This window comes from Gordionus sp. m RMFG-2023, chromosome 5, assembly GCF_954871325.1.
Source record: "Gordionus sp. m RMFG-2023 chromosome 5, tfGorSpeb1-WG-v2, whole genome shotgun sequence".
Lineage (NCBI taxonomy): Eukaryota > Metazoa > Nematomorpha > Gordioida > Chordodea > Parachordodidae > Gordionus > Gordionus sp. m RMFG-2023.
The window spans coordinates 25,801,413-25,873,501 of record NC_088779.1 but is presented as its reverse complement, the minus strand read 5'-3'; the positions used below and the strand labels follow the sequence as shown (position 1 = coordinate 25,873,501).

Below are 72,089 nucleotides of genomic sequence, written 5' to 3'. Positions count from 1 at the left end.
GAAAGCCAAGAGGATCGAATCATTCAATATACTGTTTCAAAAATCTTGATTTTTTTGGCCCATATATTCATAAAAATAATTTATTTAAAAAAAAAAAAATTTAGAATTACTTGAGCCTTAGCCAAATATTGACGATAAGGTAATTCTTCATCTTTACTATAGTGCGTTAAGAAATTGTGAAAAATTTAAGAGAAGGATTTCTTATTTGGTTAATATATCACCATTAGTTAACCAATTACAAGATATTTTTATTGCCGAATATTTAGGTGACTATCCTGGTAAAATAGCTCATGGCAATAAGGAAATATCTCAATCCATATATTCACGCACACCGCGTTGCGTTTACAAAACAATTGCTAATAAAGTAAAGTACCAAACACCTAGTAATATCTATCAAGAATTACTAATTGAAGATCGTGATATAATAAGCCCTCGAAATGTAAAACAAATAGCTAATATTAAATATAATCTTTTAAGCAAAAATGAATCAGGATGCTTGTCTAATTTTGCTGATCAAGCTTTTGATATTTTAAAAAACATATATAAATACCCATTGGTACAAAAGGTCGATATAAGCCCCGATGTGATATCTCTTATTTTATATACTCCCCTCATGATAGATAACATTAAATATATATGCTCAAATAATAATCCTAGCAATATACGTATAGATAAAACTTATAATTTAGGGGAATTATTTGTCACATGCATGGCCTTTAAACATAAATGCATAAAAACTCACCGTTTACACGATCACCCAATTTTCTTAGGACCTATATTTTTACACGGTAATTCGGATTACCAAACATTTAATAATTTTTTCTCCCACCTTGAAGCAATTTTTAAAAAAAATCGTATAACCATTAATAATTTAATTTTTGGGAGTGATGGAGAATTGGGGATGGTATCGGCCTTGCGTAGAAATTTTTCAACACATCTTTTATGTACTAAATATATTAAAAATTTAATACATTTTTTAACTAATAATGAAGGAGTTGAAATAAAAATTAGATACATAATTACAAATTTTATTTTAATAAAAATGGAATAATATTTTCATTAACTGATGAAATCTTTAAAAAAAATTGATAATTTAAAACAATTTTGCTTAAATAAAAATTATGCAAAATTTGTAAAATATATAGATATTTAATAGATAAATTATATAATATGGTATATTTACCTTTAAAAAAGAAAATAATTTTATTACCATACACCAACAATAATTGTGAAAGCATAAATCATATATTAAAAACAAAATTTGATTGGAAAAAAACTCCTTTACATATAATGGTAAATAAAATAAATGATATTAATTTAATACAGGAAAAAGACTTCGAAAGAGCCATATGTGGGTTGGGACCTTATTATCTAATAAAGGCATTAGATATATCATCCATGCATAAGAGCTGGGCTGAGATTACAGATGCTGAACATAAAGCAATTTTGTTGAAAATACTAAAGGAAAATAGTAATGGAAAACTAATTACCTCTACATGTGGTCAATTAGCTCTAGTGAAACCTTTAGGATCAAAAAAACCTAATCAAGCCAAAAGAGCTTAAGCGGAAAGAATGAAAACAATAAGACCATAGATTTATATGTTTTTTATTATAAACCTCTAATTTCCAACAATTAATATATCCAATAATTAATTAAATAATTCTCCCTATATTTATAAAAAATTTTTACAAAAAATTGATATATGTATGTAAAGAAACCTTCTTATCTTTTTATGAAACTTTATAATGAGTTTATATTTATCTTAATTTTTTTATAAAATTATAATTAATAATATTTGTGGTATTGCTATTTCTAATTGGTCTAAAAATTTTATTATTCTTTTTTTATGATATAAAAATACCCAACGGTCTTTTTTAAGACCAAAGAATACCCAACGAATTGAAGTAAACTAGTTTTCCGATTCCAACTATAAAATAATGCATTTATTTATATATGTAAGTTAACACCAAATGAGTCAAAAAAAATAAAATATTTTTAAAAAAATTAAAAAATTGACTAAACTGAGATTCCACATCATAACTCCAAAAATAATGATGGAAACTTAAAATTTTTTTTATTTTATGTTTATATAAGTTGGTTTACACCAAATGAGTCAAAAATTATAAAAAAATTTAAAATTCCAAAAATCTAAAAAAAAAATTAAAAAATTGACTAAACTGAGAATTCACATCATAACTCCAAAAATAATGATTGGATCTTAAATTTTTTTTCATTTTATGTTTATATTATTTTCTACCAAAATTCAGAGCGAAGAATTATGCTCCTATAATTCATATTATTTTTAATTAAAAACTAAAATTTTATTAATTTACGCCATCTAGCGGAATTTTATTTATGATATATAAAATTTATTATGGGTGTTTTATTTTCTATATAATAGATCTGTTATACATATTATAAATTTATGGACTACAATATCTTTTCTATTCTAATTTATATATTTAGATAATTTTAATTTTGGATAAATTTGATTTTTATAATAAAAACCTTTTTTTTAAAGTTTTTAAAATATAATTGATAATCCATAAAAAATTTTACCTGTTAATTCTCAGTTTAGTTATACCCCATGTTTTGAAGAATATGCTATGGATAAGTGTGATTAATGTAAAGTGACATGTCTCATAAATCGCTTTCAATCAATTATGACAAAAGAAATATTTATAGATTTTTATTTAGTTTTTCATTAATTTAAAGGATTATTATAAAAAAATATTAAATTTAATTGGAAATGCAATTATTTATAGAGGTTAAAAAAATGTTTGATATTTTTCCATCTATTGAATGTTTCTCTGACTATTAGATGCTAGATGTATTTTTTATATATGGGAAAATGGAAGTCTAAAGGTAAATTTTTAATATAATTTACCTGTTGGAAGAAGCACTGGCAAAATTTAAAGGATGAAATTCTAAAATTTAAATTTTCGAACTTAATATAAATAATCTGTCAGACCAAAATGAAAATATGATTATAAACAAAATAAGGGAAACCAAGGTTATGAAAATGGAGGGTAAAAGAGAATGATAATATATACTCCAAATCGATTTTTACTAAGAGCAAAGGAGTTTTTATAATCTTTTGTAATATAGATTTTTTAAAAAAGAGTTAGTTTATGAGATTAAAATAATAAAACCTTAAATAAAATAATAAACTTGCAGAGGAATTAAAATCAACCTAAAATTTGGGGGATATAAATAAAAAAAAACTTTATTTTCTGAGAATTTAAATTTGTAAAAATAAAAAATGTCCTCATGACTCATGTAGCTATGTCACGAAGACATGATGTAGTGCTAGTGAGGACATGATGTAGTAAAGACATCAGAAAATTATAATACAGATACAGAGACCTGCAGGCCCGGCCCTATACCAGGCCCGGTCATTTTTAAAATATATCCGGGCCGGGCCTAAGATTGTTAAACCCGGGCCGGGCCTTAATATTTTTTATAAAAATTTTTACATTATGAGTTAATGGTTATAAGCAGGGATGCGAACCCGACAAAATTTTTGCCCGGGTTCGGTTCGGGGTATAAAAAAAAGATGGGTTTGGTTCGGGTTCGGTTCTGGGAAATATTTTTGAACCCGGGTTTGGTTCGGATTCGGTTCGGGTTCAAGAATTTTTGAGTTGATAAAAAAAATTCTATATTTAAATCATAATAAAAAACTAGACATAAATTTGATACAAAAAATAAATATTTTATTTTATTTATAGGCAAATATAGTTAAAAATACAAAGCATAAAGTCATGTATCAATTTTAAAAATTTTATTTAGACGTATTAGCATAATATCTTCCAAGAGTTGTTCACTCATCCTCGATCTATGTGGTGAAAGAATGAATTTCAAATGTGAAAAAGATCTTTCAACGCTAACCTATGTTAAATGTATTTATATGTGAAAATATGATAAATTAACTTGGGTTGCAGGAACAGCAAATAAGATTTTAGATAAAATATATAATTCAGGGTGTTCCATCTTAGCAGACTCCCAAAAATGCAAAATATTTTCCTTCTTATCTAATCTTTTATAATCGCTAAATCCAGTAATTATTGTTCCAATACTTTTCTCAGCAATCGTTGGCCCTCTTTTAAGTATTTTCTCCTGCCTTTCTTTAAGTTGTATCAATTTCTCTAAATCATCTTCTTGTTCAATAACTTCATCGGAACTAATATCATCAGATAAAATCGGCGTTGTTAAGCTTTTAATTCGTCTCCATAAATTGACAAGATGCCTTTTCGCCCAAATCTTATCATCATCACTAAGTAATACATATAATATTTAAGGATTTATATTGTTTATATTTAAATATTCCATACAATTTTAATATAAATCTAAAATAATTAATTTACTAAGCTTTTAATTAACCTTGTATCTTGGGTCCAGGTATATGGCAGCTAAGAGAATTTCGTTCTTTATAAACCTTTCTTTTCTGTTCTTAAGACAAGAATATAGTAATTGAGCAAAATGGTTTGGATTTTTTTCCAGTTCGATACAGCATCTTAACCATGCTGCATAAAAATCTTCAGTGTTAACTGTTCAGATTGGAATTGTTTGGTTGCGATTTTTAGCGGTTTTAAAATTTCAACAATCGTTATTATCTCTTTCCAATCTTCAGTCAATAAATAATCAGATTGCTCTGAAAAAAAATCTTCGATATTGGGTTTTAGTAAAATCAGCCTTTCTAACATATCAAGGGTTGAATGCCATCTGTGGCAATCTAACACAAGCTTAGGGAGTTTAATATTTTTTAATAACTTTTGGTAAGTGGGATGTTTTAATTTTAAATTTAGGCTCCTAGATTTTGCAATGGTTTCCACAATAGGTGATAATTTTATAGCATCTTGAAGTGCCAGCTGAAGTGTGTGAGCTGCACACCGTACACTATAAATCGGATAGGATATAATAGTTGATAAAAAAGTATTTTGTATATCATCAATATCATATTTATATACATTTACATCCATATTTTCCTCATCTGCTGATTCACTCCTTATATCATCAGTTTCAGGTTGCAGGAGCTTTATAGCTCTTAAAAAATTACAACCATTATCAGAAGTAATTGTGTATATTTGTTCAATATTAATTTTAAATTTTAGTAAAGTTTTTAATATATTCTCTTTTATATATTCTCCTGTACATCTCTCTTTCAGCTCTACAATTCCAAGAGTCCTCAAATTTATAATGGACTTTGATATAAATTGAATATTTACACCAAGAATTAACCAGTCGTTGAACTGCATCAACTTTTAAACTTATTAATTTTCCTTCTACCTCTCTCGATATTTTGTCTCTAATTGATTGGGCTGTTTTATTAATAGTTCTGGATAAATTTTCTTTGTTTATAACTAAATTGAGCCCAGATAGGAGTGGATTTATAATTCTTAGAAATCCCGAATCTTCAATAATTGATAAAGGCCGGCCATTTACAGTAACAAGTTCTAGTATAGAACTCATCAAATCATTAGATGATATATTTATACTTATATGCTTTTTTGGAAAAAAGGTTTCAATATTAATTTTAGGTTTTTTTGCCAATAACAATTCCTGATATTTGGTTTTTTCATTTAAATATTCATTGTTGTGATTTCTTTCCCGGTGTCTTTCTAAATTTGACAAGTGATTACCAGACATTTTTACTTTGCAATATGAACATATTGATTATTTTTTCTATTGTATTAAGGGTAAAATGCTTATCAAATATGACTTTATCTTTAATCTTAAATCTATAAAAAGAGAACAATTTTTTTAAATAGCAATGATTTCAGAATTAAAAAAGAGATATTTATAAATTTAATTTCATTATAATATGCACTTCATTAATATCTTGTAAAAATTAATCTGAACCAAAAATAAATGATTAGCATATATAAATTTTAAAATCATTTTAATAAGTTCACAAAAACTGTCCTACATTTAACAATTTTTAAGTTAGATGTTTAGAATTTTTTAAATTAACAATATAATAATTTTTACTTTGATTTATTAACCATTTTCTTCTAATTAATAATCTTTAAGAATAATAAGATAAAAATTTAAAAATAAATGGCGTAAATTAATACAATTGTTTAAAATTTTTTAACACTCCAATAGGAATCGAGAATAAATTTAAAAATGGCATAAATGAATTAAGTTGTTTAAAATCTATTAACACTTCATTTAATTGGAAATTTGAAAAAATAATATTTGTATTTACATATATTAATATATGATTTTAAATAATACACTGAACCCGGTTGAACCCGGGTTCAAATAAAATTCTTGGGTTCGGTTCGGGGTTTTGAAAATTTTATAAATGGGGTTCAGGTTCGGTTCGGGTTGAGAGTTTTTTTCTAAAAACCCGGGTTCACTTCTCCGGGTTCGGTTCGAATCCCTGGTTATAAGATTAAATTATATTATAGTTAAGATTAATATAATATTGGGTGATGGTTAACACACCTAACACTCACAGATGGATCTAATTATTAATTTCCTGCAAATTTATACAAAGTATTAATATATTTTTTTATAATTCATATCTAAATTTTTACAACATATTTTACCAAAACAATCAAATAAAGGAATATCTTAAATAAGCCCCAATATTCAAGTATTAATAATATATTTTTTATAATTCATATCTAAATTTTTTGAATATTTACCAAAACAATCAAATAAAGGAATATCATGGCACAAAATACTAATGATATAATTAATAAAATTAAAAATAATATTTATTCTTTTAGAAATACAAATAATAAATTAAAATCTGAAATATGGGCTAAATTTAACATCATCATAGATGAAAATAAAAAAAACATTGGCTATGTACAATGTAAGAATTGTTCAAGTATATTATCTTATAATTATAAACATGGTAAATCACATCTAAATAGACATAAATGTGATGGTAAATCCATGAAAATTAATAATTTTTTTATACACCTGAAAAACCAACCTATAAATGAAATATAAAATATTTAAAAATTATAAAATAAATTATATTAATATTGTGCAATTAGATTATATTTTCAAAATACTATTTATTATAACATGCATTTTTTTAAATAGCGATTTATTTTTATTTTATATAAATTAAATAATCAATATATTATATTCTCAAAATATTTTCCATTTTTATAAATTAAATATTAGTTTTATTTTTTTTAAATGCAATATAAAATATAGTATATGCTCAAAATATTATTACCATTTTTATGAATATTAGTTTTATTTTTATAAATGTAAAAAATATAGTATATGCTCAAAATATCCATTTTTATAAATAACAGTTTTATAATTTTTATAAATTCAATATAATATTCTCAAAATATTAGCTTTTTTCATGTATTTTTTAAATAATAAGCGATAATACTCGCTTAAAAATATGGTAAAATACCTTATGGGTGAATTTTTGTATATACCAGGTCGAATATAATTTTAAAAAATTCCGAGCCGGGCCTGAATTTTTTTTTAAAAAAATATCCGGGCCGGGCCTTAAATTTTTAAATCCGGGCCGGGCTGGGCCGTAAAAAATTTTTTTTTAAATTTATCCGGGCCGGGCTTAAAAAATTTAAAACCGGGCCGGGCCGTGCAAATGGTGCCTCTGCAGGTCTCTGACAGATATATTATTTTCTTGTGGGAATATTTATATGATCTACGTAAAATATAAAAAATCAATTTAAAAACAGATATATCCCTTAAGAGACAAATTACAACTTGCAAGGCGATACGAGCACCCTCTCAGTCAAAGATTCTCCATAGCGAATATTGTAGTTTTTTTCACCTTTTCTTTTTGATCTATTCCGATTTATATATTAGATATTGTTGAGTTTTCAAACGAAAACTTGTTTATCATTTATATTTTTCTCTTTGTTTATACCATACTCGTATATTACCATTTACTTTTTTCACCTATATCACCCTATTTTGATTTCATCCTCAAATCTGGTTCTAGCCAGTTTTCGAGATGGACATGGTTGGAAATTAATATTTGTTTATTATGGCCTCAGAAAAATATGATTGATTAAATATTTGAATTTAGTTTTTATTTTTATGTCCGATGATTTGATATAATAAAATTGTACTTTTGATTAACTATTAAAATAAATTCGTGTTACATTAATTTCTCGACTTCCCTGACGGGGGACCCGTCTGTCCAACTACAACACTGGCGCCCAACGTACATTCGATACCCTACGATCAAGAGGAAGCCACTGATCAATATCTCAAACAGCGTCTACATAAGCGAGGGGGGTAAGAGGGTAGGCGGTTTTAATGGGGGTAGGATAAATTTTTTGGGGTGTTATCTATTGAATTTTGAGATGAAATAGGACAAAATTTATTGCCGTAAAAATTAATAATTTTATTATAGAATTATTATGATACAATTTATCGACCAAATTATTGCAAACTTCATACACATTGTTTTCCAAATAAAACTTTCTGCTATTCACAAAATATCGATAGTTGGTAGTAGAGATAGATTAATTTAAGTTATCCTTTATAAATTCAAAGAGTATCAATATAATTAAAAAGGTGAAAATAATAATAAGTAAATATCGCCGCCAAAAATGGCGGGTTTTCTGGGGGGGGGGGATAGGTAAAAGTTTTTGAAGGGAGTTTGCATCCAGTGAAAATCCTATGTAGACGCTGATCTCGAACGATTTATACTCATCAACCGTAACTAAACGGATGAAAATCGTTTAGCATTATTCCTATCTTCTTGTGGTCGCTGTTTGTATACAAAAATAAAATTGGCCCATGCTCAAAAATCCATGACGGAGCTATCAATGCAAGATATCAAGGTTATTCTAGGTCGAGAAATAGACCCCAACGGGATCACAAAAGCCCTGAAACAGATGCAACCCGACAAGATTCCGTCTCCATATCCATCAAAGATTCATACGCGATAGTGTCCAAAACATCGTCCTACCAACTGCAACACCGAATCATGACAACTATCACAAACCATCCCCGAGCCGTCAATGACCCTGTCAAAATTATTAACCACCCGAACACCACTTTCCCATGCAATAAGATTCCGCGAATCTATCACTGAGTAAGGATAGAATTCTCAAATCCCCAGACCCAGAGGGCAAACCGTAGCGACTCCAAACAAGAAGGCTCAACAATTTACGAGGGGGAATCCCCAAACCCGTTAGAAACCCCTCCCCGGGGTAGCAGATTTTAAGCGGGGAGGAGCATAGAAATCTCACGAAACACCGTTTTTTTTATCGCACACTAAACCTTTTATATATATATATAAATACATTACCTTTTTATACCTACCTCCCCCCCCCAGAGTTTTTTTTTGTAGTATTAAAATCCGCCCTGACAACGCGGTGCGGCAATGCAGTTTATTTTGTTAGATGTTTTTATGTGCCTAAGGTAATGAACTTAGGACTGAACCCCGCTTTAATCCAGCGGTACGGCGTATGCCGTTTTATTTATTTTTTGAGTTGTAAAATAAATTTTTAATTAGGCCTGCCATCTGCCCTGATCCGGAAGGTGCGGCGGTAGTAGAGGTTATAAGCGGGGAGGAGTGTTGTGTTTTCAAACGTAAAATTTATTGCTGTAAAAATTAATACTTTTATTATAGAATTATTATAATACAATTCATCGACCAAATCTATATATTGCAAACAATCATACACATTGTTTTCCAAATAAACTATCCTTTTAAATGTAATTTAAAAGGTTTAGCATAATACCAAAATAATTAATTTATTGTAAAAAATGGAGGCTTATATTAAATTATCAAATAATATATTCTTTATATTCACAAAATATCGATGGTTGGTAGTAGAGATAGATTAATTTAAGTTATCCTTTATAAATTCTTTGAAAAGAGTATCAATAAATTAAATAGGTGAAAATAATAATAAAGAGACACCGGAGCCGAAGGTGATGATAATTTTTTAGGGGGGTAGGCAAAGGTTTTTGAACGGGGTTTGCATCCTATGAAAATCCTGTCATGTAGACGCTTTTCACATATATCGGTGTTCGCATCATCTTGCATAATGGCCGGCACTATTAATCGATTAAAGGCAAATTTCTCTGCTAAATTATTTGCTTATAAATTATGCTCTTGATCGATACTAGGGCTTTCAGACCGCATACTACACAACTATTTTTTCAATACTTTCTTGATCTTCGGTTCTTGGAGAATTTCCGGGTCTTCATTAGTTTATGGATAATTTTCGCAACTGCTTTTTCTATTGCCAATTTTTAACTATGACCACATTATATAAATGATTTCGAACACTTTGTTCGCTGTATTCCATCTTATATAAGTATTTTGTTAAAGGTCTTACTTATGTTTCTAATTCCCACTTTTTTATATATATGTTGTCAACAATTTTGCAGTTGGGAAAATAATTCATATCTCAGAATTATTTTCCAAAATAAAATTTAGTTGAAATATATTATTTAGAATTATGTCCAGAATATGAGCTGAACAAAAAATATTTATATAAAAAAAATTTTTATTTGGCAAAGAAACTTAGAATTTCTCAAAAATTAAGACTAGTTTCATCAAATTTACCCTTCCAATGCCTTTTTTATTTAACTCTTTGCTCAGACACAACAATTAAAAAAACCCTTTTATTAAATTATGTTGAATGTTAACAAATTAAAATTATTTCATCTTAACTTGCAATAATAATATGATTTGTTGTAAAACATTTCCATATACGATAAAAAAAACAATTCCATATATGTTAAAAAACATTTCAATATCATTATTTTAGTTTCAGTAATTGTAAAAACATGAATAAAACAAATCTTTAACTTGAAAGAATATTTTGAGAAAAACTTATTTATAATTCTTTTTTAAATTTGCGCCAATTTTAATTTTAGAACTTCTAATAATTTTTTTTCAATATTTTTTTAAATGTCAAACTAGCGCCAGTATTTTAAATCTATCTCCAGTTTCAGGTTTGTGTATATATCGATTATTTACTAACTTTATATACATAATTTTAAATACACCTAATGACACTTCATATTTTTGATACACCTAATGACACTTCATATTTTCTCTGAGGGTTATCATAACAAATAGATACCAAAGTTATTTACCTATCCCATCAAATTCCCTTAGAAGTCTAACTGATATTACAAACCGATGCTCTAATATTCGCGAGTAACCAAATTTTGATCTTATTCATTTGCGGAAACAATTGATGATCAGTCCAATAAAAAGACAATTGCCTATGATCTAACTTAATCCATTTTAAAATAGTCTTTATTAATAGTCTAAATTAGCAACAATTATTCATCTGCTATAATTTTAATACTATTTTTTTTAAAAAAAGGCTAATTTTGAAAGAGCAGGATAAAGTTCCGCTTGGAAAATTTACTCAAATTAATTAGTAGAAAACAGGTTCATGAGTGTAGTTGGCAGGCAAAAATTATTCGATCGTAGTGACTTTCGTAAAATTTTTTTATGTTTGACTCCAAAACAAACATTTTTTTGCCGGCATTACTTAGGATCAAAAAATGATACTAAGGATTTATAGGGAGGGGGAGTGGTGGTTTATTTATAATTGTTTTTAGATACAGGGTATAAAATAGAAAGAGGGAATGATTTTTAAATTTCTTTTTTGGGCATTATAAGATATTATAAAAAAATTTAAAACATTATTTTTTTTATGGGGAGCCCTTGAAATTTTTCTGATTGTGCCAACTAGTTAATGTGGTAAACCTGGCAACCCTGACCTGAGGGTTAAAAAACATTTAAAACGAAAGCAAACATTTATACTTAAAAAAATGCTATTCGAGTCGAGCGAGAGGCATAGTGGATAAAATTAAATATTTGAGATGAGATATAATTAGAAAATAACGTTTAAATGATATTCTAAAATTGGTATTAATATTCTTTCAAATGACATATTGTTATTAAAAAATTTGTGTATTTTTAGTTCCAGAGGCCCAAAAGAAAAAATATGGATAAAGGAACAAAAGCTGGAACCTATTAGAATGATCCATGTTATATTCAGCGATGAATAATATTATAAAAGATAAAATCTTTATTTTGGACTGAGAGACCAACAACTATTTTATAATGGATTATACTATGTTGTAAAATAAGAATTAATAAAAAAATTCGGACCATTAAAAAAAATTACACGAATGACGACATAAATAAAATTATTATTAATATTTGCCATACCATATTTTAAACTAAAGTTTGAAGTGGATAAATATTTAAAAAATAAAATAAAGTGTAATAGCAATGTTTATTGTATCTTTATAAAAGTACAAGTTTCAACTAGTTTTTGTAAACAAATACAATACGTATAAAATAACCTTTGAAACAACACTTGGGTCATTCTCGTTTTTTATATAAATCTTTTTAAACCATGAAACTGCTTAATTGGATTATAGCCTTGCAAGTTTAATATCAAATCTTTATTCTTTTAATCTTTAGATTTTTTTTCTTCTTATAGATTATTCTTTTGGGTTATAAAGATGCAACATGGACATTCAACCTTATATTATTAAGACCTAATAGTTTATCGAACATTGGCGAGTTTTTTCCAGCTGCTCTATCCTGGCCACATGGTAGAAGATACGGCGGGGGTTATGGATATAGGTCATTATATATTATTTTATAAATTCAAGTATGAATAGTATTTTCTTAAAACACTGATAAAAATTTAATTAATTTAAAATTAAGAAGTATAATATCTTAATTTTTTAAAATAATATTAGAATCGATTTGACTTTAGCTTATAAGTTATTAATAATTTTTCTCAAAATATCAAGATTTATAATTAAAAATCTTGAATAAAATCAACAAAAATGAATTATTTATATATTATGGCTATGAAAGAGAGTTTAAAATAATTTAATTGAAAAATTTTATTTTTTATTAATTCTAAATAACAATAATATTAGTTTATCCTACACTTTTGTAATTATTAAATAAAATTTATTTTGAAAATTAAAGACGAGGAGGATATGGAGGTTACCGTAGATCGCATTACAGAAGACGTGGTTGGCGAGGCTAAAAAACATGATTCTATAATTTATATTTACATTAATAAAATTTTATGTAGCAATTTTATCCTACACTACATTATAATTATATATAATTAAAAAAAATTTCTGGATATATAAATTTATACTATATATAAACTTGGGTTAGCAAAAATCAGCATTTTTTTAAAAAATACATTAATGTATAATAAATATATTTTTTTAAATTAAATTGCTGGATTTTTTAATCACGATTTTTATAATAAAATAAAAATCATTTAAAAAAATGTTCTAGAGGATAATAGGAAATTTTTCATTGAATAAGGGCCGACTCCCGATGTTTCACTGGTTTGCCGTGATCCTGCTCTTATCCGGCTGTCGGCTGGGTTCTCTTTAAGCGCTTATTATTATTGCAAGATTTTTATTATGTCCAAAACGATGGAGGAAAACATAGATTACAGCTTATTATAATTTTTAAAAGAAAAAAACTAGGAGTTAGATTTTTTTTGCTAACTTGAATTTCCTTTTCGTTGCTAATCTTGACTTGGAAAATTTTTTGCTAGGCCCTTCGATAAATTAGACTTTCTAGAGTCGCCAAATTTTTATTAGATCCGGAGCGCCAAAAATATCTTAGCACGGCCCAGTACTTGTAAGTTTAAATCGGACACTATTGGGGTTAAAATTATTGCCTAACTTAGACAGTTTCCTAATTTATCAAAACATAATAGTTAATTTCGATAAAAAAAACACAATTTTTTTATCTTATATTAAATTATAATCATAAATGAGTATCGCACATTATAAAAATGAATATAATATTTAAATATAATATCGCAAATTTATTTATCCTCCTAGCCTTTTTATATATAAAAATGGATATTATCTCGTATAATCTAATGATGAGTGGATATCATTTTCCATTTAAATTAAAGAGATATTAACAAGTCGGTCCTGTGCGCGTTCTACGGATCACAGTAGTTGGAATGGTTAAGATAATCCTTAATACAATGGAAATGTTTGAAGGATTCATTTAGCCTATTAATTTTCATATAGCGTAAAATTCCAATGAAGTTTTTATGGAATGACTGTTTAATATATTCACTAAAAATTTTAATTTCAATTAGTATATCTTGCGGATTAATATTGCTTTCTAACGTGTCCTAATCTAGTGTTTGCAATGGTCCGATCGGACCGACGGTCCGGTTCGGTCCAAGTCTGTCCCATTATGCTTTTGGGTCCCATGGGATGGTCCGGTCCCACAACACGGTCCTATGGTCCGGTCCAACCAAAGACCGATTAAAGAAGATAGAAGTTTACTATAAAGCACTTTATCAAGTGTCATAAAGTCAAACAAAGTATATAAAAATATTTATTAATTTTATTGATCATTATTATTTATGGAAATATCCTTGAGGGAGAGAATAGCCAGGGATAGGCTCATGGGAACTGGGACATCAGCAGAGAAAGATGATAATGAAATTGGAAGCTATTTATCTGATATTTTATATCCGATAAATTCTATCATACTAGATGGTGGGAAGGGAATCAATATCAATTTCCAATTCTAGCCAAAATAGCTATGGACTATCTCCCACAGCATGTGAACGGATATTTTCCAAAGCTAGTGATAAAATAACAAAAAAAACGAAATAGAATGAATCCGAAGATGGTTCAATCTATGATGACACTTGAATCTTGGATTAAAAATGGAATAATTTTTGATTTTTTAGAAGATAATTAAAATATTTATTTATATATAATTTATAATCAAATCTATCGAAATATATATATAACTAATTATTTATGTAAATCAAATTGATTTAAATTGTATTCAATAAATTTGTATTTTAATATTCTTTTGTAATATTAGGCATGTATTGTATAATATAATAAAGATGATTTTGATATAATTAAAAATATTGAAATAAATTTAATGCTAAATAAACTTTTGTATCTTAATAAAAAAAATTAGATGGGATCGAACCGACCGATAGTCCCACGGTCCCGTCTCATTTGACTTAACGATCCATCGGTCCGGTCTTATTTTAGAAAAAAGGGACCAGACCGGACGAGAATGGACCGTTGCAAACACTATCCTAATCTATTTAATTGACGACATTTTTCCTTTAGCTCTCTTTCAGGCGCATTTATCAATTCTGGCATATACAACAATAATCTAAAATGATTTTAAAAAGCATTAATTGCTGGAAAGGTTCTTCCAACGAATTTCTCGCTCGATCTAGTTTAGCATTGAAAAACTATATCTCATATTCTGTTTGAGGATCATGTATATGCGTTTCATCTTCTTCGTAAGTAAATTATTTTTGGAATTTCCGTCTACGAATTAATGTTATTGAGGGGAAAGCACTGCTCTACTAAACTCATTTCCGATTCCTAAGCAAGCTTTTTCGTTGAGTCATTGAAATTCTGAAAGCCGTTTTCCTTAAAGCGATCTAAGCGAACTTTCTCTAAGTGTAATGACTCTCCGAAAAGAATCGGTGAAAAATTCAATGAGGTTGGGAAGGGAATTCAGGACAAATACTGATCCTAAAATCAATGGAGCCAAAAGAACAATATGGTTAGACAAAGCAATATAAATATCTTTCAGGGGGAAGAAAAAACATTAATAAAATTAAATATATTAATTCTTCCACCATTTACGGATTTTAAGTTACTAAAGGAGTATCCAAATGTTAAAAATAAAGGTAGGAAAATTAAGTTCCGCATAAGAAAACAACTATTAAAATAAAAATTTGAGTAATATAAATTAATATACCTGATTGATTTTGAATCATTTAGATTAACAATCTTGTCTATAAAATTCAACAACAAAAATGAAATAAATGAAGAACTTTGGTGAATAATCTAAAAATTAAAAACTCGGCTTAAATTATTTATAAAATTAAAAAAATATATATCATAAAATATTTTTTTAAGAAAAAAATTTAAAGTAACGAATGTTTTTCTTACCGGTAATCAAAGAAAAAATTTAAAGTAACGAACGTTTTTCTTACCGGTAATCAAACAAAAAAGGAAATGAGTTACTTGTTACCATACAAGAAACGAATGGCGTTCTTTTTCCTCAAAAAAGTAACGCTGTTGGTAACTACGTTTCCTTACAGCATTAGTTTCAACATTTAAAATTTTGTAAAATAAAAGTTATCACACAGGGAATTTCAATTTTTTAAAAATAGGTAAATTAAAATCACTATTATTTTAATATATTTTAAACGTTCCTTATAAAGCACACTATGCATTAATGGTAATAAAAATATAAGCTTATAAAATTGAATATAAATCATGTTCCAACAGTTACAGAAATAAAAAATATTAAAATTAAATGCTTTATATTTTCTGCATAAAAAATATGGATTTTATTTCTTGGTTCAAAGGTGGATTAGAATAAAAAATATCGGGATAGGTTTTTGAGCTAATAATAGGATTGTATCGGTGAAAATAGGTGGATCGATCAGGCTCCAAATTTAATGTTCATATATATTAATGAATCTTCGATATCAGATTGGATTCAGAGACTATATACCAAAATATAGAAAAGGAATCATCGATAGGCGAATGAAATCTTTTCAAAAAATAGAGCGCAAAGAAAACGAAGTAATGAAAGATTGATGGAAATTTATATATTATTTTTAAAATATAATATAAAGAATTTATTCATATTCCTAATAAAAAAAATTTCGCACTCCCCCTCCCCCAACCCTTCCCCGCCTTACTCTCCCTAAAATATTAGTAATATAAACTTTCGTTAAGCAAAATAGATTGTTTTTCGCAAACCAACTTTTTAAGTAATACACTCGATTAGAATCTCAAACAAGGCTATAGGATCTGAGAACGCAGTTCAAAAATATTTGATCCTTATATTTTGTGTTTCGTTAATTATTTTTAATAATTTATTATTTAGCCACCATTGTCATTGTATAGTATAAACATTAAAATAATTATGAAAAATAAAAGAGACAAAATCCTATTTCCAAATTTAAAAAGATTTGTGGTCAAATTCTTACATCAATTTATCTTTTGAATATCTGAATCGCGGCAAAAAATTAAATTTCCTATAAGTTTAGCCTAATTAATCTATTTTTTAAATAATTTAATTGAAATTTTGCCTGTAGGTGGTACAATTTGACCCCACTTTTAACGATATCCCAAAGCTTAGGTAATATTTTTTGGCTAAAATCTCGATTTATCAATTTTATATAAAAGATGATATCAACTCCTACCCAATGTATGACTGTGGAAAATGGCGAATTATCGTAAAACATTATGAATATGATTACCTTGTTTTATAGCAACTATTTGATTATCCAAAATCAGCAGCAAACGATAGTTGAGAGGCGACAGTGCCAAATTTAGTAGACAATTTTAGACAAAATTATAGAATATATTGCCACACTCGTATATAAGGAGCTTTAACTCGGCTTAGGCAGTAAGTTTTCTTAACCGGCTCGATCAGAGCCGCTGCCAATTTCGCGATATAAAGACAATTTTCTTGAAGATATTATGAAATCTCATAATAATTTGTGCATTATTTAAAAGAAATTTAAAAAGAAAATAGATTTCATTAAAATATTTCTTATTAATATTTGAATTCAGTCATTTTTTGTAAAGAGAGAAAGCCTTTTTTGGTTATAGTATAAAATACTTAGGAAACTTATAAAAAGGGAATAAAAAATAGACCATCTTTATTTAATTGTAAAAATGATTAACAAATAAGAGATAAAAGTATCAAAAATAGAAATATTATAAAAAAAGTAATCTAAGCTATTGGTATCGTACTTAAAATAAAAGTGCAATATTGATATCGGTAAAAATTCTAATATATAAACAAAATAATGCTATATAATATAAATTATTAATCACCATCATTTTAAATGACTTATAAAATAGAATAATGTTTATCCACTAGGGGGAATAGTTAATAAGTCTGCTTGGTTTCCTCGTACAATCTGTGGGGTTTCCAAGGTTGGCGGTAACAAATTTGGCGAAGGAATAATCAATGACTTGGTAAAAAGTTGTTGTTTATCTATCGTTTCTATGTGTGAGATATTCTCTCTTATACCTTCCTCCCATTTCGATAATTGTTTAATCATAATACTCCGCTTTTCTGCACTCGGTTCTTTTTCTAGTTTCATTCGATGATGCAATAGTTTTTCCTCTAAATATTCATCCACTTTTTTGTTTAGTTCTTTAACTGTTCCTGTCATTGTATCCAATCTTGTGGCAGATTTTGTATGGATATACCATTGACCCATTTCATGGTCAGGAATGTTTTTATCTTTAGCTTCTTGATGAAGTGCGCAATAAATAGCTTCAGTTTTTTCTTTAGATAGTGTGGCCATTAATTGCTGTGCTCTCCTTATACCAAGTGCTTTTATAATACAGGCGATTACGTTATTATCTTGCATCGGAAGAAAAGTATCCAATAATGTAGGGAAAAGAGATTTTTCTCCTGAAGGGATGTGATCATAGAGAGATTTTTTATAATGTTGAAATTTAGACTTTCCCTCTGATCCAAAACAAGATTCAAGAAATAAGACTCCAAAAAGGCACATTCTTGGAGCTCTTGCAACTCTAAATTTTTCAGGGAGATAATGTTGTAATCCAATATAAGGTGATTCTGATAATGACCGCTCTATTGATTTAAGATACTTTATTTCAATTTGCCATTCGAGTGGCAATGTTTTTTCATCTATATCTAACGCATTTACTACACTGACCCCTAATCGGATAGTTTGGCCATGATGATTGAAATATATCATTTTTGCTTGTTCAAATATCTTAATGGTCCAAACGTTAAAACTTGGATCTTCATAAAGCATGGAGGGAGTTAATGTGTCAACGTATTTGACTAATGGATTATATTTCCTCGTCTTATCAACTGCGATAACATGTCCTATTACTACATCAATTATTTTAAGATTCAAATCAGGTTTAAATCCAAATTCTCTGAGTGCTACATCAATATCCTGTTGGGTGAGTTTTGAGTAATTCGTTCCAGATAAAGCTGCTTTGATAAGAAGAAATAATTGGCTTGAGAGTTTATTTTCATGTTTATAAGCAAAAGTTAATAAACTCAACGCAATCATCAATTGAATTTTCTTTTCAATGTTAGCTAGAAATGCAGCATTAGCGTTTACTGGCGCCACCTCAAAAATTGTTTGGAAGTCTCTCATAGGTATGAGCACAAATAAGTTCTCGAACGCATTTCTTACATATGGGAACAATAGATAAAGTACGGATACAACTTTTGATAGCCAGGGTGCATTTTTCGTGTAAGCCAAAGTTGTGATTTCTGTAATATTACCAATCAACAAATATGTCGGTTTACTGAGCAAGTCAACACCAATTACAGGCCATAGATTTTTAAGAAATGTCTGTTTGGGGTATTTCCAAACAATAGAATGTTTATCATCCAAAAATCTGTCCACATAAATCAATAATGATGGATGACCTTCCGCAATAATGATTGTATTCAAATTTGAATATAGAGCAGTTTCGGAATCTATAAGAGTCAGATTAAATGATCCTTTTAATATCATGAGTTGTGAATCAGGATAATTAGTGAAGGATGGTAGGAAAGGCCGAATTTTTGGACGATCAACTGAATATCCATCATAATAAATGGCAATTCTGGATGGAATGGTACATTTTGTATACTTACTTAAATCTACTTGACTCGTTGGACGTTCTCTAGTGAAATGTCCGGTTACAGCTCGAAAGTCCAAGGAAGTTAGTAAATTATTAACGTATATATCTAGTTCTGCCGAGCTTACAACATCGTTAGAAATTGAGAACTGAGTTGCCATTATCCTTAGAATAAAAATAGTGAAAATTAATTTACTTAACATTTATTTGATTACATTGAAAAATAGTGATATTTCTTATCTTCTCTATCTACTTTCAGAATCTATTAACTTAGAGACCCATAAATATTTTGGAACTAGTTTAAAAAATTTTAAATCTTAAATGCATATAAGCGCATAACATGAAACGCTATATAGACACTACAAAAAGGCCAATTTTTTTAAAAAAATAATTGATTTCCTTAGATTTAAATTTTTGCAGAGAAAATAAGAATAAAATTTTAACATTTTGAAAAATATAATAAAACGATACTGACTTTGTTATGTACTATATAGTAATAACCAGGGCTGGCAAGTCGGTCAATTAACCGGTCAAATTCAGTCAATTGACAGAAGGAGTATTTGACTTGGTCAAAATACTCTAAAAAAACTGAAGAAAAATAAAAAAAATATGTTTGAAAAAAAGAAAAAACGATATAAATACACGTAATAACAATGCTGTTTCCCCAATATCAAGGGGAGCGTCTTACTAGTAATGAAATTAATCAAGTTTGTGATATAATATAAGAATTAGGCATTTTACAAGGTGGTGATGATCAAAATATTTTAAGGGATATCATAAATTTCAGAAGTAAAAGTGGCCAGTTTGATAGTAAATTATGTGGAAAGCAGTAAATTCGAAACATTCAGATTCCATTGGGCTTTGCTAAGCGACATTTTACCAATGTTATTAAAGAGCTCGATTTGGTCGATTTTCTAAAATGGCCTGATTTTACCCAAAAGTATATTATGTAAGCCTGGAGATTTTGCACATAGATATCAGAAAGGTTTGGACCTATATTTTCCAAATCTCGAATCTTACGTATTATTATTTGGACTAAAATCGTAATGGGGTCGTTTTCAAAAATCGGGTCATGCCATTTAACAACACTACATTTTACTAACAAATTTTAGTTCTTCTTCTTCTTCTAAAAATAATAGGTCGATTTGGGGTAATATTCTTACCAAACAAAGAAATCGATTGAAGATCCTGACAACAGGAAATTCGAAAAATTTTATAATAATTTAGTTAATTATCAAATCCATTTAGTTTAAATAGAAGTTGAATTTTCTTCTAAGTTTCGTGAAGTAGAATCTAATTTCACCTTTTATAATACTATAATTTGTCAAGAACGTCAAATAAAAGATAAATGTGTTATTCTAGATCATTCTTGACGGGTTAACACAGCTACAGCTAGTATATAATATTTATCCAATGAACTTTTACCTTCACACACTAAAAAACTCCATATTAGTAAGAAAGTAATCGTCTAAAAATAATGTGTAGGACCTACATTTACCCCTTACAGGCCTGTCCCGAGTTTAAAAAAAAAATTTTTTTTAATGAATGATTATCCCCAATGGATTTCATATTTTAAATACGACAAATATATTATATCAAAAATCTTAAAATACAAAGTTGGAAACAATGCCCTGTAGATAATCTAACAATGAATGATATTAATTATACAATACAAATCACCAATAAAAAAAGTGGGAAAAAACATATGCCTAGATTTTCACATTAAAAGAAATTACCCCTTTCTAAAATTTATTTATTTTTTTTAGTTTTATATAAACAAAAAAAATTAAAATATGGGCCAGCCCATGGACCTGGGCTTAGGGCCTGGTATGCAGGTCTTTGAAATATATTAATTTGACCTACAAAACCTTAATCTAGCAAAATTAAATTATTAGGTTATAAATTATAAATTTATTAAAATACATTTATAAATAATTTAATATTGTGTACATATAAAGACATTCTAAGATATTATGTATAGTGGTCTGCAATACCAGTCCCAAGACCATACATCTGAGAATTTTTTTGGGCCAGGCTGTACAAAAAAATGAATTGTATATATATTTGATCAATAAAATATAGTGCTTTAATTTAACCACTACCCAAGATCATAAATTGTTATTTATTTAAGTTCAACAACATATGTTTGGATCTTGTATTTAAAAAAATTTAAAAATTGGGCTAGACCAGACAACTTTAGTATAATATTGAAACTGGTCTGGGTCAAGAAATGGCTGTGTTAGGAATTAACTAAATTCTCACTAGGCGGCATATGAATTGATTCACATATTCCAATTATTTGTTCAAATTGAAGGTACTAACATTATATACTTCATTAATATATCCTATAAAAATAATATAAAGAAATTTAAATGAGCTCTCATCAAAACAATGATAAATTTCTGATTCACACCTCATAAAATAGGTTAATTTATGATTCATCCATTATCAAATAATATAGGAGACATTTCTGATTACCCATCATCAAATAAAAGGGAAATTTACTATTTCCCATCATTCTTGACAGGTTATCTTATAAACATAACACTTTTTATATATATATAAAAACTATAAGGCCACTCTATGAAAAGAAGATAGATATTAGGGGTATCAGATGCTTTAATTAGGTTAAAAAAAGCAAAATTGTGAAAAAATTTTGATACAAAGAAATATTTTTGAGATATTATGAAATTTTTATCAAAAAGATTACAATCCTCTAAATAATTTAAACTTAGTTGTGAGTATATATATTTGCTGGAACCTTCAGAAAATAATTTAAAAAATATATTTGTAATATGATAGCCTCTCATATGTTGCTAATGGAGAGTAAAGCATATATATAGTATTTAGAAAGCATTAAATAAAATATGTTAACAAAGTATATATTTTCTACCTTCAATGTTAGTAATGGATAAATCATAAAGTTTTTATTCAATGTAAATTAAATGATTGAAATAAGTATGTTACATAAGTATGCTCTGTCCAGCTATCAAAATTTTAAAACTATAGTTGATATAGTTGAAACTCTTAATTTAAATATCTATATTAAGGTTCGTTAAATTATTTTACTTGATTTCAAAATTTTAAAAATGGTTGAAATAGTTGTAACACTTAATTTAACGGGCATGACTAAAATACGCGTCCCCGAAAACTACGCGTCCCTACGCGTCCCTACGCGTCCCCGGTCAAACGGGTTTAATTTATATAATATTAATAAAAAATCTTATTTAGCTTTATAAGATGAGTTAAAAAATGTTTTTTATGATTTTAAAAAAAATGATAACTTAGTAAAATTAAAAAAAAATTTTTTTTTACATCAAAAAACTACGCGTCCGCTTCCCCGGTCAAGATACAATTTTTTTTTTTAAATAAAAGTAGATTCATATTTAGCTCATTAAATGAATATAGAAAATGTTTTTTAAGATTTAATAAAATGATAATTTAGTAAAATTATTAAAAAATTATTTTTTTAAATTAAAAAACTACGCGTCCCAACGCGTCCCTACGCGTCCCCGGTCAAGATACATTTTTTAAAAAAAATAAAAGCAGATTCATATTTAGCTCATTAAATGGATACAGAAAATGTTTTTTTTGATTTAAAAAATAAGTGGTAACTTAGTAAAATATTTAAAATACTAATTTTTTACTTAAAAAAACTACGCGTCCCTACGCGTCCCCGGTCAAGATACATTTTTTTAAAAAAAATAAAAGCAGATTCATATTTAGCTCATTAAATGGATATAGAAAATATTTTTTCTTATTTTAAAAAAAAGTGGTAACTTAGTAAAATTATGAAAAAACACTTTTTTTTCATTTTTTGACTAAACTACGCGTCCCTACGCGTCCCCGGTCAAGATAGATTATTTTTATAAAAATGAATATAGAATCGTGTATAGTTTTTCAAGGATCCGAAAATGGTATTTATAATTTTTTTAAAAAAAAGGGTTTTTTTAAATTTTACTAAGTTATAACTTTTTTTAAAAATAAAAAAACACATTTTCTGTATCCATTTAATGAGCTAAATATTAATCTGCTTTTATTTTTTTTAAGAAAATGTATCTTAACCGGGCACGCGTAGTTTAGTCAAGAAAAATTTTTTTCGAAAATTAATTTTTTTTTAATAAAAAATTATAAATACCATTTTCGTAATCTCCTTGAAAAACTATACCCGATTCTATATTCATTTTTATAAAAATAATCTATCTTGACCAGGGGACGCGTAAGGACGCGTATTTTAGTCAAAAAATGAAGAAAAAAAGTGTTTTTTCAAAATTTTACTAAGTAACCACTTTTTTTTTAAAATCAACAAAAACATTTTCTGTATCCATTTAATGAGCTAAATATGAATCTGCTTTTATTTTTAAAAAAAAAATGTATCTTGACCGGGGACGCGTAGTTTTTTAATTTTAAAAAATAATTTTTTAAAAATTTTACTAAGTTATCATTTTTTTATTAAATCGTTAAAAACATTTTCTATATTCATTTAATGATCTAAATATGAATCTGCTTTTATTTTTTAAAAAAAAATGTATCTTGACCGGGGACGCGTAGTTTTTTGATGTAAAAAAAATTTTTTTTAAATTTTACTAAGTTATCATTTTTTTTTTAAATCATAAAAAACATTTTTTGACTCATCTTATAAAGCTAAATAAGATTTTTTATTAATATTATATAAATTAAACCCGTTTGACCGGGGACGCGTAGGGACGCGTAGTTTTCGGAGACGCGTATTTTAGTCATACCCAATTTAACCGATGTTTGCAATAAGTTAGAAAAAAATCTCGGGTATTCCCTTTGACATATTAATCGATAATTGATCAGAAATATTTTTCTATTTTTTTTTATTTTGACCATAATAATGTATGTTACATATAAGTCATAAATTGTAATTAACAAGCAATTTATTGTATTTTATATATTGGTATGAACTAAAATAAAACAGTTTTTATTTGCATGGAAACGTAGTGCACATTGACATTTCGAGAATTTTACATGTGTAACACCTTTACATAGTGGATTTTTGCACCTTTGACGATTATTCGTCCACTCTGGGAAATGTCAAATTTGATCCGTGCGAATATCTGTAGACGGTACGAAAGACTTAAGCCCCCTTCTTTTTTTTATCTAAATGAAAATATAATACAATAATAAATAAATAATCACCTTCTATTAGATTTTCGACCATAGAAGAAGGACGTTCGCGTTTCAATTCTATTGTAGCTTCAACGTGACACATTGTTGTGGCTACTTCTTGGCAAAATTCTGATAGAGAAAAAACAGAATTGTCATCTGATTTGGCTTTCTCACCTTAAATACGTCGATATAATAACCAGGAATTTACAACTGCCATATCAAAAAGGTGTTGGAAGACTGTTATATACCACTTTTTAGATCTGGTTGTATTATGATATCTTCCAATATTGCTGTCTAATAAATCAACCCCTCCCATATGTTTGTTATATTGTTTGACAAGCATGGGACAAGCTATATTTAGTCTTTTCTTGGTTTTGCGGTAATATCGTTCAATATGACTCTGGGGTAATTTCCCGTACAATGTTGACAAAAAGGTTACCGTTTTATTATCTTTCCACACTAAGGATGTTATATCTATCCCTTCAATATTTGCCATGTGTTCAAAGGATGACCCTCTGATCTCTTTTTCCATTTCGATCTCTGTAGGAAGCTTACAATTTGGGATCCTACTCCTCCTTACAGTACCAAGACTGTATATACCTATAAATATACTTGAAAAATTAAATATATAATATATTTATTACGCTTCTTTTTGCCAAATATATCAAATGGTTTATTGAGGTGTAGTAATTATCAAAATATAGCTTAAAATTTTGATTTATAGGTATTGTTCGGCTTAGACGTACAACAATATTGCTAGACGCTCCTAAATCTGGTTCTGTTGTTGGTCTTTTTTCATAATCATTTTCCTGCCCAAAATATAACTCAAAATCATAGGCAAATCCTGATACACCGCATAAAATGAAGAATTTAAAGCCCCATTTGTGAGGTTTCATTGGCATGTATTGTTTTAAATGTATACGAGTTTTGGTTGAGCAAATTTGCTCATCGATTGATAAGCATCTTTAGGAATTGTACGAAACCTAATTTTGAAAATGTTTCACAATTGAGTCTACTTTTATAAGCCTATTATGGCCTGGTTGACCTTTTGCTATAGAATTATTATTGTCATTAAAATGAAGAATGGATCTAATGCTTTCAAATTTAGTGATAGTCATAGACTTTTTTATAAGATCATTGCCAATTACATCTTTTCAATAGTCTCTTATGGACGGTAATTGGATGAGAATATTAATTCCAATGAATTTCCTTAACTCCATTATAGAAATATTTATAGGTTTGTTAATATTTTTTATTGCTGCATATTTGGTTGATTCGATAACTACTAAATCTAGGAAATTATCATTCAAAAAATATGGTGAACATTGATAGGGAGTATGTAAAGCCAGTATCTCGCTGGATAAAGTGGACTTTCCATTTAATTTTAGATAATTTTTAGGGATATTTAAATTTTTTTTCATCCATAATATATCTCTTATAATAGTAAAATTATCTAAAAATGTTGAATTATCATCCTCATTATCGTGGTCATCTTCTATTAAGCTATCATCAGAAGAATAATCAGATGAAGAAATCATTTTAGTGTCTTATATGTAACGTACATATATTATCGATTAAAATATTTTTAATTAATTTTTTTTTAAATATAAAAACGGAAAAGAATATAGGAATATTTTAGTTATCTGGTTCATATTTTTTTGAAAAATAATATCAAAGTTTAATATTAAAAAAATGTAATTAAAAATTAGAAAAAATGTCAATTTTGAAATATAGGGAACAGCTGACATTAAATACTTGTACTTTAAATAAATATAAGAATTTCTATTTAAAAAATTGATTTTTATATAAAAGGAAACTTATAAGACACAATATAAATTTTCGCGCCAAAATAATTTACGCGGTAAAATAGGTCAGAAAATTTACTATGTAACTGATTAGTAGTCATATGTAATAATAAAGGGTTCTATATTAAGATTCATTTATAATATTATAAGTTAAAGTTAAAAAATTTGCGCGAAAAGCAAAATATATAAAATATATACATAGTGTTGTTAATCGACTTAGCCTAAATTTTTGTCAAATAAAAAATAATTTTATTTGTGCCATTATTATAATTATAAATTGTGGCATAGACCACTTCAAGGGGCTTCCTATCTAATCCATTGGTTTTTTTAGGCCATAATAAATTGAAAATCATTTTTATTTATTAATAATGATACGCATAGAATAATTTTATTGTTTAAATTATCATAATATTTATAAATCAAAGCTAGGTGTGAAATGAAATGAAATCTTTTATAGTTTTTTTTTTATCTTTTTCTAAAATTATCTATTTTTTATGTATATTAAAAGCAGTGGTTTTTTCTAAATAATTTATTTTTAAATATTTATAGTAGACTTTTTTATGTTATTTTCATAATATGATCTTTTTAAGATACTATACTATTAATGTGTTGTTATATTCGTTATTTTTTAACATTTTTGAAATTTTTTGGCACAAAAGGGTAAAATAAAATTTATATTTTAAAGTTGCTAAATTATAAATTAAATGAGGATGTCCTTGGGTAAATGATAATTATATCGGTATCAGGCGCGCAACCTCTGGGGGAAAAAGGGGGAAATTCCCATTCCCATCGTAAATTTGACTGTTTTCATAAATATCATTTTAGCTAATAAAAATTTTACCCCCCCCTCCCTTACCCCCTTCCCTCCCTCTCCCCCCTCTCCCTTACCCCCCCCCCCCTCCTTACCCCCCCCCCTTCAATCAAAAGTTTACAAGTATTTGAATATCAATTTTCCAACATATTATTCAAAAATATTAATAAAATGGAAACATATTTAGTCAAAGAGATTGAGATCAAACGATAATTTATTTTATTATTATATATATTTATATTTATTTTATAAAATTCAAAATTATTAGTGAGTTAGAATTAATAAGTATTTTTTATAATATTTTAATTATTAATAAATATCTATTTTTTAAATATTTTTCATTTTTACTTCCATTTTGTAGAACAGAAGAAATAGAAATACAAAAGTTAAATAAAGCTGAGCATGAAAAAAAATAATGTGTCGTCAGAAGCGATATCATTATTGAATTCAATTGATCAATCAGAGTTTATCATTGCTGCTTGCTAGTTGCATCAATAAATTATTTTTAGCTCACTACTTTGTAGAAATTTACAAAAACTAAATTTAGATTTGGTTCAGGTTATTGATTTGGCAGAAAATATATATGAACAGGTAGATACAATAAAAATGAATGTAGATAAATATTTCCATAATATTTATCAAGACGTTGAATCGAAGGCTAAATTTTATGATATAACAATAATTAAACATTGTCTAGCACCTAGGCCATTATTGAGATGTAAATTAAATATTGGCTCAACTGAAGAATATTATAAAATATCCATTTTCATCTCATTCTTAGATACTTTTTTATCGCAAATAAAAGTACAGTTTTTAGATAAAAAACAAATCTTTAGCAATCTTCAAGTTTTATTACCCAAAGATCCTTCTTCGTTTTCTAATGCCACTATTGGTAAAATTAAATATTTAGGAAAATTTTATTCCTATGAGATTAATACTGTAATTAATTTAATCAGTGAATTCAAATTGTGGTATAAATATTTACTATGTTTAGCTATTTTACCTGAGCATGCTATTGATGCGCTCAATCGGTGTAAAGAAACTTTGGCTCAATTTCCTGATATTTTGAAGTTGTTTTATATTCTTGCATGTTTGCCTATTATAACTATGTACGAATGAAAGGACTTTTTCCAACTTGAAAAGGTTGAAAACATATTTATGAAGTACTGAATCTCGGCTAAATGGGTTAGCTTTGTTAAATATCCACAGAGATTTGGTTCCAACGACAAACGAAATTCTTGATGAATTGGCAACATTCTCACGAAAATTAAAAATCACATTATAATTATCGAAAATATTTTACAAACGAAATTCTTGATGAATTGGCAACATTCTCACGAAAATTAAAAATCACATTATAATTATCGAAAATATTTTTGTATTTGATAAGAAGTTAAAAAAAACTTGTTAATTTAATTATTTTCTAGTCAATATCTTATACACACTACTATTAGTATTTTCAATAAAAAAAATTATATTCTACTTATATTATATGCAGAATTTAAGCTGAGGCTAATTTTTAAAGAAAATTTTATGGATAGGTAATAATACGTGATCACCTAATTTAAAGTTGTTTTCTCCTTATTTGAGAATAAATAATGTTTTGACGCCCACGATCATTTAAATATGAAATAAAAGAAGGAGCCGTATTTAAAATATTGGAAATACTATTCCCAATATTATTGGTAGCACAACTATTTTTCCATGTAATTTTATGGCCAACATTTTTTGAACATGGACTATTAATAATATTATGAACAATTTGAAAACGCGATTTTTGTTTGAAACATTTGCTATTTTAGTAGCGATATATATGGCATTCACATAATTTTCCTCATTGGTAAATAATAAAAAAAGTGACGGTTTATGTGTGAATATATAAATAAATATTTTTATTTAATATCTCCTATTTCCCTAATCGTTAAAAGTATAATCTACATTTCCCTAATTTCATGGAAAATCGCTATCGATATTTAATTAGGGGAAATGTGCCATGAATTGCCATGTTTTTGCTTTTTTTGAAAAAAGGTGTTAAAATTTATGTTTAACCAAACAAATTTTATATCAATGTGTAGCCTAAATATTAATCTTTAAAATAAAATTTGAATCAAAGCTTTATGTATAATACTTTATGAGCTAAATGAGATTATGTGAAAGTTGTTTTTCTGGCCAGTCAATACATACTATGTATAGTAGAGATCTGCAAAGTTAGGTCCGGCCCGTACCCAGCCCGAGTTCGTCGGGCCTAATTTTATTTAAACTAATCGGGTTCCCCCCGGGCCGGGCTTAATATTTTTATAGTAGTTTTAAATTTCAAAAAATATATAACTAATACTTTTTTCAAAAGTTATTTTTATGGAATTTTTTTTAGGAACGAGTGAACCCAACACGGGGACCAGTGGCCCCAACAAAGGTAAGGATCCGAAGCAATTGCTTCTAAAAATTTGAATGGGGGTACTTTAAAAAATTTTTATTTAATTCTTTTATTGTTTTACTTCCATAACCAAGTGATTTCTGGTTTATGATATAGGACTCGACCTCGTGATTCCGTATACATATTAAATTCAATAATAAATGGGGTTTCTTATTACATTTTAATAAATTTTGGTCGATGTTTAGTAAATAAGGGGTTGATTTCTTGTCATAAAATTATTTTACCAATTTCAAAATATGCCTAAAAATATTAACCAAAATAATACAAATGCTTATTTAATAATTGCACATGGCATAATATAAGAGATGATAAATTCTTACTACATCATATACTGCCAAGACTTCTTAATACCATGAAAAATCGATTTCTTAATAATTTAACCATTTTATCAATAATTTTTTTTTATCTAATCAATTAAATAATTATGATTAGAGGTGGGCGCGGGCCGTGAAATTACACCACGGTGGGTCACGACCAGGGTTGCCAGGTCAAAATTTTCAAATTGTGGGAGAAATTCGGTATTTTGTGGGAGTAATATAAAAATTGTGGGAGAAATATGAAAATTGCTATAAAAAAAAAATTTACGGGCCGAAGGCCTGCAAAGGACCGGCCTGCGGCCGGGATTTAGAATTGACTTAGTTATCCGCTTATTATTTTTTATAAATATAAAATCGAATCTATTTTCCAAAATAAAATAGGTAATTATTTTTCAAAATAAAATAGCCAACTATTTTTCAAAATAAAATAGCCAACTATTTTTCAAAATAAAATAGCCAACTATTTTTCAAAATAAAATAGCCAACTATTTTTCAAAATAAAATAGCCAACTATTTTTCAAAATAAAATAGCCAACTATTTTTCAAAATAAAATAGCCAACTATTTTTCAAAATAAAATAGCCAACTATTTTTCAAAATAAAATATCCAACTCTTTTTCAAAATAAAATAGGTAACTATTTTCCAAAATAAAATACGCAACTATTTTTCAAAATAGGTAATTATTGTACGACACAAAATTTCTTAAATACTATCTTTATTATTAAAATAACATATTGATTTATTATAATATATTAATTTTGTTTAAAAATAATAACCAACGATCTTTTTTAAATACAAAAGATGTAAACAAGATAAAATTTTATAAAAAAATTGTAATTTTACAATGTAAAAAAATATATTTTATGCTAATGTTAATGTATAAATAAGATTTTATAAAAAAACAAACAATTTTAAATTTACAATGTAAAAAATAATTATAATCAGAGCGGGGAAGTTGTTCTACAGTATTTAGTTAATACAATGGGGGAAGGGAATATGATAATTTGAGGAATCAAAAATCTTCAAAGCATAAATCAGTACAGGGCAGTCTATCAACATCTATTGCAAAATTCTTCAAAAATAAGAAATAATACAGATGCAACTACAGTTGCGGAAATGGTAAATACCTATCATGCAGTACAACATTCAGAGAGATACTTAACATCACAATGTTGGTAGAATCTTTCCCCATAATATTTAACGACTAATATAAATGAAAAGTATACTTTGTAGAACACAAATGAGCAAGGCTATCATCAATGTTTTAGGATATAAATCCAGAAGGTCAATTCCTGACGATTTGAAAGATGTGCAAACATATGCAATTCTAACAGATGCATCTAATAAGGAGATATCAAAACATTTCCCTTGATCCTCCCCTATTTCAACAAAATTAATGTCATTTCAATAAAACTATTAAAAAAAATTTCTCCAGATATGAAATATCCAAAGACATAGCTAACCATATATAATGGTAAATATGGCAGATTTGGCATTACCAATAAATTGCATGGCAGCTTTTTGATCTGATAATTCCTCAGTGAATTTGGCAAAAACCAGAGTGTATTTACAGAATTGAGTCAGCATAATGTTGGTTGACAGGTTCCTCCTAATACGCGCCATTGTAGAATTTTAAAATTTTACAAACCTTTAAAAAATATATATATTATAAAAGCTGTTCTAATATTTTGAAAAAAATTTTCAAAAATAAATGGCAGAAGTATATTTAGGAATTTTACATATAGGAAATCTACTATATGCTGTTAATATGCAGTTGCAATCAGAAGAATATAATTTAATAAAGGATCACTAAGTTATGCTGCAGAAATACCAAAGTAAGAATATTATGACTATTATCGGATAATTATTAATAAGATTTAATATGATGTCATGTTGGAGGAGATTGTAATGCTTTTTTATTTTTATGATTTGCCAAAATATTCAAAATATTAATTTTACAATGTAAAAAATAAATTTATTTAATTTTATGCAAATGTATAAATAAGATTTCATAAAATATAGAAAGTCAAATAGTTATAGTTAATTATATTTTATTTGAGATTTAAATAATGGAACTAAACGTTTACCGTCGTTATTAAGATATTTATAAAATTCCTGGCATGACATTTTATAATTTTGTTTAACCATTAACTCGGTCTCTAATGTTGTTAAAGCAATTCGATTTCTCTCCTTTCTCCAGGCAGTCCTCATCAGGCTAAAAATGCGCTCCGATGAGGCATTAAAATGAGGTAAGGAGAAAACATACTCGCAAATTTTTTCCAAGCATGGGGATTTATCGTTATTACGAAAAAATTCCACCCATTTCTCCTCTGCTATTAGACCATCTAATTTTAAGTATTCTGGCGAATCATAAAAAATGGAAAAAATTACAATCTCTTCAAACGAGGCTTCAATTTCTATCGGTAATTTTAATATATTTATTAAATTACAAAAATCATCAAATGATGTTTCTGTTCCAATGTCATAATATTTATACACTTGTAAATAGAGTTATTAAAATCAAATCTTGATTGTAAATATTCCAAAATTGTCTTAATAAAAATATTTGCTTCATTTAAAAATACGTTAATTATAGTAATATTTGAACATTTTAATATGATATTTTTAGCAATAGCGGCATAAAATTTATTATCTATTTTTAACTGTAGAGATGAACAGAGCTGTAGCATGATTTTGTGAATCTTTATCAATAAAGAATCTTCTGATTGCAACTGAATATTAACTACATGAAGTAGATTTCCTACATGTGAAACTAATCCCAAATATGCTTCTGAAATTTCATCCTCGAAATTTTTTTTTAGCAAAATAGAACATTTTATTACTTAAATCTGTTTGGTATATGGGATATAATATCCACTTCTAAAAGTTATATTCTTCTGACACAAAAATTTTGAAAATGTCGAGTGGAGCACTGCAATTCTAGATAACGATATAAAATATATTAAGTAATTTAAAATATATTTATAATAATTATACATACTGTTCTAACTTCTATTCTTTCTAACACAAAAATTTTGAAAATGTCGAGTGGAGAATTGGAGAATTTTATAAAAAATATATTTTAGAGCGGAAAAATAAAATAAAAGAACTAGACATATTTTTCGAATAAATATTTAAAATTTATTTTAAAAATATAAAAATAATCAAATACTGTCTCTCAAAATTATTATTTATATATTAAAAACATTAAAATGCTAAAAAAAAAATTGTGGGAGAAATTAAAAAATTGTGGGAGCTTTTTGTGGGAGATTTCTAATTGTGGGAGTTTTGTGGGAGTGAGATGTATGTGGGTAAACTAAAAAATTGTGGGAGACTCCCACTGATGGGGGGAGACATGGCAACCCTGGTCACGACATGAGTGTGAATAAATTTTAAATTAAATTATTTTATAAAAGAACCGTAACCAAAACGTAACCATTATAATTTTTTACATATTGAACCGTAATTGTCCCTGCTTAAATGTTCTACAATTTTTTTATAAATATATTTATTAATATTTTTAAAACAAAAAAGTCTTAACCTCATCCCTTTTCATTCATTATAATATGCCTTAATTTTATACTATTTACTTTTTTTTTAAATCCCTTATTTTGAAATTTTTAAAACCAAAAAATATTTTTAAAGCGTAAAAGTAATCATATTAAATATCTCTAAAAAATAAAATTTTACGGTGCCAGCCAGGCGGCAATAAAATATAATTTAATTGTTTTTTTTAAAAAAAGATTCCGAATTCCCTTAAATATTTTTTTTTAAAAAATTTATTTTTCCGTAACCGAATATAATTATTTTTTGAAGGAGTAAAAAGAACCTTTAGGAAAAAGGGTTAAACCGGTTCAGTAAGTTTCTGTAGAAAGGGCTAAGTTCAGTTATTTTGAATCTTATATATTTTTTATATATATAATTCATAGATGCTCATAATATAAATAAATTAGAAGATGGTTCCAATAAAAAAAAAATTATGAACTAAACCTTTATAATTAGTTGAACCGAACCGAACCGAACCTTTATAAATTTCTTCTCAAGAACCGTAACCAAAATGTAACCATTATAAATTTTTACATACTGAACCGTAACCGTCGCTGCTTAAATGTTCAACGAAATTTGTTGCAATAATTCGGATTTTTTATAAATATATTGATATTTTTTAAAACAAAAAAGTCTTAACCTCATCCCTTTTCATTCATTATATGCCTTAATTTTATACTATTTACTTTTTTAAAATTCTCTTTTTAAATCCTTTATTCTTTTAATTATATGGTGCCAGCCGCAAAGGAAGAAAAAGTAATTAAATTATTTTATTTTTTTCCATGGAGATTCAGAATAAAGATTTCCTTGAATCCCCACGTTGAGATTTCGAATCCCACATGATTCCATATCCCAATACGACATATATTATAATAATATTATATAATCAAAGAAACTTAAGAAAAAAATTTTCACTAAATTTCTCCCGAAATTCATCAAACTTACCCCGTTTTCTTTAAAAGTCTTTGTTAGGTAATTTTTTTAAATTTTTTTTAATGAATTTAGGGTTAAATGATAAGGGGGAACAGAAGAGATAATGTTTCTTTTAATTCAAAGACCTGCAGAGGTATCATTTACACGGCGCGCGAAAAAATTTCTTCGGCCCGGCCCGGAATTGTTTTTAAAAAAAATTTTACGGCTGGGCCCAGGTAAAAATTTAGGCCCGGAAAGCACAAAATAGAAACATTGAATTTTTGTTTTAGAATACTAAATATCTTTTTTTGCTTTCATTTCGTTAAAATTGATAAAACCCTCCTTTATTTTCTAATTTTATAAGATTCGGGTATTTACTTTTGTTTTGCCCAAATCTTTTTGTCATTAGCTTAAAGAAGTTTAAACAACAGCTCTCGGATTGTTGTGCGTACAAGTGCCAGCGGCTTGCATACAAACATGTGAAGGGCTCCTCATTTTCTCCCCCTAATTAACTATGCAGTTTGATGGATTTTTGAGGAAAACCTAGGGTAGCTCTGTTGTATCCACAACCAGAGGATGAAAACGCTTTTACGTATCATGTAAATTTATAAGATCATCTAAGAAATTTCTTCTTCTATTTGAAAAAAAAGTGATTTTACGATTTAACAATAAAAAACTTATCTACCTGTCTTATGAATGGAGAATTTTTTTCCCAAAGATTCTAGTTCTTAACAGAAATTATTTTCTTTCTTTTATTTTATCTCGAAGTAGGATATTTCAATGAAATTAAAAATAAATTTTATCCAATTTAAGGATACAACACGTTATACCTCTCGTTGAATCGGATTGGGTCCGAGAATACATTTGATCAAGGTAGAATTCTACCAAGTAGAAGAAAATGGCTTCAATCAAATCGATTCAATCTTGGTCGAATCGGACATAGGATCGACAGGGTTCTAGTATTTACCTAAAACTAGACTAAATTTTATCGATGTTTCTTATCTTGTGAGCAAGGATTATATATAATGTAAAATGTATTTAAAATTTTTTTTTATCGTCATATTTTATAAAGAAATACCATTTGATTTTAAATCAATAACGATGAAGTGTTATAATGAATTTAATAGATCAACATATAAAGTAAAAGAACTTAAAGAAATTATAAATACATAAGATATTTCGACAAATCTCATAAAAATGTTCCTACAAGATAGCTATCATCTGTTCCTGGTAGAAAGTTTTTAAAAAATATCTTGTCTCTTTAAAAAATTCGCCAAGAATTTCATAATCATTCTTCGAAGAAGAATTAGCAGAAGCCTAGGCTAACTTTATGCACCATTTAGATAAAATAAAAAAATGCTGGAATTCAATGCTGTTATAATCGATTTATATCGATTAAGGATATGATTGGCCTAATAAAGGCTCAATATGAGGTATATATCAAAAAGATTTGAATTTATGACAATAAATATAAATATTTTAAAGTTATGTATGTTCAAACATTCTTTAAGCTTAAAAAAATGTAAATATCAAAGTTTGCAAAATTTGCTATGTTCTCCAAATTCGTAAAAACGGAGATCAGGTTTATCTTATCAAAAAAAATGGATGAAATTTAAAATCTAATCTAACAATAAACTTAGGAAAAATTTGTAATTAGGAGATAATTTTTAGTTAAATGAATAAAGGTTGAAAAAAATCGTTATACTCTCTCATTCGATTTATAAGAAGCCGAATTGATGATAAAGCAAAATTTTGACATGAATTGCTTTCGGATAAGAAGTATAACGTCTATCTGTAAAAATAATTTGAAAGAAAAAAACAGATAAATTTTTATTTTATGGCCATTTCCGGTTTTCTATTACTGAGTTTTGGTATTAGACTTATTTTTAATAAAATAAATTTTGTATAATATTAAAGGGCAGTAATAAAATTTAAGATATGTTATAGTTTAATTACTTTTTGAGATATTTTTAATTAAATATAGTGTATTTTGGAATTTTCGCGTTTCTAAAGATGGCCATATCTCATGAAGTAAGCCTATTTGAAAAATAAAATTTTACATTTTTATTAGTTCATATAATACCAAATACAAATTTTTTTAAAAATTGAAGGGGTGGTTGAGAATCGACTTTTTTGGTTGATTTAATATAGTGTTGTAAACGAACGCGTTCAAAATGAACGCGTTCGTGAACGAAGTTCGTTTTTTTGAAAAAAGGTGATGAACGGCGTTCCTTTTTTTTTGACAAACTTTGAACGTGACCGCGTTCCTTTTCTTTGATGAACGCGTTCAATTTTACGTTCGTTCAATTTTAAAAACACTTTTTATTTTTATTTATTTGAAAAATTAATATTAAACCGCATTTTTTAACAAAAAAGTCTTATATTTTTATTTATTTGAAAAATTAATATTTAATCCAATTTTTTAACAAAAAAGTCTTATATTTTTTAATCAGCTGTTTTTACTTTTTCCTCTTTCATATTGCAATTAACGTACCATAACGTGCTACTGCTAGAGAAGATAAGATTAAAGTTTATTAATTGCATGGATATAAATATTTCATCATCAGATTCTGAAAATCAAAATTCAATTATAGATGAATTAGAATTACCATGGCCTAAATATCAAAAATATTTCACTGTTTTAAAATCAAAAGGTAATTCAATAGTTTTTAGTATAGCTAACGCTGTATTAACTGCTAAGCGTTCATGCCTATCAGATGAAAATTTTGAAAAGCAATTATTATTAAAAATTAATAAGAAATTTTTTTTATAAATTTATTTTTTTATCGCTCTATTATATTGTATTTATAATTATATTATCAAAATAAAACTATTATTTTTTACCATGGCTAATATATTGGGTTGAAAAATATAAGGCATTTATTTATATTAAATTAAATTTTAAAAAAATTTATCATAAAATTTTAAAAAAATTTATCATAAAATTTTGAACGCATGAACGCGTTCACGAACTTGAACGCGTTCCTTTTTTTGAATTTGAACGTGAACGTGAACGCGTTCGAATTTTGTCAATGAACGTTGAACGCGAACGCGTTCGATTTTTTTAAAATGTTTACAGCACTAATTTAATATGGAATACAACGTAAATAAAATATCATAAAATTAAGAAATAACAGATACATTTAATTTTTACAATCACATTAAATATTAATAAAGCAAGGATTTATTGATGATATATGTTTTTAGTTTAATTACTTTTTGAGATATTTTTAATTAAATATAGTGTATTTTGGAATTTCCGCGTTTCTAAAGATGGCCATATCTCATGAAGTAAGCCTATTTTAAAAATAAAATTTTACATTTTTATTAGTTCATATAATACCAACATACAAATTTTTTTTTAAATCGAAGGGGTCGGGTTTAGAATCGACTTTTTTTGGTTGATTTAATATGGAATAAAACATAAATAAAATATCATAAAATTAAGAAATAACATGATTCAAGATACATTTAATTATTATAATCACATTAAAGCAAGGACATGAATCACAAGATATCCTAATGAAAATTTTTTATACACTATAACCAAAACACCCATCAATTTCTCTTTAAATTATTTTTTTTTTCAAAGAGGTAAATTTTTCTTGAAGAAAATCTAAATATATAATAAAATGTTGATATATTGACGTAGTTGATATAATAAACTCCATGAATCGACAAAAGTACATAACATTTTGATTATTAGGTAAATTTTTTTGATTTATTTGTAAAATCTAAATGTTATAACAACATTTTTTAAGATATTTTGATATGGTTGATTTATTTCATGAATCAACAAAAGCACTACATTTTAATTATTATAATTACTTAAAAAATTAAAAAAGAAAGGAAGTCATTTTTTCCCCCTGGAGGTAGACACGAGAGGGCTTTTCGTAAAACTTTTAGAATACACTAATTAACTTTTCCTTAAATTTAAACGGCCCGTGCAAAAATTTAACTGGTCAGACCGGGTAACTTATTGGATCTGATTTGAGTATTCTTTTTTGTCTTAAATGACAATAATATACTTTATCTTTATAAAATGAAGTACACATGAAGAAAATCTTTCTATTGCAAATACTAATAGAATTGTTCATTTTGAGAAATTAATTTTATTCGGATGTAATATCACTGGCACATGTTATTATTCTCTATCAATTAATTTTTCAAACATCTCAAATCTCATTGTATCTCTCTCCCTGAAAACTGTTTGTTGAGTATTTTTAGAACATTATATCACTAATAGGGATCTGCAAAAGTGCCCATACTCGGCCCACCAGAATCATTTTAAAAATTTTTATACCAGGTCCGGTTTAAATTTTGAAATAAGATTAATATATTTTAATATTTTGCAAGCAAATCGGGCCCAATATTAATATTTGTTTGTAGAAATGATCAAAGACTTGATTATGTTTAGTGAAAAGATGGAAACCTATATTTGAAAATATTAATTACTATATTTGTTGTAATATGTAAATTTACTTTGAAATAAAATCGAGAAAAAAAAAGTAATATTCCAATCGACTGTTTAAACAGAAAAAAAGAAAAGAATTATTATATTGAGTAAAGACGATGTAAATGAATAGGATAGAAAAGTATATATAATCGAGGATATTTTACTTGTTAATAATTATTATGAATTTGCGAACATAATTTTTAATCTTTTAATTTTAATTTTTTTTAAATATTATTTTAATATTTATTTTAGTTATGTTTATGTAACTACTATTTATATTAATTAATAGAGTATTAGTAGTTAATTTATTTATACTATTTATTTTATTCTCTAAATTGTCTCAACCACTACATTTGTTGGCCGAAACATTATGTTCTATGGACATATTCTGTCTAATTAACTCACTATTTGACAATATTTAAACAAATTCGGGCAGGGCGGACAACTAATTTTATTTTAATTTGGATCGATCTTTTCTGGGCAAATAATAAAACCAGGATTGGACCTGGGAGGATAAAATTTTAAAAATTTTGGGCCGAGTTAGGCTTGAAAAATAAGCCCTAGTTTAGATCATCAATATTTCCGAAATTTTCGTCATAGGAATTCTATGTTTATTAAAATTGAGGATTGAGTTTTTAAATTAAAAGGAGTTAATAACCATGCATTATAATCAAAATACAACTTCATAAACCCAAGACAATAGCAGATTATAATATTATACATTCTCAAAACATAAGTTGCTATAAATTTGATTGCGATGTTAGAGTTTGATTTTGATTAGGATATTATTTTTTTAAAATTTAAATAGGAATTATAAAAAAATTTGATAGAATATAGAGCACATTTTTGGTCAAGATGCTTTTCATATGCTATTATTTTTAAATTATCGCTTTGTATTGGTATTATTATAACTATTTGATCCAATATTTTTGTTTTAGGTTTCTTCTTTCGATATTCACATTGAATTTTAACCTTCCCAACTTCCCTTAACCATTAATTCTATTTAATCAGGCATGGGTTTTTACATAACCTTTTTACTTCCCATGGGCTTTTAAATAAGTGACTTTGCCTCGTGCGCTCACTTATAACTACAGCCTGCTTATAAATTTGTAGATGGTCTTCTCTCTTAGGTTACTCCCAATTTCTTAACCCATTTAGATGATAATTGCAAGAGTCCAAGGGTAGCTTCTGCTATTCAATATAGCCAACAAGTCAATGTACTTACTATCACATATCGCGTAAAATTTAAATATTTTTTAACAATTATTGATTTGATACGATATAATTTATTTATTTTACCTTTAATATTATAGTCTCTGTTAGCAAGCCTATTAAAATATTTATAAATAAAAAAATTATCACATTACTCTCTTTATGAAATTTTATGCTGAAATTTAATAGTTGTGAAAATATGTGTTGATATTATTTTTTAGTATACTTTCTTTCTTTTCTATACATCCATCCATCCATCTAACTATATTTTTTTCTTTCTTTCTTTTTTCATTCTTTCATTCTTTCTTTATCATTATAGAAAGCGATCCTGTTCGTAACAATTTTATTTAATCCAACAAGAAATGATTTAACTCTTTTAATATAATTATATTCAAAAAATTTAAAATTAGAAAATATAATATTATAAAATTTAATTAACAAAAAGTGGCCGTTTATTGTTACTTTATATAATATAAAAGAACATCGCAACCTATTAAATTTTGAGTCAATTTTGAAATTAGACAGTTTATTATTTATTACAATTTAAAAAGGTTATAAGTCCCAATAACTAACTATATAATATATAATATAATGTTAGAACTACTATAAATGATTGATCTATATATTTTTTTAAAAATATCCCATTTTAACCCTGAAAAATTAGACAGTCTATTATGGATTACAATTTATATATCTAATATTAGAACTACTATAAATGATTGATTTATGCATTAATTTATAAAAATATCCCCTTTTAACCTTAAAAATTAGACAGTTTATTAATGAATACATTATATATTTGAAAAAAAGGATTTTTAAAAGTCTCGATAACTAACTACATAATATATGATATAATATTAGAACTACTATAAATGATTATACATTAAATATTGAAAATATCCCTTTAACCTTTAAAAATTAAATATTATTGATTGCAATTTGTAAATCTGAAAAAATATAATTTATTAGAACTAAAAATGATCGATTTATACATTAATTTTTAATATCCTATTATAGCCTATCATACAGTATTCAAATTACCTAGCTGTAAATTAATATATATTATAAAAATTTTTTGAATTTAAAATCATTTTTTTCTTATAATGATTAATGGCATATTTAATATCACCCGCATTGATTACAGGATTTGGCACAAAATGACCCAAGATCACGTTCTAAACATAATTTCCTAGATACAACCTGGTTGCAATACGAATAATCTGCCTTATCCCAGCATGTAACAATATCAGGAGTTTTTTGGTCGTTGTTAAAGTCAGATTTAGACGTGCACCTTCCTTTATTGCATGCCTTAATATATTATAAAATAGAATGTAAAAAATATATTTTATAAAAATTTAAGAATAAGGTGACAAAATTACTAAAATATCTCAAAAATAAAAACAATGTCAAAGAAATTTTTACAAATTCGGAAATATAAAATTAAATATCATCAAGGGAATTTAATATTTAAATTTAAAAAAAATAATCCTCTTTAATAAATATTGACTAAATATTAAATTTACATTATTTTTAAAATATTTTGCCAAATTAATTAGAAGTATTTTAAATATTAATATAATTCTATGGTAAACCATGGCACAGAGGAATAAGGCACATGAATCCAATCTGCTTTTAATTGAAATATTTGAAATAATTATGATACACACCTCTCGAAAATTAATATTTACCTTGTGTTAACTCATTAAAATTTTAGACTAAAAAATATGTTTTCATCGCAAATATTTAAAAAATTAAATTCGATGATTTTCAGCTGGAACTTTACTAATGAGTGAGTACCATATATAATATATTAAATGAAAGCTTAAGCCCTCCTCTTTCTGAGAATTTTTTTTAAAAAAAATTACCAATTATTACTTGTATATTATCTCTTATCACGATTTAGGACTTTGGATGTTTTAAACTGGGGTACATCATTTTTGTCAATAAAATATAGCCTTTTATGCAAAATTTTATTATTAATTATAAAATTTTAGATAATTAGTATTCCCTTAATCTTTAATAACAAAAGGATACTTTATTATTATAAATTTTTATATGACCCTGTGTAAGTTTCTATGCCCCCCCCTATTGGTTTATCTAATTTTCTCTCGATTTTTTTACTTGAAAAATTAAACATTCGATTATCACTTATCCAGCTATCTTTTGTGGTAGATGGCAATATATTATGTTAATATTTACAAATTTTATAAGAGTTTTAATTTCCTGTGTTGTCGGTCTTCACTTATACATAATATATTAAACTGACAAAAATATATTTTTTATTTATTAATAAAAAGTAAATAAACCGAATTCGTTTCCGTATTTGATAATGTATTATCATCATTGCATGGTAATCCATTTATAAATTGGGGAATTTCATAAGAGTAACCTTGACCTAGGCATGTTATGGTGGCGCAAGTACTCTTATTAAAATATATATTTAGATGTTTTAAATATTTGACTTTTATAAATTTATTACAAATTCAATTGCAAGCCATTCATAAAAATCGGAGACCTAGAGGTCAGGCCTGAAAATCTTAGACAGACTCAAAATGGACAAATAGTATGATTTAATTTGAAATTATTTATAAAATATATCGCAATTATTTAAAATGATCAAAATTTTCAAAATTCAGGGTTAGGTGGGCAGGGATTCGAAACAAAACGATTTTCTAGAAATATCGGATGATGGCTGCACATTTTTTAAAAATTTAACACTATACCCTAAAAAATAATATTGCATATTTTCAAGATTCTCTTTCGTCAAATTATATTTCTAAGGGGAACATAAGATTTATGATTGAGAATACATCTACGTATAAACTTGGATAGCTAGCTCAAAAATCATAACATGCAAAAATTTTCTAAAAATCGTTAATGAAGCTTGACAATCGTGATCTTAATAATCGTCAAAGAGCCAGGGTATTAAAATCTATAATCTGGTTTTTCGATACGAATTCTGTACAGAATTTTATATGGTTATATTGATTTGAGTTATAATAAAACCATCTTAAAGGTAGAATCAGTTTGAATCCCCTACACATCAGACACCTACATGGACCGACTGGCCCACGGAATTTGCCGGGTATGGCCATGGCCTAATATAATATTTCTAGTCGGTCTGGGCCGAGGCCTAGGATTTTAAATTTTTTTTAATGGGCTAGACATTAAAAATTCAATTTAAAGTTAGTTTATTTAAAATTATTACCATTTTTTTCTAATAATAATAAATTTCATTATTGTAAAAAAATGATTACTTAAATATTCTTTATTTTTTTTTAAATACAAATTGAAGTTTTAAATATGGGTTCGGGCTTGGGAAAATATTTTGAAATTTATTGTAAGCTTGGGTAGGGTTTGGTCATAAATCAAGGTTCGTGATGGTCCTTGCTACACATGGTATACAAAACATTTATAAAATTATTAAAATTTTTTGCTTTTGTAGGGCCATTAAAGACAGAAAAAGTACAATCTAAACTAATTCCATTAGAATATAAATAATAATCTTAATTATAAATATAAAATGATAGAATGGAAAATAAATTTTAACTATTTTATTATAATTTCATTTATTTTAAATCCACCTTTTGAATTTCATATCTAATGTTAGCACCAAAAGTGGAACACATTTTTTGAAAATCTATATTATGCAAGGGGATTGCGGTTGCCTTATATCGTTCGCCATTCTCTAGACAACTTACATTACCTTTTCTATCAATTTATAATAAGTTAAATTTAAATATAGATTAGCAGTTACAAGTGATTTGTTGTGTGTTAGATTTGTCAAAGTTTTCATAACTATTTGAGTATTAATAAACTAGTAATTATTTCATTTATTTAATTACGCCTTTTTTTTATTACGAAAAATATGTGTCGATTTCTCTAGCACTACAGGTAGACCATATTTGATTTCTTGGTAATTTCGTCTCATAATGCATTATACCAGCAACAGATAATGAGTTGCACGCATTATCCATATCATGTTTACATCCTAATCTTTATTTAATTATTACATAAAATATAATTTAATCATTATTAATAGTATGCTAAAACTATCCGGTAGTTTATATATCAAAAAATAAATGGCATGCTAGTTCAGAGGTATAAATGTGGTGGGGCATACTAGAATTTAGTGTGTTGCACCAGGATACATTGGAATTCCATTTTACATTAGGTTATCATAGATTTTCATTAACTAAAATTAAAATAAATCTCTATTTTATATTTCTGAAAAGAATATTTAAATTTTTGCCACCACCTTCATAAATAACTATAAAAAAAGAAAGGAAAAGGGAAGGGAAGGTAAGGTAAGGGAAGGGAAGGAAGGAAGGGAAGGAAGGAAGGAAGGAAGGGAAGGAAGGAAGGGAAGGGAAGGAAGGAAGGGAAGGGAAGGAAGGGAAGGAAGGGAAGGAAGGGAAGGGAAGGGAAGGGAAGGAAGGGAAGGGAAGGGAAGGAAGGAAGGGAAGGAAGGGAAGGGAAGGAAGGGAAGGGAAGGAAGGGAAGGGAAGGGAAGGGAAGGGAAGGGAAGGGAAGGGAAGGGTAGAAATGTAATAAAAATTTTAGAAAAGATCTAAGGTATATAGATGGTAAAATGCAAGATTGGCAGTATGATGTTGGGTAGATAGCCTAGAAGAAAGGGGACTTATAAAAATTGGAGATATTCTATATTTTTGGTTGTTGTTTATTCGTGTTTTATTAATAAGTGGCCCTATTATTGTATTAATTTTTATGGTAGCGATAGCGATAATCTTTGATGAATAATGAGTTTTGCTATTGTTGATTATCAATTTTTATTTAATTAAAAATTTTTTAACAGAATTGGAATTATTAAATAATAATTCTTACAGATGGCCTAGCTCGTGCGCTATAGTTATACCTGTATCTGTTGAAGTTGGTGAAATTAAACTACAACTTACTTCAACCTTACATATAGCTTCCAAATTAGCATAACCTAAAATGTTTATTTTCAAAATATAATTTTAAATATAAATTAGAAAATGTATAAAATTTATAAAACTTATATTTTATAGTATTAAAAATTTACCGAGGACACGATATTGACCTGCCCAGCTCCTACAAATATAAAAAAAATATACCTTCTTAGTTATATAATATATATTTTTATAAATAATATTTACAAATCGCTTTAGTTAAAATTATTTTCCTTCTCTATAATATTGTACCCCATATCATTTGCAGGCTTTAAATACAATTACATATCTGGAAAAACGGTGCCCTCTATCTACTTTAAACTATTGAAGTTCTTATGCGGTTGTTTATTTTTTGCCTTATTCATTAACATATTAAAATATTAAAAATATATGTAATAGCTGATAGTGTTGTTAAAGACATTTAGTAGCGTGATCTCGGGACTTAGGAAATATTTCTCTAACTAAAATATTTGGTTTCCACTATTATAAATTTCGAATGATGTTTTAGGAAATTCGATTTATTTTAAGTCAGATTAAAGTTGAGTGGAAACAAGCCAAACTATATATTGGTTTGATTAGTAATCTGGATCTTTTGAAAAGCCTAATTTATCGAAATGATATGGTCATTATCTATCTAAATAATAGTTGTAATAGAAAAGAGAAATAAATTTAATTTAATGATAATTTATATAAATAGATTAAATTAACCTTGTAAATTTAATAATGGAGTTGTTAATATGATTAGTTATTTAGTTATATGTAAAATTACATATATACGCAATTGAAATAGTGTTGTTAAAAAGCCGAGTTTTATCGTAGCCAAAAAATTTGCTCAGGCTCAAGCCGGCTCAGGAGTTGGCTCAAGCCGGCTCAGGAGTTGGTTCAAGCCGGCTCAGGAGTTGGCTCAAGCCGGCTCAGGAGTTGTCTCAAGCCGTTAGCTCAAGCCGTATATAAGTAAAAATGGAAAAAATTTAACCAAGAATTTTAAAAATATAATAATTTTTTGTAAATATTAAATCGCAATGAGAAATATACACAACATAATTAAAAATATATATATATTATAAAAAAATGAATTGGAAAAGAAAAAAATTTAATGCATAAAAAAGAACAAAGAGAAAGTATTTTAAAAAAAGAGGGTACATATCATCCGAGAGAAGCTTGAATATTTATAAAATTGGACCTGCAGATTTCCAGGAAATCTGCTGATGAAGGTAAAATCCTTCATTGGGGTCACCTGATATCTGTCTCATTTTTTTCTCTATGATTTTAATTACAAAAATATTTATTTATTTAAATTTCTTCCCAACCCCCTCCCCTCCTATATTACTAAGGGTTGACTATAAATATAATTTATTATATTTGTTTATGATTTTAAGGAGAAAATTAATTATTTATATCAAACATGTCAGCCTCCTATTTTTATTAACTTGAGATAAACTAATGATGTATGGATTGCCCTTGCCAGTTTATAACACTGCTTTTTTATTATATTTATAATATATAAACTTTACCTGAATAAATTACATAAAAAGTATTTAAGTAAAATAGATGAAGTGGCATTAAAGAAAAAAAATCTTAGATATTTTTTGTTTTTAATATTTTCTTAAAATATATATTATTTAAAAAACTAAAATCTGAATATACAAAGCACGGACTATATGTATATTTAAATATTTTTTAAGAAATACTGGCCAACAAATGGCTCTGCAGCTATCGGATATAATAATTAATATTAAAATAAACCACATTTAAAAATTTATAAACAATATTAAATAATAAAAACCACCTTAATGTTTAATAAATATTTACGTCAAATTCTATGAAAAAATAAAAAAATAAAATGTTGAGTCTAAAAGAAAAAAATTTTTTATATTTTAATTTCTATTCTATACCTAAAAAATAAATATGTACAAAAAATATTAAAAAAACAGGATGTATGTAACTTTGACTTTTTTATTATGGAATAATAAAGCAATAAAGCTCCGTGAAGTTGGCCGAACGATTGGAAGCACTAACGATGAATTATATATCATTTTTTAGTGCTTCGTTAGTGCTTGTTAGTGCTTCAATCCGTTTAGTAGCCGAATTTAAGGAAAAAAAGTTATAAGCAAAAATAAAAATTTGTGCCAACTTCACGCTTAAAAGTCGATTGGAAGCACTAACGATGAAATATATTAAGTAGAGGTTAGTGCTTTAATCCGGATAGTAGCCGAATTTAAGGGAAAAAAGTTATTCGCGAAAAAAACAAAAATAAACAAATATTGGCGACTTGCCAAAACAAAAACTATAATAGTACAAAACATCCGGTTTTCGCCATTATTTAGTGCTTAATTAGTAAATTTTAATTCCGTAATTTTTATCGTTAACCGCCTTATAAAAAAAAAGATATTAAGTATATAAAAATTATGACGTCACGATTTAAGCGTGAAGTTGGCCGAACTTTTGGAAGCACTAACGATGAAATGTATATCATTCTTTAGTGCTTCGTTTGTAGAGGTTAGTGCTTCAATCCGGATAGTAGCCGAATCTAAGGAAAAAAAGTTATTCGCGAAAAAAACAAAAATAAACAAATATTGGCGACTTGCCAAAACAAAAACTATAATAGTACAAAACATCCGGTTTTCGCCATTATTTAGTGCTTAATTAGTAAATTTTAATTCCGTAATTTTTATCGTTAACCGCCTTATAAAAAAAAGATATTAGGTATATAAAATTATGACGTCACGATTTAAGCGTGAAGTTGGCCGAACTCGATAATATAAATAGATTGTAGAATAAGAGTGTTATATTTTTATTCGAATATTATAACTACAATATTGATGTAAGAATAAAGAAGGAAAAAATTATAAAAAATGTATGATATAATTTTTAACGAATAAAGCAGCAATTAGCGAAAATAAGCATATAATCAATAAAGCATTCTATATAACAAATATAAACAAATACGAATATAATAGGAATATAATTTAAAAAATCTTTATGGAATAGCTATAAATAATATTTAATTTTTTAATACATATAATGCAATATAATTTTATTTGAATTGTATAGGATAATTTTCAATTCACAATTTCTGTTGTCACAAATGCCATAATTTATTTAGGGGTCGTGTAAAATCATTTGATTTGATAAGCTCCTCCCAAGATAAAAACATTCTTCAATCCTAAAATCATATATATTATTCATTTGATATTTTAAGTGAATTGAAAATTATCCTATACAATTCAAATAAAATTATATTGCATTATATGTATTAAAAAATTAAATATTATTTATAACTATGGCATAAAGGTTTTTTCTTTTGCGTTTTACAATTTTTTCATATGACGGTTAACAAAATTAATAACGGAATTTAAATACATTAATTAAGCACTAAATAATGGCGAAAACCGGATGTATAGTACTCCTATAGTTTTTGTTTTGGCACGTCGCCATTATTTGTTTATTTTTGTTTTTTTCGTGAATAACTTTTTATTCTTAAATTCAGCTACGGAACTGATTAAAGCACTAACCACTACTAACGAAGCACTAAAGAATGATATAAGTTTCATCGTTAGTGCTTCCAAAAGTTCGGCCAACTTCACGCCTAAATCGTGACGTCATAATTTTTATTTAGCTTATAACGTTTTTTTATAAAGCGGTTAAGTAAATTAATAACGAAATTTAAATACACAAATTAAGCACTAAACAATGGCGAAAACCTGATGTTTAGTACGCCTATAGTTTTTGTTTTGGCACGTCGCAATTATTTGTTTATTTTTGTTTTTTTCGTGAATAACTTTCTATTCTTAATTCGGCTACAAAATGGATTGAAGCACTAACCTCTACTAACGAAGCACTAAAGAATGATATAAGTTTCATCGTTAGTGCTTCCAAAAGTTCGGCCAACTTCATGCCTAAATCGTGACGTCATAGTTTTTATTTTGCTAATAACTTTTTATTCTCAAATTCGACTACAAAATTGATTAAAGCACTAACCTCTACTAACGAAGCACTAAAAAATGATATAAGTTTCATCGTTAGTGCTTTCATAATTTTCTAGCCAAAATTTGACCTCTAAAAATTTCTTTAGCGTTTTACAATTATTTCATATGACGGTTAACAAATTTAATTAACGAAATTTGAATACACTAATTAAGCACTAAATAATGGCGAAAACCGGATGTTTTGTACTATTATAGTTTTTGTTTTGGCAAGTCGCCAATATTTGTTTATTTTTGTTTTTTTCGCGAATAACATTTTTCCCTTAAATTCGGCTACTATCCGGATTAAAGCACTAACCTCTACTTACGAAGCACTAAAGAATGATATATATTTTATCGTTAGTGCTTCCAATCGACTTTTAAGCGTGAAGTTAGCACAAATTTTTATTTTTGCTTATAACTTTTTTTCCTTAAATTCGGCTACTAAACGGATTGAAGCACTAACAAGCACTAACGAAGCACTAAAAATGATATATAATTCATCGATAGTGCTTCCAATCGTTCGGCCAACTTCACGGAGCTGAATAATAAATAATAATTTAAAAAAATTACATTCAACGATAAAAAAAAATAGGAACTTGTTGTTGTTGAATCCATTATTTTATTTTTTTAAATAATAATAATTTCTTTTTATTTGTAATTGTATGTTTAATCTATTTTTTTCATTTATAAAATAATAATTGAAAATATAAGATAAAAATGCTATAAAAAAACAAATTATATTAAATAAAAAATAAAAAGAATCAGCGCAGACTTTGCAAAAAAAACAAAAATTGGTAGGGGAGAATGGAGTAATCTGGTGAAAATTTTATATGCTGTTATATAAAATTTAACAAATAAATATATTTTTGGTATCGCGTAATTACAGAACCATTACAGAGAAAACAATTGTAGAGAAACTTTTACAGATAAAATAATTATAGAGAATGTCGTTTATAGAGATTTATTTTACAGAGAATGATTTTATAGAGAATTTTTTATAAAGAATTTTATTTAAGGAATGATTATTTTATAAAAAATGTTAATCTATTTTGTATAAATTTGTGTAATTATTATTTAGGTAGGGTGCGCCTGCGTAAAACAGTTTTCTATATCAAATCCTAAATTATGCTATTATTTTTTTTACATAATATTTTATTTCTAAAGATAATATTGGCTGAGAGACAGTAAAATAAATTGCAAGGGTCCTAGGAAAAACATTCAATACCTTACAGTTATATTAATACATCACTGATTTAAAATCAATGAAAGGCTTCAAATTACGGCTAAACCGTTTAACAACACTAATAAGCCAAGAAGCCAGCTTGGGTCAACCGTTTAACAACACTAATCACAAATAAATTAGTTATTGGCTTAAAAGTAGGCTTGAGTCAACTCTTGAGTCTGAGTCAAATTTTCGATTCAAAATTTGACTGAGTTTAGGGATAATCCGGCATGGCAGCCAAGAAGCCGGTTTGGCTCAGCTGTTTAACAACACTAGTAAGCCAAGAAGCGGGTTTGGATCAGCCGTTTAACAACAGTAATCACAAATAAATAAATTTCGGCTTGAGCTAACGGCTTGAGCTAAGGGCTTGAGCCTACAGCTTGAGCTAACGGCTTAAGCCAGGCTTGAGCCAACTGAGCCGGCTTGAGCCAACTCCTGAGCCGACTCGAGCAAGCAAACTCAGCCGGCTCAATGAGCCGGCTTGAGTCTGAGTCTAATTTTTGGCTCAAAAACTGGCTGAGTTTAGGGCTAAGCCGGCTTGACTCAGTTTTTTAACAACACTAAATTGAATAACCTATTATAAAATAAAGTTTTTATCAATTCAAGGGTTTATGCAGTCTCATTTTAATGTTGAAACACTTAATGAAAAGTATGCAATATTAATTTTGTCACATCAATACAAAAAATTGATGACAAAAAATATTTTTTATTAGCTAATATTAGAAAATCTTTATACTTTTTAAATCATTTTAAAATAACAATATAAGTAAATTATAAATTAAAGCTAACACTTGTGATTCAGTGAGATGTATAATACATCATTAAGCAGTGAATTAGTCTCGGAAATTAATAATGAAAAGATATTAATGAATCTAATCAATAATCCAAATTTGACCTGGGAAAAGGCATCAAATCATTATATGGATGGAGACACGGAAACAATAACCTCTACAAAATATCTGCAGGAAATGAAATAAAATATCTAAAATGGTGACAAGAGAGAGGTATGACATATAAACCAATATCAATAGTAATTTATTATTGTTGGGTGTTAGAACCATAAAAAAACTAAAGTGGCCCTGCCCAAATTTAAATGCAATTTGTTATACGCAATAACAAAAGACATTTACATAAAGTATGCCGAAGGAATCGTGGTAAAAAAGAATTCATTCAATTAGATAAAAGAGTTGCAAGAAAACTTTGAGAAATCAGGTTCTCCAGAGGAGTTGCGAAAAAGCTTCGAGGTAAAATTATTTATAAATAAAATATATATAAATTTTATAATTGACAAAGGACGGCAGTGTCCATTTTGAATGTAGCAGACGTTTACCGTTTAAAAATACCTGTAACAATATCAAAAATTATTTACTAATTTCATGGTCGATATTAGAGGTAAATGTGTATTACCTATTATTTATTAAAATAAATTTGTATATCATGAATTTATAATTGTAAACAATGGTATTAATTTGATTCATGAAAATCTAATAAAAAAAGTAAGTTTGATCTATAAATAATTTTGAATGTCAATGTAATACAATTAATGTGGTTAGGGATAATATAGAGGAAAAATTTGGATAATTATTTATAAAAGAAATTAGGTTTACTTAAAGAGCAGGTTCAAATGTTAAACCCAACCTCAACTTTCAATGTTTTAAAAGCAGACTGATACCATTTGTGTGGAAGACAAAATTAGAAAGGGTATTAAAACGATTAGAATCCATGAGAGTTTAGAAAAAATGAAATATTTAGATATTACTTCTTCGATCGTGCCTGTACCTTAGAAGGATGAATCCCTACAATTATTTTAGGATTTCTGACAGACGGACTAGTATTTTTATCAGAGACCTTCAGAGGTACCATTTGTAGTCGGCCCAGCCCATATTTTTTCGACCCAATAATAAGAGAATAACATCATAAAAATAGTTTGTATTGTACATACAAATATTATAATTTAATATAGATTTATAATATTTTTAAATTTTAATTAATTATAAATTTAGGCCATTTTTTGATTTGTTAAAATTTATTTTCAAAGATTCCTAATGGAGTGTTAATAAATTTTAAACAACTAAATTTCATTTGCTATATATTTTTATATTTTAATTTATTCTCAAATATTATTCATTAGAGAAAAATGAAAGCGAACAAGTCAAATTAATTATTATTATATTGGATATTGTTAATGTAAAGAATTCTCAAAATCTAACTTAAAAGCTGTTAAACAAAGATGTAGGGCAGTTTTTGTAGACTTATTAAAATCATTTTATTATATAAGATAATCATTTATTTTTTGTTCAGATTAATTTTTACCATATATTAATGAAGTTCATATTATAAATGAAATTAAATTTATATCTCTGTTTTTTAATTTTGTGAAATCATTGCTATTTAAATTTTTTATTCTCTTTAACTCTTTTTTTAATATAGATCGAGGATGATTAAACTACTCTTGGAAAAATAAAATTTTAAAATTGATACATGACTATGCTTTATATTTTAAACTATATTTTGCCTATGAATAAAATAAAAAATTAATTTTTTATACTAAATTTATGTCTAGTTTTTTAATTATGATTTAAATATAGAATTTTTTTATCAATTAAAAAATTCTTAAACCCGAGCTGTACTCGGAACCAAACCCTAATTCAAAAATATTTCGCTGAACCGAACACGAACCGAATCCATCTATTTTTTTACCTTAAACGGAATCTGAACCAAACTCTGGCAAAAATTTTGCCAGGTTCGTATCCCAGGGTATAACAGTTCAAACTTAAATTTTAAAAAGGTAAATTGAATTAATTTAATTTAGCAATTGCAATTAAATAATTTGATACGTAAAAAATTCTAATATAAAAAAAATTGCTAAAAATTAGTGAATAATACCTATAAAGAATTATCAAAAATGAGAAAAGTTCAAATAAAGATCAAAAATGACTTAGAGAGATTGAAAAGGTTAGAAATGTATGTAGAAGATTACAATATAAGGAGAAAAAATCATAAAAAGTCAAAATATTGTTATGTAGGATGAAAAAAGAGGAAAGAATTTGAAAAATGACATAAAATCGAGTGGAAACAGTGAAGAAAATTAACAGGAAAAATTTATAAATTATTTTTAAAAAAAACAAAAGAATTATAAAAAATGAGAAGAAAAATAAAAATTTAAAAAATAATAATTTTCCTTTTTTGAATGGGAATTTTTTTTTAATTGACACTTTCCATCTTTGATTAGACCTTTTCCTTTTTTGATTGACATTTTTCCTTCTTTGATTGAAACTTTTCCGTTTTTGATTGGGACATTTTCTTTTTTAAATGGGTAAAAAAAAAATTCTTTCTTACATCATATTTTTAAATATGATTTTATAAAAGTTATTAATCATAATGAAAATTACGATGATATTAAGAACGATACATCTTCTTGATTTTGAACTCTACTGTTCTTTGTCTCATCACAAAACGTCCCTATTTGATGATTAGCATATATTGGAGTACCATTCTAAAAATAATAAAAATATAAGAGCCTCTTTATAAAAAAAAAGTTATAAAATATAAAAGAATCAATAAAAATAAAAATATAATGAAAATATTAATGTAAAGACAGAAGGAAGGAAGGAAGTGTAATGAAACCAAAAGTTAAATCCAGCTCATACAATTTTGACCTCTTGGCATTTGATGAAAAAACATTAATATTGGGAAAACAATAAAACAATAATTTGCTTACGTAATTTTTTATAGACTTTAGTACGAAATATATTTTCTTTTGAATCGTAGGTTCTCTTAAAATAAAGTCAACCTAAATTGTTTTTTGATTTTTTTAATTGAAGAATTAAAACATGAATGTTTTAAGTAAAATCAAACAAAATACCTATTTTGTTTTACAGATTTCTGATCCAAAACCTGATTTTGGATGATTAAAATAATTATTAAATTTTACTTAATTTTCAAAACTCTTTTTCTTTCTAATATTTTAGATATATTTTCATATGAGACACTTTTTTTAAAGATTTTTGGGGAGAAACAATGCACAGATTAAAAGAAGATTATGATTTATGAATCTACTTTAAAAATTATACTATCAAAAGTCGCTGTGTTTCGAAGCAAAATCTAAGTTTTCCAGGAACTCAATAATATTCCCTTCTTAGTGTTTATTTTATTTTATCTATCTATATTATTTTGAATATTTATATATTATTTTTTGTTTTTAATATCTCTTTATCCATTTTACGATATTTTAAATTTAATAAAAACCTTTAATAACTTAAGGACTAAGTTATGAAAATTTCACAAATATTTATTTTTCTATTTAAAAAAAAAATTATTCTGTGCTTTTCGATAAACCTTTTAAAGTTTTCCAATAAAATTTTTCGATTTTTTGAACAAAAACATATATTCTATTTGTACACAAAAAATTGTTATTTTTATTATAAATAATAAAAGCCTAAGCGGATCTATTTCATTGTAAGTTTTCACTATTGTTAAAAAATATTCAACGAAGGGAATTGCTATAGAAGTTTTACATATTTATTTTAATGATGTTCTTTCCCATGTTGTTAGGGGTTTTCCAAAATTTTGTCTTCGATGATTGTTTTACCTGTGATATTTTTCCTGTGGGTTTCCCAGAAGTTTTTTCCCGGTTATTTCAATCACAAAGTTACACAAAAAGCTTATACAATAAATTCATCTATTAGTTTAAAAAAAAATTCCATGTATTACCTGACTGGCATATATCATTAATTCATGATCAGTCACGGAAAGAGGAAAACGCAAATCTTTATAAAATGACCCTTCAATATAATAGGTTGATTGTTTCGCTACTTTACGAGAGTAATTGTGATTTGCTAAAGAAAATACAATATTTCAAAATTGTATTAATGTATTTAAAAATGGCAAATAATCAAAACCTACATTATTTTACAAAGTTCTCATTAGTCCGGGTGCAGGGTTTAACAAAAATTTTCAATTAGGGATTTGAAAAAATTTTTATAAGTAAATCTTTAGTGATTTATATACAAAAAATGGTTTTATATTGAAATAATTTTTTTTTAAATCTTAAATTGTGTTGTTCTTCAAAGTTTTTTTACTAAAATATTGGGCGAAATGAATTTAGCTTTCATATCACATAAATTTAATTGAGAGTTATACTGATTTAATAGCATTATATATAAATCCTGATATTAATTATTCAAATAATAAAAAATTAACAATAAAAGAAACCTATTATCTATGGAAGCAAACTCAGAACAAATAAAGGAGAAATTCAATAAAGTAGTGGAATAATAAAAGGAGCCATAACTATGAAAATCATTAATGATTATCGCAGATTTATTTGTTGCAAATTTATCGGCTAAAAAGAGGAAAAATTCAAAATAATTTGAATTTTGATAACACGATGATGAGAAAAATCAAATTTTTATCATTTAGATGTATGTTGTACTATTATATCAAGAGTCAGGTTTATTGGTCCTTCAAATATATTTATTTATATAGCGATTATTTTCATGTTAATAATGATAAATTCAAGAGTGTGTAAAGTATTTTTTATCAACATTATACATTATTCAGAAATGAATTCTTTATTTATTAAATTGAATGATAATAATATTACACTTATTTAATCATAAAAAATAATCAATTAATTTAGAAAAAAAGCAGCATGTTATGCTATATATACAGCTTTCCTAGCCTTCAATATCATTGCTGTAATTATAAATAGAAAGCCAGCTAATTTCCAATTTAATATTGGACTTGTCTCACCAAAATAGAATAAGTGTATGATAATGTGAAGATAAAATTTTTTAGATAATTAACATACACAACATGAATGACATATTCTCAAATATGCCAGAAATTGATAAAATATATTGTATATTATTTGACCGGTCAAATATCGGTCAATGGTCAAATACGGTCAAATATGGTCAAATTCAAATAAATGTTTTTTACACCAATATTAACTTTATTTTGCATTTATATAATATTATAATAAATCTATGTATAATAATAAATATCATAATATTTTTAATTCATTCTATAGTCAATGTTTCACCCTCCGTGGCAGAGTCTTGTTCCGATTCATATTCAATATCATTATTTTCTTTAATATTTTTAATCAATCTTAAATTATGATACACTCTTACTAATTTTCCTGCTGTAGAAGCCTTTAATCTATTTCTGTTTTTCGTGTGAATATTGCCCCAAACCGACCAATTTCTTTCAGAAGAAGAAGTCGAACTAGGAAATGTTAGTAAAATATTAGCGACTTCTCTTAATGGGCAAGGTGGGCAAAATGCATTCCACCAACTTGAGGCCGAAATTTGATTGTTTCTTATGGAAGTTACAACTTTCCACATATTATGGCTATTAAATATACCGCTTTTGCTTCTGAAATTTACTATATTACTCAAAATATTTTGATTATCACCACCTTGTAAAATACCCAATTCTTGTATTATATTACATGCTTCATCAAATTCAGTATTAGTAATATGCTCCCCTTGATATTGGGGGTTCAATAAATAAGCAGCATTGTGAGCACATGTATTTATATCAGTTTTTCTCTTTTCAAACATAACCTTAATTTTTTTTTCTTGAGATGGAGAAAATATAGAATCATGGCATGATTGTATTATGTGTTTTTCCAAATTAAGCATCTCGTTTTTTACTTGGGCCAAAGTACATTTATCCCCTTGCACTTTCAACAATGAGGTAGCTAAAGGTTGGAGTATAGCTAAAAATTTTAAATTTTTCGTCCAAAATTCTTCGTTTAATATATTATTGGTAATTTCTATGGGACAATTATCACAAACAGCTTCTTCAACAACTGATGCTTTTAGAGCTTTCTTGCATATTTGAATTTGCTCCATACATTTTATTGACGATGCCCATCTTGTTTGGCTAATTGTACTTAATGTAGATGGTATGCATGAAGATTCTTATTACGGGAAAATACTGCAGCTGGTATGTGTTTATTCTTGAAAAATTTAACAATTTTTTTAATTATTGAAATATGGTCACTGAGGCGTCCAATCGTTCAAAATCGTGAAAGAATAACTGCAATGTATGCGCTGCACAACCATAACATTGTATATGATTATAAATAGATTCCGATTTTAGAATTCTCCAGGCTGCTTTCATGTTAGCGGCATTATCAGTAACTAAAGAATATACTTTTACCGGATTCAATTCATGAATTACATTTTTAAATTCCTGGGCAATATAATCTGCCGTATGGCGATTTTCCTCAGTATTTAGAAATTTGTAGAACACTGGAACAGGCGTCATCACCATAAAATTAATAATACTCTCGTTTCTAATGTTGCTCCAGCCATCTGATACAATTGATAAGTAAGGAGCTTTATCTATTATATCTGCAACTCTCACCTCCATATCACCTGACGCTTTGTCTAGAAGATATCCAGCCAGCTGCCTTCTCCTGGGTAATGTGTAAATAGGACGTATTTTTTTAAAAAATTCTTGGATGTAGGGATTTTCAGTGATGTGGAAAGGTAAATTGCTCGCATATACAGCCTTTGCAAACAATTGATCCAGCTCATTTTTTTCTTTGGGATTAATTCTATCTATGAAACCGGTTATACAAGATTGAGATTTATATTTAATCGCCTTGCTTGTAGATTGATTAGAAATAAGGGAATCAAATTCTCCTGAGTCACAAGACAAAATATTGTTCATTTGATAATCATTCTCACTAATTTCACCCAATTCTTCATTAGAGTTAGACTTAGAAGTATTACAAATTACATTTGTGATATTTTTTGTAGAGGTTGATATTTTGGAATTTGAATAAAATTTTTCCTTAATTATAACAGGGCACATAGTACAGCTGCTTAATAAATGTTTGACCATTCTATCAACGTGGGTGATATAGGACATCTTGCAAAACTTGCACACCGCTTTAACTGATTTACCATCGCGTACTTCTTGAAAATGTTTCCAAACATGATGCTTTGGTTTGACCATAATCCCTAATATATTAAAATTTAACAAAAAATGATTTTGATTATTGTAAAGTTAATCTATCTTAACTATTTTATAATTATCGACCAATTATTCCAATAATTTCTTAATATTATAAATATAATATAATAAACTTTTTACCAGAATTGAATAATATTCCGTAAATCTGACCAGAACAATTAAAATGAAAATTAATTTTAAAAACCAAATATAGCAAGTGTAAGTAAAACAAATGAGAATTAATATAATTTATACTCGGCTAAATATTAAATAAAATTTAAATTTATTAAAAAATAAGAATGAAAAAATTATATTATGATTATAATAAATCGGGTATATTTTTTTTAAGAAAAATGAATTGAAAAAAAAAAAGAAGGCGAGAAACGGCAATGATTAGGCAAAAAAATAACTAAAAATATTACTATATTTAGAAAAATTACATATTTATATTTTAATAAAAATAATAAGATTGATAAACATGCTTTTAATGCATACTAGTTAATTATATCAAAATATTTATTCGCCATTAATATTTTAGAGTATTTGACCGTATTTGACCAGTCAAATACTCCTCCGGTCAATTAACCAGTCAATTGACCGAATTTGACCGGTCAATTGACCGACATGCCAACCCTGATATTAATAATTAATTTTATATATTTATTTTAATACATTCTATGAAAAACCCATATTTAAATTGCAAAATAAAATTTTAGTATCTTATCTTGTTTACATTAATTGGTAATTAATATTATTTAATTATTCTATAATTTTATTTAAAAAGAAGTTGTTTGGAGATGGAATAATATTTCTTAAAATATAAGTAATGGCGTTACCCTTTTTTAAGAAAAGGAACGTCATTACCTGCTAGAAGTATCGACTAACCATAACGCGTTTTTTTTGTACAACGATAACTTATTCAAAATTTTTCTAAAAAATATGGGGCTTTATTAAACAACTTTTAAACTTTACAGAGAAAAAAATCTCAATAAAATTATTTATCACAATTCCCAATATACATGCTTTTTGTAATCGTTAATAAATAAAAATTATGTAACCAATAATCTTTTTTAGTGAAAACAATAGTAAATAAATTATTATTTTTCTTCCTTGAATAAACACTTGTTATTTTATATGGTTGGAGTTGCATCATAAAATTTTTATTTCTTATTATTTTTAACTGCCTCCTATATAAAATAAAGATCAATGGACTTGTGCGAACTCGTGTTTTTAAACAACTATAAAACGTTAATTATTTATTATTTTTAGAAAAAATTGTACTGTCTATAAAACTTGAGCCATTTGAGCAATTTGTAATTAATTATTATCAGAAATAAAAAATATTTATATATTTAAAATCACCATTAAATTTGCATTTTATGATGTGTCGATATTTAGTCTTGGATTAAAATTGACAATAAATAATCCTTTAGTCTTTGGTTTTATACCAGATAGTGCACTATTTTTATTATTTTTTTTATTATTTCTATAGTGGATTATAAAATAATATCCAATGTTTGTCTTACAACGCAGGGCATTTTTAAATTGAAAAATCAAGAAATAGCAATATCTAAATGATAATCCTCAAGAAATGTATTTATATATAATATTCTAAATGCCAAAAAATAAAATATAATTGAAAATAACTTTGAATATAAAAATTATATGAATATGATAAGAGAAAATAAAATAAAAGTCATAACTTTTATCTATGTGACAATAAACAGTATAATAATTTTTCCTTTATTTATTCTGATCAGCCTCCTTTACCCTAATTGACCTCGAAAGTCAACATTTTCTCTTGGTCTCGTAGGGAAGATGCTACTTTGCTGACAAGTTCGCTTCTCAATAATATTGATCTTATTTTTTTAATCGAAGATATATTTTTACAGACAAATATACTTAAATATCAATCATAAGCAGGAAATTTACACACTAATTATAGATAATAACATCTTGTGAAAATTATAATCAATCTAAAGGTTTAGTTGCTCACTTTCATAGTTTAAATATCTCATTCAGAATCAGTATCTGATAAATACGGCTAAATTTATTTATTTTAAATATTTTAATATTATAATTAAATTAAAATAGTCAGAAATATGTTCTTTGGGTTTAAATGTTTAAATTACTAGTATGGCCCACGTTGATATAATCTTTAACATTTGCAATTATATCCTTTTTTAGAGCTATTAAGCGGTGCAACCTGCTGTTAGTTAAGTCTGTTAGAATAGAATGACTTTCAATCTTGAATGGCTGATCGTCAATTTCCATCATGCCTTGCTTATCTCCCGATAAATTTTTATTTATAAAATATAAATCTTAATTATATTTTTTATTAAAAATACATAAACAACAATATTATAGTGACAAGTATATAATATTTAATTAAATTATTCGTATAAATTACCAGCGTATCCTTCTTTATGTCCTTTACAAAAAAACCCACTGGATGGTTCTCGTAGTATCCTCTATAAAATTTAAAATTTTCAGGGTTGGAATACTCGATTTTTTCCCCATTCCTATCTTCTATGTAAAAATCAGGGCTCAATACGTTATCCGAGGGGTATAATTTCAAATTTACATGCGTATCTTTTGTCTCCTGAATAATTTTTAAATCCTCGGGCGTCACTATATCGTGAACTGGAAAGGCATTTCCTTGTATATGCAAAAATGTGTGAGTCCATTGATGACCACAACTTGCTAAAATAGATATAATTTTAATGATGTATAATCATTAGCACTTCGCCTATTGCTATTTAGCCTAAAAGTGCCAAAAGACCAAATTTAATAACAAAATAATCAAATTTATTAATAAGTGAGATAAATTAGAAAATTTAATTATAAATGATAAAAGTATACTAGTAAATTAGCAAAATGACGTTTCTCCAAAAAGCGCCAAATGGTACCAAATCGTAGTAAATCGCTAATTTATTAATAAATAAGCAAATGCGAAAGTAAAATTGATTGAAAATTTAATAGAAATAAAGCATAAATACTAGCAAATTAAAAAAAAACCCATTTCACTTAAAAACGACAAAAAGTGCCAAAGGACCAAATTTAATAGTAAATTTAAATAATAAATGAGCAAATGCAAAAGTAAATTAGAAAATTTAATAATAAACGAACAAAAATATACTATTAAATTATATTTAAAATATATATAAAATGATAGCTAAGGCCCGAAGAGGAATAAACGAATCGCATAAGATTTCATTTGTAAATTTTTTAAAGGATTATTCTTCGTCTTAGGTAAAAATCTATTGGGCTGGAACATAATATTTGTGTCTATTTTAACCCAGCAGAAAATAAAATTATATATACTATATTTTAAAATTAATAAATCTATAATTATTTATACATTCTTTTAAATTTAGTCCTTCTAATATTATTTCTAGTATTTCAATTAATATTTCTTTAAAAATTCCCTCGTTTTAGGCTATTTACGAAATAACCTAGTTAAAGAGCCCTCTATTCATTGGAGTACGCAGCGGGGGGGGGGGGGGACAAATCCCCCCAAAGCCAAAAAATGCAGATGCCGGATATATTTTTCAAAAATATTTTTGTTTAGAGTGTTGTGCAGATTTAATTTAAACATTTCCATATTTTTTAATTCGTTTGTAAATAAAAATTTTAACTTGTAAAAATTGATAAGAATATATAAATATGTTATTTTAACAACTTTTTACAAGTCAAATAATTTTATTTTCAAATAAATTAATAAATATGGAAATGTTTTGAATTAAATTTACACAGTACATATTAATTTATATTTGTTAATATTTATTCCTATCTCATATTAAATATATATTTAATTACATTTATTATCACATTCATAACTAAGTTTATCAATTAATTTCGATTTCAAGTTTTCCGGCGTAATATTATCTTATTACTTTCAAATTTTTAGTGGCGTAATATTTATCTATCATTTTTAAATTTCTAGTCAAATAATAATTATTCTGAAATTGTCCGACAGGGAGAAAAAAATCGCAACCTTGTCCTACGAGATAGAGTTTCCGCCATAGCAGTAACACAGCTTTTATGGAGTTAGAAGAGCCGATTATTTGCTATTACTGACATATCACAATGGCCTGAAAGAAATTTTTCCTTAGAAGCAAGAAAATTATTGGATTCAATGCTTATTCCAAATTTTTTATCTCATTAGAATGTACAACTATTTTATGTATTATTGACTTGATTAATAAGATGAGAATAGCGGAGAGCATTTTATTAGAATTCAAGGAAATTAGGGCTAATGTTTATGAAGAATTTCATGTTTTATATGTTATTGTTAAGTCAAAAGCAGAGCTATACGTATTTACAGTGGCGTAGACAAGGGGGGGTTTTGGCGTCGAAACCCCCCCCCATGGAAAAAAAAATTTTTTTTTTAAAAAATGTTTTTTTTTTTAATTTTTTTTTTTTTTATAAAATAAAAAATTATTCTTTTTTTATTGCGAATAATTATATTTAAAAAACGGTTTCAATTTAGAGAAATAAGATAATATATTATATATAATACTATATGAATATGAATATCACAATGAAATATATTTATAAAAAAAGAAGTTTTAATTTTAAATGATCACATCGTTTAAAAATATATATAAATTATATGAACTAAAATATTAAACAACAATAAGAATAAAGATATATTGTATTTGTAAATAATTTCTGGCATAGTTAAATTAGAATATTAAATAACAATAAAGATATTTTGTAAATATTTTCTGGCTTGGCATAGTTAAATTAGATATTTATAAATTTAATTATTAAATATATATTTTTAATTTAAACTATTTAGATAGTTTGTTTTGTTTGATTGTATTTTTTTAGCAAGAATTACATATTTTATTGCAATTTTATTTTTTTAAAATATAGTTATTTACATTCAATTTTTAATATAATAATCGTATAAAATTTATATATTTTGAAATTTATTTTTTTATATATTATTAAAATAAAAACATAGTTAAATAATAAATAAAATCTCTGCAAAATATTGTTATATGCAAAAATTTAATTAAAATAATTATTTTTAACATAGAATAAGATATATTGAGTTGATCATAAAATTGGAAGGTTTGGGGGGAGGCAAATTTTTTTTACATCGAATAGATTGAATTAATATACAATTTACTAAACATTGATAAAATTTTCAAAATAATGCTTTCAGTCGCTTATTAATTATAAATTTGGCAAAAATTTTAATTTTAATAAGGGGGTTTGGGAGCGAAGCCCCCAAAAAATTTGTCAAAACCCCCCCCATGGATCAATCCTGGCTACGCCACTGCGTATTTAATATTTGTCTCACTCGACTTGCAGCAAGGCAAGCTCATAGAAAACATTAATATAGGATCAGTAGAAGAGTATATCTTAGATACAAATACAATTATAAACCATAAATGAATGGTTTTAAATTCATTATGCAGCACTTACCCATCTGCAAATATTATTTCCATAGAAGCTTTCCAACCTTTTTCAGATGGTGATAGAAAAAAAATATTTGTTGATCTTATGATGCCTTATTAGCTGAATAACTATGTTTATAAGATTAACTATGGTTGATGCAGTCCCAAAAAATGCTATGGATGTTCTGCATTAATTCAAACACATTTTAGATTATATTCCCAATGTATTAAAAGGGTTTATATATATTAGCAACTCTTCCCAATAGTAAACTAATGAGAGAACATTCTCTTTTTTAAGAAGAATAACAGCCCTGCTGAGGTACCATTTGCAGGCCACGACCCGGATTTTTTTAAGGATTTTTACGTCTAAGCTCAATTTTCAGGCATGGCTCGGCCTTTTTTTAAATAAAATTTTCAGGCCTGATCCGGATTTTTTTTAAATATTTTATATTTATTTTTGATTTTTATAGCTAATAATAACAATTTCAAATATAGGCTGTTTTAAAATATACAGTCCGGCCCGGATATTTTTTTAAAAAAAATTTTCAGGCCCGGCCTAGATGTTTTTTTTAAATTCTGGTCCAGCCCGGGGCCGGGCCTGCAGGTCTCTGAAAAACATACCAAGAAGTACAAATTTTGAAAGTAAATTGAAAGGTTTGGATCTTTTGAATATTCATAGGCATTTGACAACAAGCAAGGATGAGATAATTGAAAAATTAGCTCACAACGAAGATTGGATTTTATATTGTAAATATATAACATACAAAATACAATAATTCCCTAAGCTTTTTGTGTATTCATTTATATTTATAACATTTAAATTTTTTATACTTTATATATAAATTTTAAAGCTCAAAAAATTAAAATTTTTATTTTGGATCATTTAAGTGATTCTTTACATATAAATTTTTTATAATTCACATTAATTTAAAATTGTGTATTAGAAAGAGTTATTAGTCCTAATAAATTTATGCTTGATATTTTTAAAAAACAATAATATTTCTTAAAAAAAATTTATTATCCCCCCCCAGACCAAATTCCTGCGTACGCGTATGCCTCTATTTCCTCCATATACACCCAAAAATTAGAGGCTTAAATAATATTTATTAAATAATTAATGTTCTCTCTACACTAATATAAACGTTATTGTTAACCCTAAGGAGCTATGCCAACGATTCGTACTTTTGTGAAACAAAGTGAGGGAGCAAGCTTAGTAAAGCGAACTGTGACTTATATTAATATTAATAATTATTAAATTAAGAGAGGAAAAATTGGGAAATAATAGAAATTAAACATATTGCTTCGATGTGATAATTATATCTTTTTTAATGGCTAAATAAAGATTAAAATGTGTTGATTTAAAATAATATATTAAATTATATATTTTTCTTGGAACATTTCGGAATTCAACCAAGAAATTGAACCGGAACGGAAAATATTTTTTTGCCGGAACCGCCGCGGGTCCTTGAATATATAGGTATTCTAAATAACAAAGTAAATGACATTGAGCCAAGATGAGAAAATAATCAAATCAAGAAAGAAAGAAAGAAAGAAAGAAAGAAAGAAAGAAAGAAAGAAAGAAAGAAAGAAAGAAAGAAAGAAAGAAAGAAAGAAAGAAAGAAAGAAAGAAAGAAAGAAAGAAAGAAAGAAAGAAAGAAAGAAAGAAAGAAAGAAAGAAAGAAAGAAAGAAAGAAAGAAAGAAAGAAAGAAAGAAAGAAAGAGAAATTTTTTTTAAAAAATACCAAAACTTGTTTAAGATTATTATGAAATATATAGCTAATTATATTTTATTTTTACAAATAATTGTTAGATATTTGTTATTAATATTAAAAAAGACTACTAAAAATTTCAAAAAATATTTACCATTTAAATATTTTTTTAATGGTTCGAACAGGAAAGATCGAAGCGAAGACCGATTTCATAAAACGGACCGGAAAGATAAACTTTTTTAAAACTATTTTCCTTGGAGTTTTTTTTAATAAGAAATATTCTGGAGAAAAAATATTGAAATTAGAAATAGTTCATTATAATATTTCCCATTAGCTTTTCTTAAAAAATATCAAAATATTACCTGTAATAAATATCATTAGGAGTAAGGTGGTCAAACTTCTTATATACATCAGTTAGGCTAATTTAATTTTAAAAAATTTTATTTTAAGTTGTAATTTATTATATATATTTTTTTTTAAAAAAACTTAATTTGATTTTGAAGAGATGGGTGGAAGAAAAATAAACTAAGCAATATAGCAAAAACAACCACCTGAGTAATGAATTTCAATATAAAAAATCTATAATTTGAGAGCAATGTCTGAATTTTTATTTTAATATTTCCATGTTAGAAGGAATTATATAGGCCACTTAACATCCGAGAAATGAATAGATAAATGTGAGAGTAAAAAAATCGAGTTGCACGGTCTAATTTTAACTGAATAAAATTTTGCAAAATATAATTTATATCTCTATGCCAACCTCGATAAATTTGCAAAAAAAATTTGAAAATGAAACATAATCCCGTTTCACACCTGGCTATGAATCGACCTTGTTAAATATAAATATATAAGAAATTACTTATACCTCTATATGGCAACCTCATTTAGAAACATGATATCGCTTGCAATGTGAGCAATGAAAAGATCAATATGGAAATGGAAAACTGAGTGCAAGACTTAATTTTTATATTTTCCTCTTAATATGAAATGGTAGCTAAGGAAGCCCGAAGAGGAATCAATGAATAGCATAATATTTCATTTGTAAATTTTTTTAAAGGATTATTCTTCGTCTTAAGTAAAAATCTATCAGACTGGAACAATATTTGTGCTGATGTCGCGCTCTAACCGCGATATTGCATGGCTCTATCAACAGGACATAAATAAATGGAGTAAAGTGATGGTTATTTTTTAAATTCGAATTTTTTGATTATGAAATTAATAAAGGTATTTTAGGAAATGGAAGATATAAAAGAGTATTGGGGATAATTAAATTAAATTTAATTTTTTATGTGGTAAATAAAATACATGTTGTGATTAACAATTACAAGTAATATATATAATATATATGTGAAAGTAAAAATATGTTAAATATTTTATTTAAGAATGATTTTTACATTATATATCATAGCTTTTTAAAAGATAAGAATTTAGAATTTATATTACTAGGTTTTTTGCTTATATATTATATTATTATGGTTATTTAGATATCTATTGTGAAAAATAAAATTATGAGATAAAAAGAAAAAAAATATATAGAAAATGGAATAAAATAATTGAATATTAATTTTTAAAAAAAGTTGAAAGATGGAGAAAGATTTTTAAAAAATGGAGATAAAAGCGAAAATCGACATTTAGAATGAACAAAGGAATGATGAGGCAAATACAACCAAAACAACAAAATATGGCTTGGCAGAGGGTGATTACTTCACAAATGACAAAGTGATAAAAAAAAAGGAATAACAAGAGGGGATTAAAAAGTAGGATAATTAAAAATTCTCCCCGGTAAATAAATGTATCAAATTTGGAGAAGTTTTAAAATGAATAAATTTGTTTTATATGTCGTTGCTTATTATTCATATTACACACTATATTAGCATGGTGGCAAGGACGGAGAACCAAATAATAAATTAAAAGAAAGATGTAAAATATTAAATCTTAATTAACTTCTTTAAAAAAACTATATAAAATCTAATACTATAAAATAAAAAAATTTCCCCAAAATAATGCCCATCTGACCTCTGCTGGGAAGGGGTTATCTACCCATGACACCATGTCAAGTCAGTCTGCAGATCCTATCTAAAAAATATATAAAATAAACATGCTGGCTTCTCAATAAAAAAAAAAGGACCCCGTTAATTCAAGCTAAGAGAAAATTATATACGAAATATAACAAATAAATAACGCGTATACCGAATCGATAAATGATAAATTCTATCCTAAAAATGATTAATTTTTAAATAAATGATTAAAACTTTCATATAATCATGTGTGTACTATATATATATATAAAAAAAGAATAGTAAAATTTTTTTTTTATTAATGTCAAAAAAGTACGAATCTACTGTTCTATGGGAACAAAAACATCTACATCGATAGAATCACGATATTTACATAAAAATAAAATTAACGACAAAGCCTATATTAACACACAATCTTCCCGATAATATTTATTTGAAATTACTATATATAAACTCAGGGGCTGAATTTAATAATTTTGATTCAATAATAAAAAAACTTAAAATTTTATATCCAAAAAAGAACGTTAACAGTAAAATTATCGAATTTTATAAAGCAAGTCAATTTAAAGACGAAAGATTTATTAATTGGGCAACAAAAATTTGCCAATTAAGCATAGAGTGCAATTATTTAGACTACAGGGTGATAGAAAAAATTAAAATATGCACCTATTCTAAGGATATTAAGTATAAAATAAAAGATTTAGATAAAATTGATGAGATAATAACAACAGGATGTGAGGCAGAAGACATCGACACTAATATTACTTTTGATAAAGTTATCACTAAACTAGACTTTAGGTTTGGTGGATAAACTAAAAGATGAATTCGAGATAAAACGCCAGATATCAAGAAAACGTCAAACAATTGATACCATATGATAACAACTATGTTCAGCAGTGGGCTCCACGACCATATTTTGACACACAAAGATTTCATAGCCAAATCTACTACTTCAAACCACGTAACCAAAACTACATTAGATACAACAATCAAAGCAAATTTGACACTTGTTACAAACCTAATTATCATGATCATCAAAGGCACAAAATAAATTATGGTAATTTCAATCAACATTGCTATGGAAAATGTAGTAGTAACAATAATAGACAAACAACTCATGATGATCGAAACAATTATTATAGCAACCTAGATTTTAATAGCAACAACAGACAAACTTATGACAACCAAAACAATCATTACAAAAGTGGTAATTTAAAAACAATAACAGACAAATTTGCGACAATCAAAACAATTATCATATAAATAATAATTTTAACAACAACAACAGACCAGCATACGACAATAAAAACAACCATAATAATAGGTCGAACCTAAGATTCATTAACAGAAACAACTATGTACATAACAACTACAATACCCACAGAAATCTTAATAACAAAAGTTATACACCAGTCGGCAGCAAGATAAACACCATTAATTTCGAAGAACTGGAAAATGCTAAAACTGATGACGTAAACAGAGAATGACTTACTAAACGTAAGTGTAAATAATTTGAGCGAAGGTCTTGATGAGAATAACGCTTACTTGGTGGTACTCAAACTTAACGGCATAGTGACGACCAGGTGAATACGGATACGAGATACTCTATCATACCGCTTTATATAGCTAACAAAATAGGCATTAAAAACATGAAGAAATCTGATATAAAAGAGAATATAAGATACGATATTAATATTGAACTATTTCCTTAAGTTTAAAATAAACGTTGATAATTACAACCATTTGGCGACTCGTGTTGGCAAAGTAAAATAAAAAATACACAATACATTCCGATTGAAAAAACCAGATGGACCTATTAGAATAATTTGGGTCTGGCTTATTTTTTTCGACCACAAATCCTACCAAATATTATGATAATTCGATCCAATCAAGCAATTTGACCACCAATAAAAAAAATTTTAAACTTGTGACTTAAATTTGACACTTGCCTTATTGCCCGGAAAGGCTTGTCATTTTATGTAGTTGTAAGTAGTAAGGGCGCACGACTTTTACTTAATATTAATGAAGTATCAAATTATAAATGTCCGAAAGCAACGTTTTTTAATATTTTGTAATGTAATAATAAGGCTATCAAAAATTTAACGGGGACGCTAACTTTTCGAAATTAGAATTGGTAGCTTTCGTTCTAACAACAAACCTGGTTAACAATATGTATTTTAATTTTGAAATAATCTATCATTGTAAAAAATTTTATGTTATATCTGTCGTAGTTTTATGTAAGAATTTATATTAATTTTTGCATAATGCCAATCAACCAAAATAAATAAGGTTGATTGGATTATAATTAATATTAAAGAACACGTGATATAAAAAATGTTTTTATAATGTTCGAATAAAATTGTATTTCATTATGATTTTTCTGATAAAAATTGAAAAAAGTTTTTTTATTGGAAAATTATTGTTTTTTTTATAAAATATAGATTAATGAATATATATTTGTTTTGGAGATTTTTTTTGTAAATTGTCCTTTACTAATAAATAATATTTTGTGTAAATTAATTCTAGCTCCTAAAGGAACAATTATAAATTACCGGTTAATTTTAGGATAGGTTGAGAGTAAGGGATTTGTTAAGGGATTTTTGTTCGTTTTTATACGTTTTTTTTCAATATCCTTGTTTAAATTTTATAAAAGTTTAAAAATATTATATAATACAATTTTTAGTTTTATATGTTATATCTAAATATTTCAAAAAGTTTAAAATAAGGATTATGACAAATGTAACTTTTCCAGGTATATCTTTATTGAAATTTTAATTTAACAATATATATTTTTGTCAAAAAAATTTAAAAGAGTAAAATAATAACGATTATGCAATGGTCACTTAGCTATGGTACATCTTCATTGAAATTAAATTAATATGTTAATAATATAAATTAATAACCATTTGTGTCAAAAAAATTCAAAAAACTTGTTAAATAACTATTATGACAATTTTCATTTTTCTATGGTAAAACTTTATTGAAATTTCAATTCAACATGTTTATATTAAATATTTTTACCCTTATGCGTAAAAAAATTTTAAGAAAGTTAAATAATAACGATTTTGACAATTGTCACTTTTTTATGTTACATTATATTTTCAGTAAAATTTTAATTTAACATTTTTTAATAATAAAAACTACCTATTGTGTCAAAAAAGTTAGAAAAATAACGATCATTGAATTCTTATTTTAATTTAACATGCTTATATTAATCCATTTATTTCAAAAAAAAATATCATATAAATAATAATTTGCTATATTATTTTGAAATATGAAGATATTTGAAGATCGTTCATCAAAGATATTTTTAAATTATTCAGTTCAAAATTTTTAAAAAATAAAAGATCTTCAAATTTTATTGAATTCTTATTTTAATTTAACATGCTTATATTATAATCCATTTATTTCAAAAAAAAAATATCATAAAAATAATAATTTGCTATATTATTTTGAAATATGAAGATCTTTGAAGATCGTTCATCAAAGATATTTTTAAATTAAAAATCTTCAGTTCAAAATTTTTAAAAAATAAAAGATCTTCAAATTTTACGATCTTCAAAGATCTCGATCCGATCTTTATCGTATATCTTTGAAATAAAGATTAATGAACAAAATGTGTTGATTTAAAATTAAAATCTTAAATTAGATATTTTTCTAGGAACTTCAGAACGTTCCAACAGCAAAACTGAACCGGAACGGAAAATAATTTTTTGCCGGAACCGCCGCAGGTCCCAAAATATATATGGTTATATTTTAAATAACATGATGCTCAAGAAAAGAAAATATTCAAGACATATCAATTTCATTATGGAAAAAAAATTTTTAATAAAAAAACCAAAACTTGTTTGATTTTGTCATGAAATGAATAGCTTATTATATTATATTTTTACAAATAATTGTTTATTAATATTTAAAGAAAATTACTAAAAGGAAAGATCCGAAGACTGATTTCTTAAAGGAAAGAACACCGTTTTAAACCTTCTTTTCGATCCGATAACATACTATTAACTTTTTAAAAAAAGACCTAGATCAAGTCTATTAATTTTTTTATTGATAAGAAATATTCTGGAGGAAAAATATTGAAATAAGAAATCATTCATTTTAATATTTCCCAATTAACTTTTCTTAAAAATCATCAAAATATTACCTGTAATACATATCATTAGGAGTAAAGTGATCAAACTTCTCTTATACATCGGTTAAGCTAATTTAATTTTAAAATTATTTTAAATAAATATTTTTTCCAAAAAAAAACACTAATTTGATTTTGAAGAAATGGGTGAAGAGAAATAAACTAAGCAATATACTGAAAACAACCATCTGAGCAATGAATTAGTCAATATAGAAAAATATATTAATTTTATGCCTAATTTTTTAGTATAATATTTCCATTATAGAAGGAATTATATAGGCCACTTACCACCTGAGAAATGAATAGATAAATTTAAAAGAGAAAAAATCGAGTGTACGGTATAATTTTTTTAAACTATTTGAATAAAATTTTACAAATATCTCGATGGTAACTCAATAATTTTACAAAAAATAAGTTAAAAATGAAACATCATCGTGCTTCGCACCTGAGCTATGA

At 26.3% G+C, this 72,089-nt stretch overlaps 4 protein-coding genes across 7 annotated transcripts; all 4 read right to left on the bottom strand.

The window, feature by feature from the left end:
• Positions 1–17,756: 17,756 nt before the first annotated feature.
• LOC135929545 (uncharacterized) lies at positions 17,757–22,811 on the bottom strand. Of its 3 annotated transcripts, XM_065466175.1 has the most exons (3): positions 22,709–22,788; positions 22,607–22,665; positions 17,757–19,804 (listed from the first exon to the last, which is right to left on the bottom strand). In XM_065466175.1, coding segments are annotated over exons 2-3 (1,917 nt in total). In that variant the 5' UTR covers positions 22,609–22,665; positions 22,709–22,788; the 3' UTR covers positions 17,757–17,889. The 3 variants fall into 3 exon arrangements, with proteins under 3 accessions (XP_065322247.1, XP_065322249.1, XP_065322248.1); XM_065466177.1 differs by lacking the exon at positions 22,607–22,665 and having other exon boundaries at positions 22,709–22,811; XM_065466176.1 differs by lacking the exon at positions 22,709–22,788 and having other exon boundaries at positions 22,533–22,661.
• Positions 22,812–24,947: 2,136 nt separating this feature from the next.
• On the bottom strand, positions 24,948–25,304 carry LOC135930296 (piggyBac transposable element-derived protein 3-like). The gene has a single exon (XM_065467076.1). It carries the CDS (start codon positions 25,302–25,304, stop codon positions 24,948–24,950), a length of 357 nt encoding a protein of 118 aa, XP_065323148.1.
• Positions 25,305–41,315: 16,011 nt separating this feature from the next.
• LOC135929821 (A disintegrin and metalloproteinase with thrombospondin motifs 12-like) lies at positions 41,316–66,760 on the bottom strand. 2 transcript variants are annotated; one of them, XM_065466545.1, is made up of 13 exons: positions 66,346–66,759; positions 65,843–65,899; positions 60,771–61,063; positions 60,493–60,643; positions 55,100–55,224; positions 54,108–54,179; positions 53,779–53,882; positions 45,310–45,338; positions 45,111–45,216; positions 44,127–44,261; positions 43,850–43,976; positions 42,572–42,688; positions 41,316–41,573 (listed from the first exon to the last, which is right to left on the bottom strand). In XM_065466545.1, the coding sequence occupies exons 2-13, from the start codon at positions 65,889–65,891 to the stop codon at positions 41,391–41,393; spliced, it is 1,491 nt and encodes a 496-aa protein (XP_065322617.1). In that variant the 5' UTR covers positions 65,892–65,899; positions 66,346–66,759; the 3' UTR covers positions 41,316–41,390. The 2 variants fall into 2 exon arrangements, with proteins under 2 accessions (XP_065322617.1, XP_065322619.1); XM_065466547.1 differs by lacking the exon at positions 65,843–65,899 and having other exon boundaries at positions 66,346–66,760.
• Positions 57,383–58,551, bottom strand: LOC135929712 (uncharacterized). Its single transcript, XM_065466415.1, has 2 exons — positions 58,502–58,551; positions 57,383–58,368 (listed from the first exon to the last, which is right to left on the bottom strand). Exon 2 carries the CDS (start codon positions 58,361–58,363, stop codon positions 57,383–57,385), a length of 981 nt encoding a protein of 326 aa, XP_065322487.1. The 5' UTR covers positions 58,364–58,368; positions 58,502–58,551.
• Positions 66,761–72,089: the final 5,329 nt, after the last annotated feature.

Coding starts and splice junctions, on each gene's coding strand:
- LOC135930296 (XM_065467076.1), bottom strand. CDS start 25,304: ATGGAAAAAGAGATCAGAGGGTCATCCTTTGAACACATGGCAAATATT.
- LOC135929712 (XM_065466415.1), bottom strand. CDS start 58,363: ATGGTCAAACCAAAGCATCATGTTTGGAAACATTTTCAAGAAGTACGC.
- LOC135929821 (XM_065466545.1), bottom strand. CDS start 65,891: ATGTATATAAGAAGTTTGACCACCTTACTCCTAATGATATTTATTACA. Junction 61,064..65,842: donor CCTAATGATATTTATTACAG/GTAATATTTTGA, acceptor TATCTATTTTAG/CAAGTTGTGGTCATCAATGG. Junction 44,262..45,110: donor GCGCACGAGCTAGGCCATCT/GTAAGAATTATT, acceptor AATTAAATAAAG/ATTAGGATGTAAACATGATA.